This window comes from Nipponia nippon, unplaced genomic scaffold (assembly GCF_047370975.1).
Source record: "Nipponia nippon isolate SJK-2023a ecotype South Korea unplaced genomic scaffold, ASM4737097v1 scaffold_13, whole genome shotgun sequence".
In the NCBI taxonomy this organism is placed as follows: Eukaryota; Metazoa; Chordata; class Aves; order Pelecaniformes; family Threskiornithidae; genus Nipponia; species Nipponia nippon.
The window spans coordinates 15,473,407-15,541,581 of NW_028262324.1; the positions used below are offsets into that span (position 1 = coordinate 15,473,407).

Genomic DNA, 68,175 nt, shown 5'->3' on the forward strand with positions numbered 1-68,175 from the left:
AATGTGCTAACAAGATGGAGAAGGCCACTCGGACCGCGTGATGCCGCTGTGACGTCTGTTCGGCTTTGTCCCCCCCGGTAGGACCCGGCTGCGAGGGGCTGGGGAGGGGGGGGCTGGCCCCCCGCCTGCCGCCTGACAGCTGGCACCGAGGCTCCTGGGGTCAGAGCCGGACCGGGGCTTTATAACGCTCGTGGTGCTCACAACCGGCTCGCTTAGACACCAGGTGGGTGTTTATGTAGGACCTACAGAAGGGCCGGAGCGGGAGGCAGGCGTAGCTCCGCGGGCAGCCCAGCTTGCCGGCAGGATCTAGAGGGAACGGGGATTTTTGGGATGCTCCAGGCTCAGGAGAGCGGCTGGAGGGGGTGGCGGGGAGAAGAGTGATGCCGAGGCTGGGGGCGATGGCAGTCTCTCCCCACCGCGCGGTGCCTCGGCCAGGCGTCCGCTCACAGCCCCGTGGGGATGAAGCTGGAGCTCCTGCTCCCTCCTGCCCGGCAGCGGGTCCCCAGCACCCATCCCCAGGTGCCAGCCCATCGCCACGGGGTGGGGGCACCCAGCCACCCCAGTGCCACCACGGCGTTCCCAAACCTTCTCTGGCCAACCCCAGCCCGGTGCGGCCACAGGACCCAGCCGCCGCCGCCCGGCTGGGCTGAGCATCCCCTCCTCGCCGGGAGCCCTCGTCTGACGCAGGAGGTCAGACAAGATGATCGGAACAATCCTCCCGGTCTCCAGCGCCCGGGATTCAGATCCATGTACTTATATGGCCTGCAAAACGCGGTGGGAGCATGACCAACGTCTGGAAATCCAGATATGACTAGATCCCTTCATTAGTTATTTCTTGTACATGACTTTCTAGACCATAGGGATTTGTTAAATTTGCAGGAGTGTTTTCTCACAGTGCCATGGACTGGCTGTTGCCAGCATATATTGGCTCGGATCTGTCAGATCCTGTTGCCTTATATGACCCTCGGTTAATTCAGCTTTTCTTTGTATCCAGCCCTCAGCGGGGAACTCCTCTAGCAGTCTCAGCGTGGATCATGCTAAAATGGTTCCCCGGTCCTCCTGCCATAAAACAACTGCCCACACAGTGAAAGGGGGACGTGGGGGGTGGAATTCAATGGTCCCCTCCCCACCGCCCCAGCCCTCACCAGATGCTTCCTCCATCCCCGCTCCTTCAGTGCCGAAAGAAAACTCTCCATGCCTGGAAAATGTTACTGGAGGGACCGGACCTTTTCCCCCGTGCCGGGTCCTCCCCGTGAGGACCGTGGCATCCCGACGGTGCACCCTGCACTGCAGGGTTAATCGTTCACTGTCCTCGGGGGTGCTCCGGGGCCAGGGGGGACTTTCACCTTCCCAGCGACCTCTTGAAACTTCGACCTTCTTTTATGGGTGCCATAAAGGTTATTTTTTAATCTGCGCCCCAGCGGGGTTTCTACCCTTTCTGCAGCGGGGTCTTTGGCCCGGGGAGCGCTTGGGCATCGCTGCTCTTTGCACCTCGTCTGGTTTGGGAAGCGGGGAGGCTAAATGGGATGGCCTTTTTCCCAAGGGAAGGGGATGGTGGTACCCAACGGCTCAGCAAAGGAACGTGGTGGTGGTTGGCCCCAGTCTCCACATGTGCCCATGTGCCAGCACGGCTCAGGCCCGCATTGGATGCAGCAGCTCCGGGGATGGTGGTGGGAGGGATGCGAGGGGCTGCGGGTCGCAGGGGAGCCCCTCCGTTGGCTTCTGCCCCTCCAGGAGCCCGGACAAGCATCCCAAATCCCCGAGTGCTGCCAGAGCAAGATTTCCAGGTGGAAAAAGAGCATGTGTCCATGCTGAACCTGCAACTCCTTATCACTCGCCGATGGAGATAAGGAGCCGTGTCACCTCCCGAAACACTCCCGTCCCCGAGCACTGAGCCTGGCAGCCTGACCCCACGCTGCCGCTTCCCCGTGTGCCCCCACACAGCATCTATTGACCCGGCAAGCCACTGAGGGCACCCCAACACCCCAGCATCCCCACACCTCCGCCCCTTACCAGAGGTGATGGCCGGATCCAGGAGGGCCTTTACATCCCAAAACTCCCAACACGGTGCTTGTCCTCTCCAGCAGATCTGGGCAGCACTGGGATGCTCCAGAACGCATCTCCTCCAGCATCCTCCTCCTCCTCCTCGCAGGAGGCACTTTGCCATAACTTTGCAATCTTCAAAGCACTCTGCTGTTTGAAAGACCTGTTCAAAAGCTTTTTCTTTCAGGATTTTATTTAGCCTCACCTTAAAAAAGCCTTGAACTGAAGTGGGAAGGGGAGAAGGGGAGGGCTGAGCCGCTGCGGGGCAGCGGGAGAGGAGCGAGCGCACAGCAGCGAGTCTGCAGCAGCGAGCACCCCGGTGTCCGGCACACCAGGGTGAGCGGCCAGGGCCTAAACGCTTCCCCCAGGTCTTTGAGAGCAGCATGGCTCCTCCGTTTCAGGAGCGCTGCCCGCTCCGAGCATCGCCCTGGGGTTTTATCCCATCAACACAAGAGGTTTTACTGCACCAGGCTGTCCCCTTGAAAAATCACTTTGGCGGGCTGGCGTGGCATGCAAAGGGTTACGGGTGAGGCGTCGGGGTCTGAAATCGCCTTTCTTTGCCTTTTTTATACCAGCAAGGGGTGAGGGAGGCTTCGCCTGCATCCCCTCGTCCCTGCTGCTGGTGGAGCTGGGAGCTGGCAGCAGCCGCGGGCAGTGGGTCGGGCTGTGCCCCAGTGCGGGCACGGGCAGGAGCAATGGGAGCATCTCACCCATCCCATCCCATCCAATCCCATCCCATCCCCAGCCACCCTGGGCACACCGGAGAGAGCCGTACGGCACCATGGGGACCCCAGGCCCACATTTCCTTGGGCGAGGGATGGCCGTGGGAGCATCTGCCGCCATTAGCAGCACTGGCCGTGGGGCAGGGACACGTTACGGGCAGACAAACCATCCCGGGTCCCATCCCGCAAACCCCCACAGCTCTCATCACCCCTCCGCTGCCGTTGGCCATGGCTTGGGCGCAACGCAACCCCTCCTCAACCCCCAAAGGCGCTGCCTTCAAAGCACCTCCTCCTCCTATACATTGCCCCCATTTCCAGCATCTTTGGGTTGAAAAATAGCCGGGGAGGGTTTGGCAGAGCAGCCTCGCGCAGATTATTCAACAATTGTTTCCCATTTTGCGCCCTCGCCTGCCTCATCCTCCAGTAACAATGACGAAGAGCGGCGCAGAGCCAGCGCCCACGGCAGGGGTGTTGAGATCAGGGACAGCACAAAAATATCTTCTCTCTGGAACAAATATTTACCAACCCTTCTGCCTTTTGTTCTTGTGGTTCTCTTTTTTTTTTTTTTTTTTTTCCAGACATTCACTGGCAAAATGTCACACTAAGCAGCAACCCAGAAACTTCGGGGTAGCTGCTTGGCTGCTTTGGGCTTTGTTTTTCTCGCGCACTAATTGTTAATGAATTTCCAGCCATTCAAGCCAATGCAAACCTATGAGAAAATGATCTTTTCGGCCCTGATTTCGGAGCTTTATGGCGCTTTGCAAAATCCAGGCAGTTGCCGAGCAAAACGTGCATCATTCCGCAGCGTGGCGGTGATGGCGGTGCTGGAGCCGTCCCCGGGTGGGATGTAGCAGAGCCAGACCGGGAGCTGGGGGAGCCTGAGCTCCCAGCATTGCTCCGGGAGCTTCAGAGGCGCTCCTGGGATGGGGATGGGTTAAATGGGGGTGCGTGCCATGGTACCCTCGTCCCTGGCCGGCTCCTCGTCAATCGTCCTTCTCCCCCCTCCGCCCCGTGGCAGGTTTTTCTTGTTTCCCTTCAAAATCATAACCCCCCTCACATCTACTTTTTATGGCGGCCAAACAAGAGCACGTGGGTAATTTATGGGCGTTGTATTTAAAGAAGGGAGGAGGGAAATACCTCCTCTTCTGGCACATAAACTTATATCTTTGGTTAAAAATTAACCATGGCCATAAAACCCTGATGTAGGAGTGAGCGGAGCTCACCCTGCCAGTGCTGCCGGGCTGCCACCCCGCGCCCAGCCACCCCACCGGCCACCATCCCCTCCTGTCTGCCCTGGGATGGCCACGCTGCCGCCCACCCGCCCTCGCCGCCTCCTGCCCCTCTCCCTGGGGCTCTTCCAGGGCGCCCTGCTCCTCTTCTTTGCCCTCTTCGTCATCTACGACAAGCCCTCGGCGCAGGCGGAGGATGCCAGCTTGGTGGCCCACCAGCTCTACGGCATCTTCCCCCTCTTCCAGGACATCCAGGTGATGCTGGTGGTGGGGCTGGGGCTCCTGCTGACGTTCCTGCCCCGCTACGGGCTCAGCGCCATCGCCCACAATTTCCTCCTGTTCAACTTCTCCACGCAATGGGCGCTGGTGCTGCAGGGCTTACTCCATCACTTCCACCACGGTCAGGTCCACCTGGACCTCCACAACCTCCTCACCGCCGAGTTCGCCGCCGTGACGGTGCTCATCTCCGTGGGGGCCATCCTGGGGAGGACCAGCCCCTGCCAGCTCCTTGTTGTGGCCACCTGTGAAGTCCCCGTCTACCTCGCCACTGAGTTGGCCATCGTCACCCATCTGGGCGTCCTGGACGTGGGGGGCACCATCACAATCCACATCTTCTCCTGCTATTTCGGCCTCGGCGTGTCCAAGGCTCTGTTCGGTGCAGCACAGCGGCCAGTGCACCCCAAGGAGACCCCAACACACCGCTCCGACCTCCTGTCCCTCGTGGGGACGCTCATCCTCTGGGTTTTCTGGCCCAGCTTCGTGGCCGTCCTCTGCCAACCGGGAGATGCCCAGCATCGTGCCATCCTGAACACCCTCCTGGCCATGAGTGCCAGTGCCGTGACCACCATGGTGGCCTCCAGCCTGCTGGAGAGAGACGGCAAGCTCAGCCCCGGCCACTTGCAGAATGGCAGCCTGGCCGGCGGGGTGGCCATTGGCGTGGTGGCTGACATGGCCATGCCGCCAGTGGCCGCTCTTGCCCTGGGCAGCCTCTCAGCCGTGGCATGCGTCCTTGGCTTCAGGTTCCTCACCCCGCTCCTGGCAAGGAAGCTCGCCATCCAGGACCAGTGCGGCATCCACAACCTCCACGGCTTGCCCGGCATCCTCGGCGCTGTGGCTAGCACCATGGTCATCCTGCTGGCATCCAAGGACACCTCCAGGTCCCACTTCTCCTCGGTGTCCCCTGTTAGGTGCAACGCCAGCGAGACGGCGGAGGGACAGTGTGGGGACCGTGGGGTGGGCAGGCAGGCACTGTGCCAGACGGCGGGGCTGGCAGTGGCCATCGGCAGCTCACTGCTTGCCGGGCTGCTCACCGGCGCTGCGCTCCGGCTGCCCTGCCTGGCCCAGCCACCCGAGCAGCTCTGCTTTGACGACTCGCTGTATTTTAAGATCCAGGATCAGACCGAGAGCCCGGGGCCAGGCAGCACTGCCAAGGAAGAAGCCCTGGCTCTGAAGGAGCAGGTTTAGGCACTGGCATGTGTGCAGCCACAGCGAGGGCCAGGGGACCGGCTCAGGGGTCGTACCTTTCTGGCCCCATCACCCGCAGGCAGCAGCGGGCAGGAGAGGCTGCCTGTGCCTGCTCCCTGCCCCATGCCTGGCTCTTGCCGCCAAGGATGCTGGCAGGGCCAGGGCAACACCGCGGCACCGCTCCCTCCTCTGTCCTCCCACCCTGTGGCTGCAAACCCCCTCCTCTGCCCTGGCCGCTCCCAGGATCCCTCCATCCCGGGCAGCAACTGGAGAAACAACCTGCTCAGCATATCTCCCCTGGGATGGCTAATAACCCCCGGCTAACCTGGACGGCCCCGCCGCAGGGCACCGGCACCAGCACCAGCACCAGCTGCTTCGGTGGACAGCATCACCCATGGTGCCCGCCCCGACCCTTGGCTCCAGCTCCCGCTTGGGACTCCCTGCCCACGATGGGCAGCACCAGGCAAGGGCTGCCAGCTCGCTGCCAGCTCGCTGCCGGCTCCAGCCACGGCTCTGGCCGCAGCACCAGGCCTGGGACCCAGCATCCACTGCCTGGAGGGTGGAAACGCAGCAGCAGGGTGAGGTGAGATGAGCTGAGCTGGCCCCAGGCAAGAGATTTTACAGGGATTTGATAACCTGCACTGGGCAATCTGCTCTCCAGGAGAGTTTGCAAAGGGAGGTGCCAGCTTTTTTTACCACCGGTGCAGCAAGCAGCGATGAGGACGCAGCCCAAGCATGGTGAGGAGCCTTGGAGAGAGCCAGGATGCAGGAGGCACCCGCACCCCACAGCACCCTCATCCCACCCTGAAGCTGGGGCTGGGAAAGCTGCACCGGCATCCCGAGATGCTGGGGGCCCCCAAGAAAGAGCAGCGGCCCCGTCTCATCCCACCCTGGGCAGCGAGCCGCTTCCACCCCGCGGAGGACAAAGCCTGTGGTCCATCGCTGGCATGCGGCAAGCTGCGAGTGCGGGGCCGCATCCTGCCCGGAGAGCAAGGGCTGTGATTCACATCCCCCCCATCCGTGAGTCACCACTGCCCCTGTGCCGCCACGGATCCCGCTGCTGCGGAGACAATGTCGGCGATGCTCACGGGTTCCCGAGGGGGTCGAGGCAACCAAACCCCCCCAGCGCCAGCGGCAGGAGCAGGGGGCTCTCGGCGCAGTTGGGGGTCCCCAATCCCAAGCTGGCGGGAGCAGGGTTGGATCCCCACTGCCCAGCACAGCCCCAGGCAGAGCCGACACCAAGAGGGAGCGAGGCTGGGGAATTTGCCCTCCAATAATCACAAACAGGCTCGGGAGCCCGGGCGTGTTTGGTTAATTGTTAGAATAAAATATTGCCGAGCTCTGACAAAGGAATCCTGCCCCGCAGCCTGGCGCGGCCAAACAATGGGCCCCGGCGCTGGATGCCGCGGGCCGAGCAGTGGGGCCGGGGGCCACGGCGGCAGGAGGCAGCCCGGTCCCCCCTGGCCCACAGCCGAGCCCCGGCAGCCCCCTGGCTTCTCGGCGGCTTGGCATGGACATGCCTCGTGCTGGTGTCGGAGCCATCGCACAGCCGCTGGCCGGCACGGAGGGGGAGCAGGGTCTGGCCAGGCCCCTCACCGCTGCCTGGCTCCTGCTGGGCGTCGAGAGCCGCCGGAGCCAGCACCCACCCGGGGAGCCGCGATACCATCGGGGCCCATATCGGCAGCATCCAGCCTCGGCACGAGCTGGTGCTCCCGCTGAGCCCGGCATCCCAGTCCCGCTGGCTTCCCCACATGCCGAGGCCTGCCGGCTCCAACGGCCAGCTCCGGCTCCAGCTCCGGCAGCGGGGAGGAGGGTGCATGGGGCCGGCGGCACCGGGGGCTGCAGTCACCCCTCGGGAAGCAGCCATGGAAGGGAATCACATGCACGCACCCATGCGCACGCACATACGTGCATGCACATACACACACATGCATGCACACACACATACAAGCATGCACACACACATGCACAATCACACGCACTCACATGCACGCGCGGCCCCGAGGCTGCAAACCTCTTGCTGGCGGAGGAGGCGGTGGAGCAGGGCAGAGCCGCTTTCCAGCGTCACCCAGCCCTTCCCAGCGAGGATGCAGCCTCCCACCGAGCAGCCTGCGGCACCCAGCGGGGGAGCGGGCAATGGAGGCGCAGGGAGGGAGAGCACCCGGAGCTGGGCCTGGGTGCACTCCGCCTCTCGGCTGGCATGTCCTGGCACTGGCATCCCGGCACGCCATGGCACAATCTGGTCGGCAGATGCCTCCGAAACCAGCAAAGGGCCCAGGAAACAGGGGGGGTCAGCACTTTCTCGCTGCCCAGAGGGGCTCAGGGCACCCGGCATCCCGTGGCTGGGGGTGCCAGGACCCACCTGGGCTGTGGCACGGCTCCATGCAGCCCCACTCCCGGCTGTCCCCAACCCCTGGGACCCGCCATCCTCCAGCTGGAGCCGGGCAGCGATGCCGCTGGGTGTGCCGCCCCGCGCCCGGCTCTCCCCGCTCCTCCAAACCAGCCGCTCTCCAAAGGATGAAGCAGTAAAATATTCAGCAGAGCCCCTAGCATTTATCACACCGTAAATCTGGGCTTTCAACAGCTTTACGATGCTGCAGGGAGATGGGAGAGAACAAAATGCTGCTCTGCTTCGTCAGACACAGCCTGCGTGTGCCAGTGCCCCCAGCGCTGGGGCTGCCAGGGGACGGGCCCCCAGCCCCGCTTGCGAGGGGGATGAGGACCGACACAGGGGGCTCGTGTGGGTGAGGACCCCGGGGACACTGGCCAGGGGGGTGCTGCCGTCACCCAGGATGGTGACAGCTCTGCTCCAGTCCAGGGGCAGCTGCGTTTCGGTGGGATGGTGATGGTGCAAAGGGGTGAAACGTGCCTCCGGCATCGGCTCTGCAGAAATATGGCAGCCATCAGAATGGTTCCCGGGCACGGCCCCCAGCCATGGTCCCCCCGCCCCGTGCCCCAGCACGCTGGGGTCTGCTGCTGCCTCCGGGCTCAGCCCGCAGCCGGACTGGGATGCAGCGCGCTGGTCCTGCTAAAGAGCACCAGTCCCCGTCCCCGCAGCCCCAGCCACCAACCCCCACCTCCCGGCAGGCCGCTGCCGTGATTGCAAAACAAGCAGCGAGGGGAGGAAGCCGTGATTGCGCTGTTTGCACAGCGCTCGGATGCATCTGGCAAGGCGATCAGCCGGCGGCACATGGCACGGCGCGGGGGCGAGGGCACGGCGAGCGAGTCCCCCACCCCGCACACCCCCTCGTGCTCCAACACACGCGCGTGCAACCTTTGCACGTGCGCCACGTCCTGCCCCGCAGCGCGCCCAAGCGCACGCTTGGCATCCCCGCGCCGGCCTCGCCCGCCCAGACCGCGGGCTGGCACGGCACAGGGGGGGCCACGGCGGCAGCGGCTGCTGGAGCCACATCAGAGCGGCCCCCCTGGAGCAGCCGGGAGCGTGCGGTGCTGCCCTCGAAGGAAATGCGCTCACTCCCATGTGCTGCACACTTGGGTTCGCCTCGCTGCTATTTTTATTTGACTTTTCAGGGCCTGTTTCCTTTTTCCGGCTGTTTTTGCTGTGATTCCACCGTCGCTTCGACCTCGCTTTTCCCCTCCCTCCCCTTAGCCTTTTCCTTCACTCTTTCCTTCCTTTCCATGCCCTCATTCCTGCCGCCGCACCGGGCTCCCTCTACCCCCACCCGGCAGCCGGTGCTCACGGCAAGCTCGCGGTGCGCTCGCCGTGAGCGTGCCAATGCCTGTAAACCCCCGCGAACACCCAGCGCTCACCTCCCACCACCACCCAGATGCTGAACCGGCAGCACTGGGCACAACCTCCCCTGTTCCCTGCCTGCAGAGGCAGCCAGGACGAGATGCCGGGGGGCTGCGCAGGCAGCACACGGTGATTTCCCGGCTCGGCAGCTGCTGCCTGCGAGGGAAGGGTAACGAATGGGGCCGGTTATTGCTCTGTTTTATCTGGGAAGGTGCTGACGGGTTGGTGGAGAAGCAGGGGGGACTTTGCTCCAGCCTTGACGCAGAAAAAAGCAGTGAGTCACCCCTTCCCAAGCCACCATCCCGCTTGTGCCGGTGCACGAGCCACTGGGTCCCACCGGGGCATTGCGGTTGTCCCGGCCGTGCCGTGCCGCGGGAACCGCAACGCCCCGGCGGTAGCCCCAGCCCCATCCATGGGGAAGGAAGCATCAATAGGGCTATTTTGGGATGCTGGCGGGGTGTTGTTATATTTAGGGGTGGTGGTTGGGACGAGGGGGGGAATAAGAAAGAAAACTCGAAACCAAACCAGTGCAAAAACCCCCCGTGGAGGCAGCAGAAAGGGTAGGAGGAAAAGGCGGCAGAGTTCGAGCCCAGTCCTCCCTCCCCGGGTACCCTGAGGAGGAGGATGGAGCTGGGAGGAAGGAGCCCAGGCATGGTGGGGGCAGCTGGGGAGGAGCGTGGCACCAGCGGCAGCACAGTGCAGCTCCAGGAGGCCTCCAGCATCGGGATGTGCCGAACCACGGCTCCCAGGATGGGCTGCGCCACTGGCGCCAGCCTGCCCCGTGCCGTGCAGACGGCGTCTCCCAGGGCCCACGGGCCTGATCCTGCTCCACACCCATGAGCCCTGACGGGACCCCACAAAAGCAGCATCCCCAGCCTGCTCCCACCCCCAAACCAGGGTCCCTGTCCTGCCCCATCAAACCAAGGGGCCCATCCTGCACCCTGCTAAACCCTGGGGAGCCCGTTGTGCCCGGGGAGGCCTCTCCTATGCACCCCCGAGCATCCCCTGCCCTCCCTCCCTGCATCCCCCCGCCCCAGCCGGCTGCTTGAATCCCCGGGGAAAGGTGCCCCCATCCCCTCCAAGGCACACGGGTGGGGGTCCCACTCACCAGCAGCACCCACTGCCTCCCCCCAGGCCCCAGTGGGAACAGGGCCAGGGGATGCTGGCGTGGCCGCGGTCCAGGTGGGAGCCGTGGCTGTGGTCCAGGCGGCCGCGTGGCCTTGGCCACTGGGCCACACGGCCGTGGGCAGCCGTCCGGCTCCGCTCAGCGCACACAGCCCACTGCTGCCATCTCGTGTCCTCAACAGACGTCCCCACAGCCACACAGCCCGGGCTGGCCCCACTCACGGTCGTGACAGCGTCCTCCCGGGTGGGGAGGGGCTAGGGAAACTGAGGCAGGGGCACAATGCCAGCCCTGCCTGCTCGGCCGCTGCTCCAGCCCTGCCCACAGCTCGGGGAGAGGGAACGGACTCCCAGCAAAGCAGCCCCTGCAGCAGAGCCCTGTCCTCCACCACCCATGCACCAGCATAAGCATGCAGGATAGGGCCCTGTGGGCCAGGGATGCAGGCAGAGGCAGGATGCCATGGTGCCTGCGGCCGCTGCCCGCTCCTTCCCAGGCCTGCACAGCCCCTGCACCGTGCCCGCCCAGCCGCAGCACAACAGCCCCTGGGTCACCAGATAAAGCACCCAAAGGGCTTCCAGGGAAGGAGAGATTTTATTTCTGGCTTCCCAGAGACTGTTTGCCACCCAACGGGGGAGCAGAGACCCTGGCCAGGGTGCTGGCAGAGCACGGTGATGATGAAGGATGCTCCTCATCTCACCGAACCCCACGTCCCTCCAGGCTCGGCTTGCCGGGGGGTGCCAGGGCACCCAGGTCCCTCCACGGTGCTGCCCATCCCAGAGGCCAAGCCTTGGGTTTTGCTGTTTATCGGCTGGCACCAGCACTGCCCAGGATTCCCCCGGCGCCCAGTGATGCACCCAGGTTTCCCTGTCCACCGTGGGTGCCCGGCTGCTCCGCCTGGCCCAGCAGAGCACTAGGTCCCTCTCCGCAGCCCAGCCACCCTCAGAGCCTTGCGGATGCGCAGGGGTCCCACTTCCAGCGGAGCCCTCTGAGCTGTGGCCCCGCATGTCCTCTTTCTGCCCCAAAAAGCAACCGTTGTCCCCAAGAAAGCAGCAGGTGATGCAGGGCCAGGAGCATCGCAGAACTCCAACGCCTCGCCTCCTTTTTTCAGCTCTTCCCCATCTTCTCCCCCACGTTTCTGGTGTTGCAGCTTCCTGCCGCAGCCATCCCACCGCAAACCAACCTGCCAGCCCCAGCTACGTGCGAGGGGCCGGTTCCCGGGTACCGCTTGAAACAGGAGGATGAAGTCAACTCGGGCACCCACTGGTAGCAACTCCGTTGCCTTCAGGGTTGAATTTGCCCCAGGTTTCCAAACAAGATGCCGGCAGCCACGGTGCCGGAGCAGCGCGTCCCTCGGGCACGTGGCGAGGGCATCCCTACGAGTCCCGCGGGGCATGGCGGGGTGCGTGCAGGGCATAGAGCTTCTCCCAGCAGGTCGCCAGCCTCTCCGCCTTCCTCCCGATCTCCCGCAGCTGCTTCCTCCTGCGGCCGGGTCCCCCGCGCCGGGGCTGTGCCAGGATGCGCGGCGGGCTCTGCAGTCAGCGTGCCGAGGGAGCAGAAACACCCCACCACCACCAAGCAGGCGTTAGTCAGGGGGACAAAAGCCACCGCCCCACACCGAGGATGCTCCTGGGACACCACACCCCACGCGCATGGGGTTTGCGTGGGCAAAGCTGCAGGTTGGGGTGGCCAAACTGCCCATGGCCATGTACTCTCAGGTCCCCAGGGGTCCCCAGAGCTGGCCATCCCCCCCCGAGCCGGCAGCACGCACCCCATGGCACATCCAGGGGCAGGTTGGGTCTGCAAGCGGCTTTCCAGACCAGTGGCAGCTCCGTCCCACACCAGCCGACCCCAGGCAGGGTTAGCCCCCGCTGATTTCCCTGCGATGGCGGGGAGGACAACCCCAGCACCGTGGCAGAGCCGGGGAGCCGGCGCTTCGCAGCCCCAGGGTTTCCCCGCTAGTTAATGAGTTGCTGGCGGCTGCCATAGGGCATCCTCCCGGCCGGGGTTTCCCCAGCAGAGCCCTGGGGGTGCTGGGGGAGCCCAGACCAGTCCTTTGGGGGAGAAATCCCAGTTCCTGCCTACGAGCACCCAGGCACAAGAGCTGAACTGGGTATGGCCACCCACCGGCCGAGCATCCCACCGGGAAGAGGCTCTGTGTTCCCATCAGCCATGGCATCGCGGCACGGGTGGACAAACCTGCTTGGGAGCTGGCAGTAAAATCCCACCAGCCTGTCCCACGCTGCCACAGCCAGATTTCCCTCCCCAGCCAGTTTAAAGCTCACCGGGACATGCCATCAGCATCCCCCAGCCACACACCCAGCACAGACCTTCACCCCCGGGATGCTGCAGGCAGAGACTCCTCGTGCACAGCCAGAAGAGCGCACAACAGGGCAGGCTCTGCTCGCAGCCCGCGTGCTGGCGAACTGGGAGCCACTGGAGTGACTGGGAAGGGGCAGCGCTCCCACCTTGGTGATTTTCCTGCAGTTCTCCCTGAGCACGAAGTCTGTATTTCTGGCCACCTTCCACACCGCCAGCTCCTCGGGGCCACGCAGGGTGCCGGCCGCCACCTCCCGCAGGGACATGCTGATGTTGTAGATGGAGAGCAGGATCTTCTGGTCCTGGAGAGGAGAGAAGCACGCGGCCCCGGGCGGGGAGCGGGGCTCGACGGCTCCCCGGGCGCTCAGCCCCCACGACGCCCGGGCCCCGCGTCCCTTGGTGCTCACCTTGTCCGAACGACAAGCCGGCCCGGCCCTTCCACTCCTGTCCTCCAACCCGCTCAGGTTTTTCTGGAGAAATAAAGCAAGGAGATCAGGCACCCCGAAGCATCCGTGCCTCCCACACGGGGCAGGAATCCCCCATTTAAACACAGCGCTCTCCCCAGAAACGCTGGCAAAGCGGCCGACCCCACACTAAGCTTTCCAGGCTCATCCCTCCTCACCCACATCCCGCAGCGGGGCCGCATCCAGCTCGGCAGCATCGCCCGGAGCGGGGAGCCGGGACCCCGGGCAGACCCCCCCCACACTCACCAGGTTCTGGATCTCGTGGAAGATGACGGCGCGGTACTGCCGGAGGATTTTGGCGATGCTGCACCTCTTCCCTCTGCTCAGCACGGCAACAAGCAGGAGGAGCAGAACAGTGCAGGATAGGGCCCGGGGGAGAATCTGCGCAGCGAAGGGCTGGGTGTCAGCCAGGGATGAAGGGATGCTCCAGGCTCTGCCTTCAGCCCTGCACCATGAGCCTCCATCAGACCTGTTTCCCCCCCACAGACGCAGTGTGTGCAGGAGGGAAAGCACCCGCCGCCTCTCCCAGCGGCCATCCCCCAGCCCGACTGTCTCCTCTTGGAGCAAAGCCCTTGAGAAACTGCTCCAGCTCCATCCCAGCCCAGGCAGCGCTGCCCACAGCACCCACTGAGCTCCCTCCGGGGCCAGCAGCCAGGTACTGGGCACAGAGGGGTGGCAGGGACCTTTGTAGGTCTACAGGATCTGTCCCCAAGCTCTCTGCCCCAACAGGGTCCCCAACACCTCCCCAGCTCGCGGCCTTTCAAGCCCAGGCCCTCAACCACCAAAAAGCAAGGGGAGCAGAAAGGGACGTGCCCTGCTTTTTGGAGAGGAGGAGGAGGGAGGGAGCCGCCTGGTTCCCCGCCAGCAAACCTCCACGCCTCGAGGTGAACGGTTTTGGGCACCCTTTAAGGATGCTCTCCGCACCTCCGCAAACCCCGCAGCACAGACGCCGTTATTCGGCATTCTTCCAGCTCCCACGCAGCCCCGGCTCGTCCCAGGCTCGGGTGCCTTCAGGCAGAGCCAGACAGAAGCAGCACAAGCGCCTGCTCTCGCCAGCGCGTCCCGGCTTCCTCCGAGCCTCCCAGCTCCAAGCCTTCCCGGCAAAGAGGGGAAACCCAAGCGCTGACATCTGAGCTGGCGGGGGAGCACGGGGAGGGGGTGGCCGGACCCTCCGAGGGATGAGTCCCAGGGCTTTGAAGAAAAGCCAGCGCAACCTCAGGTGACCGGGACTGGGGATATTTGAGCAGTCCCACAGCAGCGGGGTGAGGATGGGAAGCCTGATACGTGCACAGCCTCTGCCAGGAAAGGAGCCCGACAGCTCTCCACGTCCCCGCAGCGCTGAGAGACGGCACAGCGCCGCAGCCCCATCCTGGCATCGGGGCATTTCTATCATCCCCCGTTCGCAGGAAAAGCCCCCCAGAAAATCCCCCCGTACCCCCCTCTCTGGGCAGGCAGAAGGCAGCTCAGCGCCTTCCAAATATGCAACCCCTGCGCTGCGGCCACAGCGCACAAGGAGGAAGGGGCAGGCAGCTCTGCCCGCATCTGCCTGCCCTGAGCCCCAGCTCGCATCTCGGCAGGTTCACTGCCGTCCCAGCCGCGTCTGCCTCTCGGGCTTGGCTTTTTGCTCAGAGAAGCCAGAAGGAAAAAGTTCTTTCGGTGAAGCCCAAGGCCAGGCAGACGCCACCCATCCTGCCCTTCGGTGGGAACCTGGAGGGTTCCTTTGTGCACCCGCTCCGTGCTCCCCGCTCCATAAAGGCCTGGTCACGGCTCCAAAAGGGCAAGGAAAGCCTTCCACACCCTCCCGCTCCCACCGCTCAGCGGGAGCGATGGCAGCTTAACCCGAGGCGAAGCCCAGCACGCTGCAGGTCTGGGGAGCCACAGACGCAGGCGTCGCCTTGGAACAAGCACGGCGGGAGATGAGCAAATCCATGTGCAACCGGTACAAATCCCACTGGGCTCCTCGGCTTCCTTAATCACCACGCGCCTTCCACGCAAGGAAGAGCCTCCCCGTGCTGCTGGCTTTGCTCTCTGCAGACCCCCAGGGATCTCACCCCAGAGGCGATTCAGCAGAGAGCCGAGGGTATAACGCTCCGGGACACCGAAGGAGAGCGCTGCTTCCATGAGGACACCCTGTCCAAAGTCTAAGGGTTGCTCTCAGGAAGCCTCCGCCGCCAGGAAGACAAGGCCATGCGATTTTACCATTAAACTGGGAATGACTTCCCTGAAGTGGCTTATTAAACAACTGGGACCAAATTCCAGGAGAAAGCACACCATTTACAGCATTTCCAGGCAGCCGAGCCTGGCACTGGCCTCTCAGTCCTTAGCGTGAGAGGAAGCACAGCCTGCGGTCAGCAAAGCTCCGCGAGCAGCCGGGAGGGGAGCTCGGAGGGTGCCGTGGGTGCTCCCCACCGCCCCCACAGAGAGCAGGGAAGCAGCGGTGACGAGAGAGGGATGCAGGGGAGAGACGAAGCCGGCAAACCCCAGTCCTGGCCGTTGATTCCCAGCCTTCAGGATGGAGGAAGATAAGTTCAGCGGCTGATGTGGGGTTATCCCTTCGCCCCGTGCTCCCATCCCCTCTGGGATTAGGCACATCCCTTGCCAAGGCAGGGAAGGAGCAGCCAGGGGAGCGCGGGTGCAGGACGGTCACCGCCTGCTCTGCCTGGCAGGGGAAGCTAATCTCTTCCTCGGCTCTAATCCTCCAGCAAATACGAGGAGATAAGGGAAATCACCATTATTGATAGAGCAGCTCCCGGTGGCACTCGGGCTACCCCAGGCACCCGAGCAGCGAGGGGCAATGCCCGCTGCCTGCCCGAGAGCCCCACTGGGGTCCCCAGGTCCTTCCAGCCAGAGGGACCCCGTCCCCAACATCCTCCTACCCAAGGGGACCCTGCCACCACCCAGAGCCCCCGCACCCCCGCGCAGGGACGGACCCCCACTCTCCCCCTTGGGACTGGCCAGGTCCAAGCCCCATCCCGGCCACAGCAGCCCGGTCCCCCTGGACCAGCCCTCCCAGCCGGACCGCAGCCCCTTCCCCACCAGCTCCCAGCTCCATCCCACCGCGACCCTCCCAGCCCCATCCTGACCCAGCCCAGCCCCGTTCCGACTGGTCCAAGCCCTTTCCCGGCCGGACCCTCCCCATCCCGACCAGTCCGAGTCCCTTTCCCGGCTGAACCAGCCTCTTCCCGACCGGACCGGCCCCGCTCCCGGCCGGTCCAAACCCCATCCCAGGAGAAGCTGCCTGTATCCCGAGGGGTCCCAAGCCCCATCGCGCCTGCTGCCAGCCCCATCCCGGCGGTGCGGGGGGCTCCGGGGAGCCGCTCCGGTGCCTTCCCCGCCCGCAGCTCCGCCACCCCCGGGAGGGGAAGAAGGGGAGGGGAGGGGAGGGGAGGGCAGCGGCCCCGGCGCACTCACCATGGAGCCCCGCGGGCGCTGGGGGGCCGCCGGCCCGGCCCCTGCGGCGGCTCGCGGGGAGCCCGGCCCGGCCCCTGCAGCACCGCGTCCCGCTCCGCCGGGGTTCGCGGTTTGAACTTGGCTCCACGGTGGGAGGGGACGGGACACGGCGGCCACACCGCCGCCGGCCCAGCCCCGGCCCCCGCGGGGGAGTCCTGCCCCACGCCGCCGGCATCGCCTCCCGGCCCCCCCGGGCACCGGCCCCGCAGGAGGGAAGGGAGGGAGAGGCGGCCCGGGGGTCCCGGCTCCCGGGGAAGGGTCCCGGCTCCCGGGGGGCAGCGGTGGCCCAAGGGTGCGGGCAGGAGAGGCTCCCTGCGCCCCGAAGGGCCCAGCACCCCGCGCTCTCGCCCAGCCGAGGATGCGAAGCGACGCGCATCCCCGCGCCGGAGCGGGGCCGGGGCTGTGTTTCTGGTGCCAGGAGGGCAGAGCACCCCGAGTTTCGATTCCTGTTAGCGTTTGCATCCATCGTTATTCTGGATTCACGCTCGGCGCTCACACCCGCCTGCCACGTACAACAGAAGCGAGACCCAGTGCAGCCCAAAACACCTACGTGCATCCTGGTCCCGTGCTCTCAGCCGGAGCCGAGTTTCGAACAGGCCCATCCACAGAAAGCTGCCCCGACCCGGTTTCGATTGCTTTTCAACAAGATGCAATGGCAAAAAAAAAAAAAAAAAAAAAAAAAAAAGAACCGACAGCAAGAAGGCTCCACTGAAGAGTGGGGCACGTGTGTTTTAGTACGAGATAAAAGAAAGGGTCGAACAATCCAGCTCTCCTCTGCCTGGCAAGAACGTTCCTCCAGGCGAAGGGGGAGCCACAGCATACACAACATACCGCGGCAGACAGGACCCATATAACTTGTTTATTGAGTTCTATATATAGTTAGAATTTGTAGGTGCTATAATCCATTTAAAAAACACAAAGACATCTACAAACATTAAAAGGCTCTAAGATTGATGATCCCTTAATCTAAAAAGAACAACCCCGAACCCAAAAATACGGAACGCAGCCCCCCTGGGCCAGGGGAACGGGAAGCTGCAGACGCAAAGAGCAAAAGGAGGTCGGTGCTGTGAGGACGCGGTGCCGCCTCCAGCGCAGGACCCCAGCCCTGGGAAACGACCCCCCCCTCACCACCCCAGCAAGGCCTTCCCGTGTTTTCTCAATCCCAGGCTCCTGGGTAGCCTTTCCCAACAAATCCTTAAGGGATGCGGTGTTGCCAGCCGAGCAAGGGGCAGGGGAAGCGCGCGGATCCCGATCGGGGGCGCACACAGCACCGGGCGCGAGGGAGATGCTCCGATCGCAAGTTACAAGCAAGAAAAGCCAGGCCGCTGCGGTTCCAACCGTCCTTCCCCATCTCAACTCCGCAGCCGCCGAACGAGAGCACCGGAGGGCGGAGGAACGTGTGCGCCACCGGCACCCGGCTTTCCCAAGCGCTCGGCTGCGCTAGGCAGAGCCGCAGCCACCGAAATGCCGTACTGCCTTCCCAGCAAAGCGGGATACCGTCCCCACGGCCGGGCGCTCACACAGATCACGTTACGGAGGACGAGTAAAAGCCGTGCGAGAAGCACAAGGCGCTGAAGGACAGCACGCACTGAGAACTATTTAAACTTTTTTTTTTTCTTCTCCTGCAGTTTCTGGCTCAATCTTGAAATCCTTGCCCAGCCACGTTCCCGTCCCACACGTCTACCCTCTCCTTTTCACAACAGAGCGATGGCTCCGTTCTCCTCCCCAAACTCCCCTCCCTTCCCCTTTGCACAAGCCCCCAGAGAGGAAGGATGCCAGCGATGGCATGAAATCCCTGAGCGAGAGCCTCTCGACTCCCAACGCCTCTCACTCACCTCTGGGAAACTACAATGCCACGGGACATCCGTGATCTACCCCCTCCTTAAGGAAAACGCAGCTTCACATGCTTTCACCAGCTACTCCAGAGAAAGCACAAGAGTTGCCGTTACAAACCCAAAAACAGGAGTTTGCTTCAAGACCAACCGTTTCTACTTCAGCGTTAAACGACGGGCTTCTCATCCTTTTTGGCAAAAGGCTGCAGCGCGACTCGGTGTAGCCACCGCGGGCAGATACGCTCCCAGGGTGGTGGGAGCCTGATAAGTTCAAAGGTTTCTGCTATCAGACCCGCTCTTCCCAGTCGGAGTCAAAGGGCAAGATGACATTCAAAGAGAACGTAAGGAAGCAAAAACAACCCAACCAGCTGTATTTTATACATGTTGTCCAAACAAGTGATAAGGGGTTTTCTCCTCCAACTAAATACATTATACAACGCGCGCACACAGACCTGGATACTTCTGCTATATCCTAACATGTAAGACATCACAGCTTCTCATTCAATGATCACAAGAAAGTCAGGTTTTCAAGGGTGAAAATAACACAGATCACAAGTGTAGAAAATTGAAGACAGCTTACAAAGGGTCCCAAACACAAAGCTTTTCCTCTCATGAACTGGCTTTTTTCCGTCTGCACTTGAAGAGAGTCGTCTCAGACATCCCAACTGCACGCAGTAAAAGTGCACAGTCTCTCAACAGCTCTAAATAAAGGTTGTTCCTTCAAAAGGGCCTTCAGGGATAGCTGGATTTTGCCTTGTTACTTTAAAATACCACTGTGCTTAATGTGCTTAATGAAATCGGACACCTACAAGAGTAAGGTTATACTATATACATTTAAAAAAAGAAACGAGGAAAAGGTCTCTAAAAACACGCTCTTGAATTTCACAAAACGCTCCATCTGCTCAGGTTTGAGGAATACTTCTGAGTTGTGCTGCAGCTTGCCAGCAGAGACGACCAAGCTAAACCAGGCTCGTGGCAAAAAACTAAAGAGAGGCCAGCCCAGCCTGTCCCCTCAGCTGCTGGTCCTCCCCCCGCAGACTCCCCTCCTCTCCTCCGAGGACATTCAGCGTATTCCAACAGCAACAAACCAGATCTGCGGACAGGGACCCAGCACCAGGTGGGCCAAACGCTAAAGAAACTGCACAAAGGGGGACAGGAGGGGACAGGGATGCATGCTAGGGAAGAACCCAGAGGAACCGCGAAACGTCAGAATCCAGACAAGCGCTAATTAAAGCTTGTATTTACAGGGGGAATTCAGGCAGCAAAATGAAAACGCCAAGGGAGCCTCACGAGGCTGCTTGTCAACCCTACGTGACACCAGCACCGACGTTCGGATGTGCTGCAGAAGCTGATGACCGCGTCCTATGAGCCAAGAGCGCTATCACTGGGAAGAGAAGGCAGCAGCTTTGCTTTTTGGAAGGAAGATCTTTCATAGCGCCACCGCTCTCCCGTCCTCCGAAATCTGTGCCACCGTAAGGGCGAATGCAGCGAAAGCAGGTAAGCAGACGAGTCCTACAGAGATGACTAACGCAGCCGAAGCCAGCACGCTCTAGAAGGTATTTTTAAGCTTGGCTGCCACAAGCACGAGAATCTCTCCGATCTTTTTCTGCCAATTCTCTATGTCCTTGGAGACATCGCACCAGAGCTCTCCGTGGCGAGGTTCAGCATTCTCACAGCGCTTCCTCACCTCCTCTTGTTGTTCCTATGAGGAAGAAAAACGACAGTTTGCAAGTCTCTTAATGCCCTGGTTTGTTCCAGCACAGAGCCAAAAATTTAAACAATCCCCTCCCCGATTCAAACGCTCTTCCAAAGCTTATGGTGGGGTTTTTGTTTTATTTTTTTTAAAGGCAGTATTGAAGCCCGAGTCAAAATTCAGAGGCAGCAACCCTCCTGCCTTGCTGAACAAAGTGGCCAAATTACGGTCAAGCAAGTTTTGGCTACACCAGAGAAACTGCAGCAGAAACTTCCTTTGCATTACCAGTTGCATGAGATCTGTCAAGTGAGGGAGGTCTCTCTGAAGTCAGAAGATAAGCACTCCCATCATTTCAGTAGTATCAGGCAGTAAAAACTGCCGTAGGAGATTAGAACAGACTGTTCCTCCGGCTGCGTTCACGTGCAACCTGTAGTTGACACTTGTGAAGGAACGGGACTAGTTACACAAACCCAGCATCGCAATTACAGGAAAACGTCCTACGAGAACGCTCGCATTTTACAGAAGGAAGATTGGTTTCATAGATTTTTGCACGAACTAGCATGACTGTGGACAGCAAAGCAGCCTGAAAGACGGCTCAGCTAACGACAGAGCCTTTTAAAAACCACCACGCAGGCCTGTTCATGCTCATTCATGACCAGGCGTGACAGCCACAGCCTCATCTGTGAGCCACACAGGCAGCGGCAGCGTGCTCAGCCCAGCGCTGCAGCAATCCCTGCGACTGGGTAACCAACATTCCTGCTGCCTTCCCCAGCTCCCTGCTCCCAGGCACACCCTTACCTCTGTGCCGTGCTGGAGCTCGAATTTGTAAAAGAAAGCCCAGGCATCCCCCAGGTCAGAGTCGATCTTCACTGTTCGGTGGAACCACTCTCTGGCCTTGGTTATTTTACGCTCGCTCCAGAACAGCCTGTTGAGAAAAGCCAAAGTGAGTCGACAACTAGCCCTTCAGAGGAACGTGCCGGTCTGCAAGCACTCCCACTTGAAGGCTCTACAGATATTTCAATTCTTTGCTCTCCCAAGAAGGAAACAGCAGATTTTGTAGGCATCTGGTGACTGTCCTTCCCCCGGGAAGGGAAGAGATAGGAGAGGAGCAAAAAGAACACCCACCACCTCCTCTCCGCTCTCCCCGCAGCGGAGCCGGTTAACTCGGCCCCAGGACGAGACAGACACTCCTGAGAAGGGAAGCGTTATTCTGAGCTCCATCTTTGCTAACTCAATTGCTTCATTTTGCTGTTCCTGATTTGGTGTAGAAAGAGACAGGATCATATGCCTACCTCTATTTCCCCTCCTCCAATTTCTTAATATTTCAAGGCGATTTTAGCATCTAACAATTAAATAACTTCTAAAAGCTGAAAACTGCGTGCACGTTCCCGGAGCCATGGCTGTGTGCGGTCACGCATTCCCATCCACGAAGCGTGCTCTAGCAGAGCAGACCTACTTTGTCCTCTCCACTTTACGGGGAGAGGCCAGCGCGTAAGCTTCCACGCTCAAATCCCAGCCCGGCGCCCAGCCCGACCGCTGCCATTTCAAAAAAGTACTCGTGAATTCTGCAATTTCTCCCCAGTAATTAACCAGCTGAGTCAATAGTCTCTTGGTTTCACTCCTTTGCATTAAAGAGTTCATTTGAGCTACTAAGGTCTTTATCAAATCAGACAGCCATCCGTCATAAAGAGCTTAGCCAGTCATAAAATTATACAGCTTATGTGATTGTTTTTAAGCCCTATAATACTCTTGATTGTTCCCTGTTAAATAAACTGTGATTTAGAAGAGCATGAACAGTGATAGCAGAGGCTCAACACCTGCAGGCAGTGGCCATTTTCAGCAACACATTTAACAAAAGGTTTTCACAGATGTGTGATGCTCCGGTATTAGTGTACCTACATGCAAGCCGTGATGGGAGGTGGAAGCTGTTTGTGTCGGGATTAGCTGCTAAACTGCCTGAGGTTGCACCAGAAGGGGCCTGGAAGCAGTTTCCATAAAGCAAAAGTTAACATTTTTCTCACTTGCTGCTAAAGCTGAACAAGTCAGCTGTCATTATCTGGCAGAACCCAGCGTTGCAGTCACTGGAGTGTATCCTACAGTTTTCTTTGGCTTATAAAAAAGAGTTGTGAAAGAATTGGGCAACTGTTTGGGTGAAATGCTTCCTGCATTAACCTCTTCTGGTATTCACAAAGGAAGACAAGGAGGTTTGTTCCAATCGCGACTGCTGTAGAGCCGTTCGCACATCAGAGCGGAAAGGCTATGGCGTGAGTCAATTCTAAGAGCGCTTTTTCACCACTGGAAGCCTCACAACTCGATCTAGACAAGGAGAAAATGGCTCGTAGATGATCTTCCCGTTTCAGCGAAGCAAACTACAGTATGACTGGTAGCCTGCATTCCGGGAAGGACCGCAACTGAAGAAAACTGACATAGCAGAAATTCAGGAGGGGAGAAGACTACAACAGCACAGAATTTAGCTCAGGATTAAAAAAAAAATTCTGACAGAATCTAGGATAGAGAGAAAAGATGAAGAATACGGTCAGCCACATGAAAATTGAAAAATAACCAGCAAAAATTGTCCCTATTTTCACAAATACTTAAAACATATCCTAAAAAAACTTAATTAAGCCTATTTCACCTGAAAGCACACCGAAATCCCTTTCAAGGGACACTAAGATAGCAATTTTCAGAGTGCCAATACCCAGCACTGGCAAAGGACTCCGTGTGAATGTATTGTTGCCTGTGCCGCAGTCCCAGGCCCAGCAGAACAGCTCCAGGGGAGGCTGACATCCCCTGCTTTGAATCAAGGCAGAGATTTGCACAGTTACTAGGAGACAGCTTGAGAGCCGTTACTTGCTTTGAGGCTTATTAAAGCCGCTGCAGCCAGAATCACACGGTCGTGCTTGAGTGCAATGTTTCATCATGGATGCAGCCACACACAGAAACGGGTATTTTTACTACATCAAGCGCAGGAACTCACTTGGCCACAGCCAACAGGACGTGTGGGTCATGTTCACACTTCTTGAGAGCATCCACACTCTTGGTCTTTCGTTGCGGTCGCGCTTCAAGGAAAATTGCCTCTGACCACAGGATTCCTTAATCAAGTCAAGAAGGAAGATTGTTTAGCGTTATTTCTGAGATTAACCCTCCCCACCCTGCCATCAGGCCAGGGCTCTCTAACGCCAGCAGCAGTAGTGCCCCCACCCTGGTGGTTATCTGTGCCCCACCCTCATCCCAGATCACTTTTGCTGCATGGATACGTCCTTCAGTACTCTGAATTTTTAGCTACGGCATGCACCACGCCGGACCTTCCGTTCTGCACGTTTCCGTACCATAACCCTGCCGCAGCTTCAGCGCTCCCTACGCTGTGTGCGCTAGCCCAGAGCTCGTGCCTTTCAGATGAGACATTGCAAGCAACGGAACAGGGTGGGCAACTCAGCATTTCAAAAGCGAAAGATATCCATTTGTCTGAATGGGAATCTGCAGCGGCAGAAGCAGCCCCAGAAGGTGCAAAGTACACTGTTTGGAAGCAGTTTCAAGGCTGCCAGAGAGCACCACAGTCTTATTGATGCTGGCTCTCCACACGTACGATGAAGGACAGAGTAGGTCGAGGAAAGCCGGGCTTAATCCCTAGTTCCTTTCACTGCCAAAAGCAAGAAAGGAAATACGCTCAGAGGAGCATGAAATCTTCAGTTTCTCATGTCAGCCAACCATACCTGCTGCTCACTTCAAAGCAAAGCCTGAAAGCTCGTGTCTGCCAGGACTCTATCAAAGTGCTCTCGCTTCCCATAAACTGCACCACGGGAACATACACAAGCTTTGACGACTGCAGTGACAGAATGAAGCAGATCTCTTCTTGCTCTTTAAATATAGGGTCAAACCACATTTTTCAGGCCTCTCTTTTCAGGCCTGCTGAGGACACAAACACCATTATATTTCCATTTTACTCGTTGTGCAGCCTGCCTACATCAGCCATAAGCAACCAAGAATCAATTCAGCAATCTATGGATGCAAGCCTCTAGCTTAGATGACCGTAGGTGTCCAACGAGCTAATTCCTGCAGGCTTTTATTCTGGTTTGTAGAGTTTTAAGATAGAGTTGGAAGCGATTTTATTTAAACAAAAACTGAGATCTTGCTGCCCATTTCCATAGCAACAGGCAGATTCTGCAAAAAAGCCTGTGGTGGCAAACGCTCATTAAGCATTAGGTCATTCACAAAACAAAGTGGAACTTGGGTGGTACTGCTTTGTTGACCCACTCGCATGGTGAGTGGCTTGCAATGAGTTTATCATGTCATAAAAGTCACTTAATTCCCAATTATTTCACTGGGACTCAGGCAGCCGCCAACTAAACACCTTTCAAAACCTAGCCTGAAGGCAAGCTAAAAAGGCTTGCCCTGCAGCAGACCACGACATTTTGTAGTTATGTGACATCTTCTCTCCAAAGATGTCAACATGTTTAAATAATTAAGTCTTCCCACAGTTCTGCCAAAAAACAGGGAAGCATTATGCACTTTCTCCTCCCATCCCAAGAGGCGAGTGTTTCCACTGCTGGTTAGAACCAATTGACTTACATTATATGACCTGTTAGCCTTTTCTTAAATGAGTTAAAATAATCAAAAACCAGGACTAAACATCTATGGTACATGATCCCCTAACCATGACGAAGACCGAAATTTGCTGCCAGCACAAGTTATTAGGCAGACGGTCAGTAGTGCAACCAGTGCAGGCAAGCCAGCAACGGGAAGTCTGCTACGGCCAGCCGTCCTCCAATGAGACAAGGAAAAACCCATTCCTTTTCCACTGAACTTCCTAACTACAAACACTCAAGAGTCTTTCTTCAACTTTAAATCTTGGCAGACTTCTACCAGCTTCAGAGAAAAGCCACCCATATCCGAGATGCTTTCCCAGGAAACCTGGCAACAAACTGGGGACCACGGACCCAATAATATACTGGATACTGCAGCGAAACAGAACGAACACCAACCCGTGACCTCTCTGGTGCGAGACAGCACAAAGCAACTGGGATTATTCACAAAGACCCCCACCATTTCCTTTGCAGAAGGATGACTGACACCTCTCAAAACACAGTATTTTGAGACCTGGCCAAGAAAGGACATCTTGGAAAAAGATGTGCCTTTATCAACTGGGCAAAACAACCGTGTTTAAGATAGAAATGAGATCCAGCTCACCTGAATTGGGGCATTCTTGCAATGCCTTGGCCATCAGAGTATTTGCAATATTCTTTAACCCGGCTCTGTACTCTAGTCGCACAGACTCTAACCTGGTAAGGAAGGGACTCGGTGACGATATTTATGACAATATATTCACTATGCAGAAACAAACAGCAAGTCCCATGAAGGTCACTGGAAATTGCAAATATCTGCCCATATTCTGAATAGATGACTGACACCCTCCCACTCCTCTCTGTCTAAAAATAAACATGACCTTTATTCTACAACGGCCTAGATCAAAAACAATCTGAAAAAGGGACTATTACAGAAATGAAAGATCCCTGGCTTTTCATGCTCTGTGCACTACAACTATCAGTAAAGGAATAACTAGTCCCCAGCTCCTTAGTGTAGCTGCATATAGCCAGGATCACCAAAGCATTTCTGCTATTCAGAAAAAGTTGGCAGTCCAGAAGAAGCTCTAGGATGGGTACGGTCATAAGTTCCAGGCTCAAATGGCTGAAAAATTGTAAAATAGCTGGCCTGAAGAATGCATTAGCTTTGTAGCCCAAATTCAGTTCATCTCCACACAACTCACCAGAGATCTGGATTCTTTGGGTTCTTTAGGCGAGACTTTTCCAAGATGGCTCTTGCTCTAGTCAACTGCCCAACCTTCTCCTCCAGCCTGGACAGCAAGAGCCACAGGGGTATGGAATGGGGGCACTTCTTCAACTGTTTGGGGGAAAAAAAAGTATGGTAATATGTAGATTTGAAAAAAAAAAAATAAAAAAAAAATCTTTTAACCCCTATAGAAAAGAACTTCCCTCCCTGCATCCTCCTGGAGAGTTTAGAAGAAGAGAGACAAAGTTGATTACGTCGCTCACATTTCTCCTAGTCAGTCTTACCTACAGAATAGTACAGAAGTCAAGCTTCGCCTATATCCAACAGAGTCAGGTACGTCAACTGTGACTGAGCTATCCCACAGCAAGAGAAAGAATGCACCTCCCTGAATAATACATCTACAATTTGTGCTCCGTCTGGAAACAGAGGGCTCTTACACATAACCAAACCACAGCAACAGAGTGTGCAGGAAACAGACTGCCTTCGAAGCCCGGGAAGTCATTAGGATATCGGGAAGTCATTAGGATACCAGGACTGCCAGAAACCTGCCTCCATATTACTTTCATGGCTGACAAGTTTCAGAAGCATTTATACCCAAGGACACCTATTCCCATTTAAAAGAGACACGAGTGCTCTGTAGGCCACCTCCTTTTACCGTGTGCATCTAGGAGCTCCTCAGGAGGCTTTTCTTTTAAGAATTCCACTTTTAGTCTTTACAGGTCTGAGAGAATTATTGTGCAATGACTTTTTCCCCTACTGGTGAGGAGTCAAGCATACAGCAAACTCTTTCGAGCAAGAAAGTGCATTTTCCACATGGATCCTGGGTAAGAGAAATTCTTGCTGCTTATTTCAAGGTCCTAACTTTTTTTGGTTTGTTATTGTTTTAACCAATGACAGAGAGAACAGAAAGCATCTCTTCGGTTAGTCTGAGACAGAGCCCACTCCATTTTGATTCCAAGACGGGTACCTCCCCCCCGTCAGAAGCACAAAGCAGACTTGCAATAACATACAGCTTACCCCTTGATTATAAGCCTCCCGTGCTTTCTCTACCAGCTCCTTTTGTTCCTCAATTTGTCCCTTCATCATCCACAGTTTGGGGAAGTCCTCGTAGTGCTTCAGGGCTTCCTCACAAAGCTCCTGGGCTGCAGCAATGTTCCCAAGCACCCATTCTAACTTCACAGACTTCATGAAGACCTGAGAATGAACCAGAGCTGTTTATCACTAGCAGCCATTGAAAAACCATTACTCTGTCAATGCAGCGGGTTCCCACTTTTACACATGCATTAGAATGTTATTGATTAGCTACAGTTTAAAGTAAAAAAAAAAAAAACACAGGGTTAAATAATAGTGGGAACAGATAACAATGAGAAAGGTAAAGGCAAATATTAAAGGAGTTGGAACAGCATGATCAATGTGTACCTCACTTATTAGCAGAGAGTTGACATTTGTGCAATATTTGTACAAAGAGCAGAGCTTTAAGGGCACAACCAATTAACAAACTTGGGCCCACTTCATCAGCACAATCTGATCTCCTCAGATCCGAGCTACCAAGACCACCTATTCCTCCTTACGGCTTCAAGTTGTCACTGTTATCCTGCTAATTACAAACTGGTACATTGACTTTTCTGCCTCCAAATGCCTTTCTTTTAACTACACGTGGAAGTTACAGCTGTGAGAAATACATCATAGACCAAAGGCTGTTTCACTACTCCTTGATCCCTGCCCTCCACGCTCCCCAACTCCCCTCCCTATGACTTTGCAAGAGAGGTCCGAGACCAGAGCTTCAGCCCCAGCTGCCGGCTGGAGTGGAGAGGAGCTCCCTGACTGACAAAAGAGGAAGAGGACAGCCTAAAAGCTCTAGATGAAGCACAAATTTGGTGGGGAGGGAGGCAGAGGGGGAAGGCAAACTCATTTTTCTTTTACTTGGACAAGTTAAAACGGTTCTGTATGAAGAGCTGAAAATCAACACAGTTTATCGTACCAGAAGTAACTCTAAACACAAGAGTGTAACTTTAAACAACAAACTCGACCAGAGCTGTCTTTAGCACGGCAAGCATAAGTGAGTCTTCTGTGAAAGTATTTTCTCTCTCTTTTTTTCCAAGATACGCTTTTATGCAACATGAACATTATACAAACAGCTGTAAACTGGGAATTTCCTGACTTTTGCCATTTGTGTAAAAAAAACTGAAACCCTTCACTTGATCCTAGCCTTTTTTTCCCATCGTGCCGTGATTTTGTGTCGCAATTCGCTGGAGAAGCGCTGCAGCAAAGCGGCCACATGCCTGCAAAAGGCAATGGCAGGGAGCCATCTGGTCAATCACTAAGGCCGCAGAACCGAAGGAACTCCTCCTTCCGCCTCAACTCCCCCGTGGCCGAGACCCTTCACACATCCTTACCCTTGCAGTGGGGGCACTGCTGCGAGCTTTTGCCAGCAGCCTCCTTGCTCTTTCATATTCATTGTTTTCTGACTCGAGTTTCACGGCAGCCAGCCAGATCTCCTCGCTGTTGGGGTTGGCCTGCAAGAACATAAAATGACAGACAAATGCATACAGTGAATCAACAGCAGATTTAATCCTTCGTTTGATCCAGATTAAAATTGAAATCAGAGCTTTGTCAATCCACACTAGCATTTTTTTCAGTTCAAGCTCCTCCCAATCTTCTTTGACCTTTGAAGTTTATACAAATTCTCCAAAACAGATGCGCCACACAAAGATATATGCCAGTTTAGAAGTTGGATGCTTCTCAATTGTTGAAAAGCATTAATGCTTGATCTTCTGAACTTCCAGTTTAAATACTGAAAAGATCACAGGGTCTGCCACAACGAGACCCTCATTTTATTGTCCCTGAGCAAAAAAAAACGAAGCTTGAATTCCCAACTGAGGTCTGTGAACACCCCTCCAATAAAAGTCATTTCAGTGGCAGCCACGTCAAAAAGTCTTCAGGACGGTAACAAAAAGCACCAAGAACAAATTTAGGAAGTAAATATCTTTTACCTTCCATCTCAGAACCTGTCATTCAGTTTTGCTATCACTTAGCTTTTAAGCCTCATTCCCAGTGTTAGAACTGTATCGCTCTGCCCATCTTTCTTTCAGCACCCAGCAGACAATTCCCTTCATTTTGCTGTGGATTAGTGGGTTTGGTCCAAGGCGTAAGTAACACAGCAACCTCTTTAATTAGGGCAGACCGCTACCCTTCTTACTGAGGGGACAGATGGCCCAACACAAGGGGATTCTGATCCATGACTGGGGTTGGTGGGAGCCATGGCAGTAAAATTAGCGAACTCAGAACCTGGTGTGGCACTACTTAAAGAGTAGTAAATACTCTCTTGCTTCCAGCTTGCTGCTATTTTACAGGAGAACAGTTTGCCACATAAAACAATCAAAGAACAGCGCAAGCCCCCATCATTTTGAAAGGCAGCAGGAAGCAGGTGTTGACAGAAAAAGCCTACTCTGTACCCTTTACCAGCGGTACTTAACACCATCACACAAATCTAACATACCCACCTGAAAAGCCAGGGCCAAAATGCTTCTGGCTGCTGGCACGTCTCCTGCCAGCCACTTGGACTTGGCTCCCATGAGCCAGAGCACCTCTGCTTTGGGACAGTGAGCAACAGCCCTCTGCAAAAGAGCCTCCAAGGATTCTCTGAGACAAGAAAGAGCAAGTTACAACCACTCGAAATACTGCCAAAGGCGAGCTCTCACACACCATTTTCACTATCACTCAATGTTCTCAATATTGTTGCAAAGTCCAACGTTGTAAACCTTGATAAGTTGTTTCATAACAAGGAAAGGGTGGGGTCTTTTTTCACAAGGGTTCTGAAATCAGCGCTCCACAAACGGCTTATTGTTCAGACACCTTTGTTTGATAGCCTCTGCGGAAAGACCCTGCACACAAACAGCTCATTTGTCTTGGAAAGAGCCACTCTTCTTAACAAACCTTAGGAGGAACTGAGAGAGGAAGTTTTTCAGAATTATTAGATGAAGCTGGCTTGATCTTACTGAATTTTTTTTTCCTCCTCTGGAAAATATACTTTTCAGGTAGAACAAGGGGCTTAAAAGACAGCCACCACTGGGAAACATGGGAGAACAACATCAAAAGCAAAGCCATACTTGTTCCAAAAAAAAAAAAAAAAAAAAAAAAAAAAAAGACCCGAATGAGGCAGAACTCAGCACTTGCAGTCGCTTCCACACAACAGCCTTGTTGGCTTTAATAAGGCTGATTCCACGTGCGTAAGTTGTCTGCTGCATAGGTTGTTTGCTTTATTCTAAAATTTGGGCAGAAACTTTCAGATGCGTAGAGCTTTATGGATAAACTTCAAAGTAAGAGGCCTGAGCTGCGACAGTATGTCACCAATCTTAATACAGAATGTGATACGCATTCACAGCATGGCTAATCAGAAAATGCCAGAGACGCTCGGACAACTTCAGTGATGAATTAGTTTATCTATGAAAATTAAATTAAACACATGCTGTCTTTCTAGGTGATACGTATTCCCAATTTTTTCCAGAAATGCCTTCTCAAAGGTGACTGTCCTTACCTTGCCTGTTCATAGCTATTTTAACCAAGTAATCCCTATTGCCAAAAAATTTTATGACTTCATAAAAAACCAAAGATGTTCTGACCACAATAACAAAGCAGGTCAGACCTGCAAACAACGCCAGCGAGTTTCCACCGGCTGAACTCTGCACGTGCAACACACCGCTTCAGGGATCGTCTCGTAGCTTTTCCTCCTCCCCAGTCTGTCGCCCCGTGACAAGGACGAACCCCTCCACCCAAGGATTACGCAGCACACATACCTCGTTCCGTGGTTCTTCTCAAAGTACGCTGCTCGCAGCCACACGCTCTTCTTGCTTGGGAACACTTGCAAGGCGTAGGCGTAAATTGCTCGGGCACACTCCAGAGCGTTATGAGCAACACACTAAGGAAAACCAGATCAGAACTAAGTCGGTTTAGCGTTGCACCGAAATCAAGTGCAAGAAAGAATTACACACGTGTAATTCAATGCAGAACTCAATAACTCAGAGTAATACACGAATTGGGGCATTACACAGAACAGAACAGTTACTATCAGCTTTTTAAAAGGAAGCAGGGAGGAAATTTTCAAGCATCCCTCTATCAGAGCACAAGTATCACTGGCCTTTCACTGGGACTGACACAGGCCAGCTTGAAAAATTAGCAAGGCATTGTAAACGCTCTCCTGTTTGCACTTCATTTGTTTTTCACAGGCAAAACTAAGCGTCACAGCACACACCGCCCTACTGCTGTAAGCCCAGTTCAAGGCCAGCGAAGTGGACATTTCTCATGCCGAAATATAATTTAGCTTTTAGCGCATGTTCAAACTACTCCCCTAAAGCAAAGAAAGCCTGGTAAAACTTTTACCCACTCCCAGCCTTGAAACTGAACTCCCAGTTCCTTTAACCAGACCTCAATCTCCGTTGATATCACACACATTAAAAAAAACAACCAAACAAAAAACCCCAGCAACCCATCTATCACAATGCCAACTTTTTGCTGGTAAAAATTCAAATCTGAAAAAAGCCCTACGATACAATAACCTGCTGAGAGGCAGACTGGCCAAACGCAGATGTTGTGGGAACCACTTCCACTGATAAAAAAAACTTCATTTTCCAGGCTCCAGTTCAATTTCCTCCAATTAAAAAAATAAACAAACCAAAAACCAGCATCACAGCTGGACATACACTGTCTGCGTCTTCCATCCAGGTATGTTTCCGATCTTCTTCCTCAATCCCAATCCCAATCACAGCTCGCATGATCGCCTGGCACGTGGCCACGCTTCCAGCTTTATCACATTCCTCGGCATCCTAGAAACAAGAGTAAAGCCCTGCTCATTTTGAGAAATCAGCACAAGAAGATAGATTCCGCAACAGCAACTCCTCACGCGCAAACACAGAGACATCGTGGGTCACTGCCACATTCAAAATATCTTATTACTCAAACATATCTTGACACTAACTAACGAACCTACACCCACAAGGAAGGTGCTGTAGCTGTACACAGAATCGACCAGAAGTCGGTTAAGAAACAGAGCATGTCAACGGCATCCGCCGAAAAGGAGTAAGTGTGACAACGCGTGACCTTTCCAGCCTGAAAAGTCTCCCCTTGGAGCTCCACTGACCTGCCCTGGGCTGGGCCAAGCCGGGACCTGGCCAATAAAAAACTGCAAGAATTTGAGAAGAAAGAATTGTAACATCAAAACTACTGATCTTCTTTCAGCTTTGGGTTGATTCTTACGCCTCAGTAAGGGCTAAGCAATAACTGAATTTAAATGAATACACCCTCAACCGGTGTTAAGTTAAAGGTGCAAAGGCTCTCTCACCAGAGCATATACAGAGAAGTGGAGTTTTCTGACATACAAAGCTTTCGGAAAGCCAAGCGTGTCTTGCTTAAACTTGTTAAAAAGGCCTCTGATCAGATAACAGAAACGGAACAGTTCTAGTACTGAAAAGGAACGCGAGAAGACAACGATGCAGAGGCTGTGGTGTTGTTTTAAACAGAACTTGAAATTAACCTTTAATTGCTTTACCGCTGTAAAGAAAGTTATAATTCTTTTAGACATTAACAAGGGTATCCATTTAATATTAAACACTTTGTTCATTATCAATACTCTTTTAAGCAGCGTGCAAAGAACATTTTGCTGCTTTGACCCACTGTAAGTAATTTTAGTAGTAAACTAGTTTACAGACTTATGCTTAAAGAAAGCACAGTACATATTCGGGAGGAAAGAGGTTCTTTTAACCTGTACATCAAGCCATTTAGATGGCAATAGTCTTTGAAGTGTCTTACTAACTCAAGAAACTCAAGCTCCACAGCTTCTGAATGTGACGAAAACACTGGAAACCCCTACAACTTTTTGCTGCTTTTCTAGTACAGAACATCAAAAATACGATGACCTGGGATGAACCTGCACAGAGGTTGCGTTTTATAAACGTCACTGTACAACACAGCTGCACGTGCCAGCTGCGACTACTCCGCACAGCCTCAGGACTACAAGCCAATAAAGGACTAACAGAGTATTTCCTGCCTGCGGCATAGGCAATATTTATATTGACTTCTTACAACACTATCTGACAGACTGCTTTGGCAAACAGATACCTTCTAAGCCAAAAGAGACATATGCAAAAAATACATAAATCTTTCACTGAAGGCTTAAAGCCTCTGTCCTACTTAAGGCAGCAGCTGCTTCAACTTGAAGCTGGTTATCTTCCAAGACAGAAGTAAACCAGACATTCCCCAGCTCAGCACACACAACATTACCCCAGAGTATCACCTAACTATGGCCTTGGCTCTCCTCAGCTTTTTAGTCTCGCCTCTTGTATTTTCCTGGGGATCTCCACCAATAAGCCTAGTGCAAAATTACTCTATCCTACAATATCTTGCATCGATAGCCTTCAAAACAGAACTTGAGGAGTTCGTCTGTTTCTCTAACCAAGACCAAGCAAATACCTGTATCCATTGCTCTCTGTTGATTTCCACACCGTTAGCCCTAAGAGATGTGATGGCTCTGTCAATGATTTTCTCCACCATCTGGGTGTTTCCATTGGCTTCCTCCAGTTTGGCAGCAGTAATCCAGATGTGACGATCCGTTGGAATATTCTCACGGGCTTTGTTAAGGACTTTACGAGCGTTCTCATATGTCTCCAGCCTTGCCAGAGCAAGCCACAGCTGCGGAGCAACAAAAGATGTATTTTAGATTAGAACAAGGAGATGACAACGCTGCCATATGGCAGGTTCGGCCCCGAAAGATAAGCAGCTTTATGCTGTTTGCTACTAGTTGGCAATTGTCCTCACGTAGCATAAGCAGGCCGCAGAATACGAACGGAGAAATGTAGGAAGAGTCTACTACTGTCTGTAAAGCTCAAGCCTAATCACCTCAAGATATCATCTCCGTTTGCTGGGCTGCTGCACTCATTTTCTGTCCACATCATCTTTTGAACACTGAATATTACACTCTCGTTCAGCATTCCAGAAACTATATTTTAGATGCTCCAGGCTATACGTATGCTTGTTTTCACAGCTGTCGAGGCATGAACACGAACATGGCTAATTGGCTACAGCAGGCACAGCAGTACACTGCCATAACTAACGTAACAATTACACAGGAAAATGAGGCATATAATGACCACCAGACAATTAACTCTGGCGAAAAAAAGCACAGTCCACTACTCATCACATCCTTCTCACTGTGGCATAAAGTGTGTAATAGAACACTCGTACTGCACTTACTCTGCCTTTCGTTTTCACAACCCTACCGCCAACCTAAAGCAGCGTGTAGGGGGTTGCTTTATTCTGCTTTTTTAAAACTTACTTCAACACTAGTGGGACAGCACTCCACAGCCCGACTCAGCATGATCCTGGCATCCTCAGGTTCTTCTAACTCCACGGCTGCTTTCCACAAGCGCACTGAATTTGGAACATGCTCAAGGGCTAGAGAGGCAAAGCAATTATGTTAATCATGACAAAGTAGTTTACCAAAGAGAACTGTATTTTTTAAAGATGATATATTAAAGGCTTTGTCCTATTACAGATGAAATTTCCTGAAAGAGAGAAGGGAGGGAACTGTACTTATATTAGCTCTTGCTTCAACAATGAGAACTTAAAATCAGAAAATAAAAAAAACTTACTGAATAATTTTAATTGGAAACAGGTTTTGGAGAGCCAAGAGCTTTTTCCCTGTACAAGCTGTAATTGCACCCTCTTCAGTAAAACACCTAGCTGAATGAAGCCTCCAGTCTCAGCAAATGAACATCTGTAGGATCCTCAAAATTGGGTAGCCTAATCACGCTGGCTTTCCCTTTATAAAAAAGAAGCATCTTCAATACTAACTAACAACATAACCCTGCTCCTTAGATGTTGAAACTGTCCCATCACAATTTAGTTTTCCCATAGGCATCTCCTGACAGCTTAAGGAATCCCAGTTTAACTTCCCAAAAGGTTGCGGGCCCGCTATGCAAAAATAAAACAGGAGGATGCATAAAAGCTTAAAGGTAACGCTGACACGAATACCCTAAGCCACTGAATCCAAAGTGTTCTTTCAGCAATGCAATATGGGCTGCATCTAATTAAGAGTCTTTGAGGCTTCCTTAATCTTGTCCAAGAGTTAGCTACTGCTGGTAGAAACCGCATTCTCTGCGGACCGTCCTACACGCGCTGTCTGAAACATTAAAGTCTAAACAGCCGCTTTTTCTCAGTCTGTCTCTTTATAACCTTGTATCTTCAAGATACATTGAGAAACTAAAGGGTTTGGGCTTTTTTAGCTTTGTTAGCTGCATTGCAGTAGTAGTTTCATTGCTTCCATGGCGATTGTACACAAACGTGCTATAGTAACAGAGGACCGAGCACATCCTTCTTCAATAAAGCAAGCAGGGCCACAGAAACGGGTGGGAAGAGGCATCTAAACCTCCTGGGAAACTATAGCTAGACTCTAGGCAAGGCTGTTCCTTTAAGCATTCCGGCAAAGGCAGAGCCACACTGCTGAGCCTCAACTTCAGACACATCCCAGCTCTGCAGAAACACAGAGCATTTACAAGCAGCGTGCACTGAGGATTCGGGCATTAACTGCTTCTCCTCGAGTCTGCGGGAGCAGGAGATTTTCCTGAAGAATTGAAGTGAATAATATCAGCCTGCAAGAGCCGAAAGCATCACTCAGCAGGACAGAACATGTTTTCATAGATACAGCGTTCGATTTTTACACCTCAAGACGCATTTTAAACGCTCAGCTTGCTGGCTCTCCAGTCAGAGAGAGGCTTTAAAAACTCCAGAGGTTCTGCTGGATGGTAGGAAAGCACACAGCCAGCAGACGAGAGAAACATTATGAAAGATCACACTCCAGTGACATTACCTGGCAGTCAGTCTTTTTTTATTTTAGGAGAAATAATGGGTTAAACTGCCACTTATCTTAGGGCTGTATATACAAACAGCTCCAAGCATCATGTTACTGATGTTCCCTAGGTAGCAGAGGAGCACTGTGAAGCTGTTAACAGGCAGAAACTGGAAAGAGAAGGATAAATCACGTTCCATTCCCCTAACAGCTTTGTATCAGAGATTAAGTAGGTGGTTCCAAAAAACTGAAGCAAGATATTGTTCTCTTTGCAAATACAATGTTTAAAGCAAAACTAAGTACTTAATGCGTAAGTCACTGCTTTCACACAAGATGCTGTCCTACCTGAACTGGCCTCAGAAATCTATTTCTGCTCATTTAAAAGTGTTTTTCTGTTCAGCATCTATTATTGTTCCTGAGAAGGACACACAGTGTCACAGGAGCGACACTTCACAGCACACTGCACTGCTTAGCCAATGAAAATTTAAAAAGCTACTGAACATTTAATATCTGAACTCTTACAACTTCAAACGTAGGAACCTTTAAGTGCCTTTCATTCATATGCAGTAAGAGGTGATTTCACCAGAGATGTGCAATTTTACAGGCAATAGTAAGAGGTAGGAGGCAATTTACTTCCTTTGAAGCCAAGCCATTCAATACTGTAGACTGCTTCACAATGATTTAGTAAATGTATTAAATCCAGACCTTTTCCCTGTCTGGATTGCAGTCAGGAGATAGAATTGATACAATTCAGTAGTCATGAAGGATCTAAACTCTACTGATGCAGGCACAGTAACTTAAAGTAATCAAAGAATTAATACTATGAACCTGCGAGGAAGGCCTGGGTTCAGGACAACACAACAAACTGCTGTTAAAGAGATCATTGTTTGGAAAAGACAGTAACTCCACAAAAGAGGAAAACGGTCAAGTGCAATACAACAGAAGATGCAAGGTTTTAGGTAAGCACCACAGAGGAAAGCTGTTCGTCAAGAACGCAGAACTTGCTACAGTAAAGCAAACCCCAGGGCCCACCAGGCTCAACGACACGAGAACCCCAAGGCCTCTAAAGCTCCTCCACCAGGAATCACTCTGGTCTCTAACAGGTTACAGACAAGTTGGAACTCAAACACCAAGTCCAGTATCTTTTCCAAAATGTATCACAAGGTGATGGTTAAAACACCCTTTTCTCCTTAGAGCATCATTTTTTTAATTGCTTTCATCTATGTATCTAACTTTGATCAAGACGGAATTGGTTTTGGTAAGTGAAATGTCATTGTGCAATTGCTCAGGAACAGCAGCTTTCCGCTGAAGGATGTTTTACAAATGCTTCAACAACTCTACCCTTTGACTCAATAGCAGCAAGTTCCACCATTAAGGCACGCATTATTAACAACTGTATTTTCACCAAGGATGAAAAAAAAAAAAAAATGCATGTAAACTTATGGACACATCTTGAACAACTGACAATGCAATACAAACAGGGGGAGACTCAGACTTTGTTCCCTGACCCTGCAGAAGCTCTCACCTTTCCTAAGGACGCGTTTCTTTGCACGGATATCTGTTTCCAGCTCTGCTGCTCTTATATAGATTCGGACAGACTGCGGAAGGTGGCGGACAGCTTGGGCCACAACAGCCTTGGCTGTATCCCCAGGCTGAAGCCGAGCAGCTTCTAACCAAACATCTTCACTCTGTCAGGAAAAAGAAACAATCTTCCTTTACATCAAAACAAGAATTTAAAATTAGAGCTTCTAGCTATACATGTGCTCTTTTAACACTGCAGACAGTGAAGCTATATCAGATATAGCCTGATACAAGCTTAACAGAGAGATGCTGCTGCTCGTAACCACAACCTTTTCCTACTGTCCTACAAGGATCAGCAGGGAAGCAAAGCAACTCTGACCTTGGGGCACATCTCCGTTCCTTTCATGATGAGGTTTCGAGCCACTTGGAGTTTGCCAGTGACCTCCTCCAGTCGGGCTGATGCTATCCAGGCTGGCGGATGATGAGGATTGGTCTCTCGTACAGATTTCAGGAGCAAACGGGCTTTCTTGATATCACTAAAGGAGAAGGAAAGACAGGCAGGAAAATTTTCAGCACGCTAGCAAATAATTCTCCTGAAGCCGTAAGTGCTTTACAGTCAGTTCTTCACAGCCACGCTCAGACGCACAGTAACTGTGACCTCAAATGTTCCTATACTGGTGACACAAATTACACACCACCCAAGCAAGCTTACAAATATACACTAACACAGCAAGATCATAGTGAACACCAGTTAAGTATTTACGCAAGATTTTTAGGAATTACAGCTGGGCACTCACAGTTGGAAGCTGATAAGCACAAGCATTGATTTGCACATATTACTTTGACTTAAATGGCAATTCTTTATGAAACAGGTGTCAAACTTCAGGTTAAAGAGGTTTTCAGAGGTTGTCAATCAAGCCTAAATTAGCAGTACACAGGTACAATTAACCAGGTTATTTCCTGGCTGGCAGGCAGCCAGGCACTGCCATCACTCTGGCACGTTAGTCCAGGGATAGAACAGAATAGAAACAACCCCCACAATTGATGCATCCAGGTCAGATGCTAAATACGTCAGTTGAAAGACTATACCAGATCTCATGTTAAAAGAATTCATCCTCAAAAACTCACCTAGCATCTTTTACAAATTAAATGCTAGCAGAAAGCCACCCGCTCAGACAGGTTTCCATTTATATGCAGGATCGCAGCTGTTATAAGAGGATAAATCAGTTAATCCTTCTTAAACTTACTTGATATCTCCTCCATGTGTGGGAATCATCGAATTCAAGTCTGTCAAATATCCTTTCGGGTCCACTACAGTCTGGCCGCTCACAGAGTCCGACACCTGGGAAAGTCAAGTCAGCGCTACTGAAATGACCACTCACAGCCCCCCAGTCTGCCTGCACACACTAAAGACTGGAAAAGACACTGCAGCTATACAAGAAACCCAGACATTCATCTGTTACCAAAGCCAAGAAAGGAGGAAAACACAAAGCCTTGCTTATTAGCTTTTTTCCACTTCTAAAATGCACGACTTCAACGTTAAAAATTTAGTACCAGTGAAAATCCAGAAAGCGAGCAGCTTGGCTTTCAGTCACCAAAAGGTCTTGCAGCCCTGCCAGCTAAAGCCCATCTTTTTAGTTTAAACCAGATTTAGATGGGAAAATCAACAAAAAAGAACAGAAGTCAACAACAATTTAAGAGCAGTATTTTTCAGCATTTTGTCCTGCGTCCCTACACAGGATAAGGGATACGCTTCCCTTGGTAAAACTACTAGAGCCGTTTGCCTGCAGTCCACCTCTGGTATAACAGGGCAGTCTGTTCTCCCACACTGACCAAGACTTCCAGGGACAAACTGTTATTTCTCAGGAAATTCTATCAGTGTAGAGGGCATGAGATTTGGGGAGGAGTACAAGATTATTTCAGAGCTGAGCTGTTTCTTCTAACACCCAAGAGAATTAAAGCCTTTCCTAAACCCAGGCCTTAAATAGCAGCACAACACCAACCCCGGGTACACCTGTGACAGATCCTGCCTTCCAACATCCTTACCTGGCTTAGCCTCATATCCATCAAGGTGTTCCTGGCTTGGCCAATCTTCCTCATATCCAATTCACCTGTCCCAGGTGTCATTAAGCCTGGTGTCATTCCTCCTGGATATGGAGTATTCAAGCCCCCTGGATACGGAGTATTCAATCCGCCAAATTGCTAAAAACAAGAGCGAGAGAAATACAGTCCTAAAATCTCTTCTGAGATTTCAAAAATAATTCAGGCTGTTGGCTGATCTGCTCTTCTCCAGTGGCTACAGGACAGGGGTGCCAAAACCCCACAGGTACTGCTGAAACAGTGGCTTCCCTGAATCGCAAAGCATTTCTCATACAGGTTTTGCCAATCTGAAGGTAATTACTCAAGTTTAGTCAAGTCAGTGAAATAAGTAACAAGAAAGTGAAAAATTTGAGCACAAGCATCTAAACCTAGCACATTTAAACAAGAATATCTACAAAGAAGTCCCATGGACATCTGGTGCCAGTTCAGGGCCAGTCAGCTTCCCCTGTAACCGTATGACCACAGTAGCCTGCGGCCATGTAGCAACAACCTAAATTACTTCATTTTCAGTTGACTGTAAGGCAAATAATTTTTTTAACACAATTCTTCCAGGGCTGAGCAAACCATTAGGTGAAACTGAACTTTATTTTCTGTTCCGTTTTTGCAAAATGTTGTTATAACAGAAACGGATGTCGGTTATGCTCACAAAACTCATTATCACCATTCTACAGCCAGAGAAAAGGAAAAAACACATTTTCTTCCATTTTCAGCAAAAGAACCAATCCTCCCCTGTCTATCCTTGAGTTTTGTCTGGCAATGGGTATGTACTGAAAGACAAGCAAGCACAGGAATTTAACATCCAGCAATTCCTTTGACAGACTCCCAAACCACACCGAGTTTTTTAGTCAAGCACCTTTTTTGCCAAATCCCACTAATGCACGCACAGTTTAACCCTCGTCTCTAATTACGAAGCACAGATCGCATCTTCATCAGGTTGGCTTTCGCACTCACCGTTTGGCGTGGGTCCACAGAAGTGTGGTTCTCCCCTGACTGTAAATGCTTTGCAAAGAAGCTGTCGGGGACAGGAGTCAGCTTCTCATAACGAGGATTCCTCTGACGCTTGTTCCTGGCATCACCAACTTCTGGAATACTCAGCCACTCTTCTTCTGTGACCTCTGCTAGCTTCCGCTATTCAAACAGGAGTTGTCATCGTTATTTGCTGTAGAAATTTGTTCTTTTTAACCGCTCTAATTCCTTAATAGATTTTTTTCTTGAAAGAATTCAAGATCAATTAAACACTTAAAGGTCAAAGGTCAGGCTTTTTTCTAATCCAATGTACAAAAGAATTAGATGCATTTAATTAGAATTTGGTTTTAGTCCAGACTGAGATTCCAAATCAATTCTGTAATTAAATTCAGTGCTACAAATATTCAGATTAATCTTAGTGCCTGCAGCATTGAGTGGTTTATTACTAATCATTAGACAATAGCTTAAACAATACATTTTATTTGAAAAGAAAATGTAGAGTCAGGAAATCCTGCGTAACTACTACTCCAACGCCAACAAGTTATCAGTCCCTCAGGCAGCAGCGTAGCACCTTCTCAAGAACTGATGTGAAGCCACAATAAAGCACAAAACAAAAGCCTAGTATCAAAATTCGCATGAATCTCACTACCTTGTGTATCCACAAGAAAAGCGCTCAACAGGCAGAATCACTGCGTTCTCCCATATCCCTACGAAGTACCTCAAACACCCACTTCATCAACTGAGTGCAGCTCCGAACGCCGCCGTCAGGAGGGACAACATTGCTTTATCGCTCACTGCAGATTCCACCACCACCACTTCGATTTAAATCGGCACTGCCAATTATACCGTCTGTAACCGCGCAACTGCGACTGACTGAAAATTATACTGCAGCACTTGAGAGAGCGTCACACAAAGAAGAGCTTCCGCACCACTAGCTGCCAGCTTCGTATTCGTTTACTTATTTTTCCAACAGAAAGCAATTTTAATCTGGAGCATAACAAAGCATTTGTTTGCTAACAGACAAAATCTGAATAAAGAAATGCAGAACATACATTCATTGCCCATACGTCAAAGACAAAAGTCACATTTCAGGCAACATTTTTCTTCCTTACTTTCAAGTCTGAGAACTGCTGCTGAATTTTGGGTCGTTCCATACGGTATTTTTCTATTTCCTCTTTTTCTCGTTGTTCCCTTAGGAAAAGGAGTACTGAGGTTATGCTCAAAGTAACACTCGGCAAGTCTTTAAACAAAGTGTTGGTAATACAGAAAAATGTGTTTGATCAGAGCTAAGGTAAAAAAAAAAACCAAACATTTTTCCCAAACTTAGATTATCAACATAATGACAGAGATGTCTTATCAAATAAGACAATATTATAGTCTAAAAACAGACATCTCCAACCAAGTAAACTGCAGTATTTAACATCCTCTTACCTGTAGACCAGGTAGTGAGTTTAACAAGTTAAAGCCACAGGGCCAAAGGTACGGCATTAAAACAAATAAAAACTGTGTACGCTTCCGAAAACATACCCAGTGGACAAGGATAAAATCTGAACGGGAAAGTGGAAGAGGCAGGGGAAATCGCCAAAACACAAAGTAACTGGAAAACGCTCCACGCCAGTGTTGTAATTTATCCTACCTTCTTTCTTTTCTGCGTTCATCCATCCTCTTATCCAAAGCTGCATAAATAGCATCTGCTTCCTCGTCATCTTTTTCATAGGGACCGCTTGAGAACAGGCTCCCAGCGTACCCATTGAACTACGAATTTGGAGAGAGAAAGAGGGAAAAGAGAAGGGAAAAAGAAAAAAAAAAAAGCAGTATCTCAGTTTAAAGCTCCCGTTATGTTCCTGCTACAGCCAACAGTTACCCAGAGCAACGAAAATGCAGGAGCGGGCTATTTCTAACAACAACATTGCATCAGACTAACACATCCCTAAATAAAAGCAGCTTTCTTCTACCACCCCTAGTGTTTATTCTCCCACACCATTTCAAAAGCAAAATTGCTTCTCTTAAGCAATGAGATGCCAGTATAGAAAGGCTATTTTCTTCCATTAACCACTTCTTTTTTTTAACTACTAAAAGCAAACAAAAATAACACAACATTTAACTAAACAAAGTGGGATTTAAACACAAGAGACTACACAGGCCACATAAAGACAAATATATGTCAAAACACAAGAATTTAGATTTCATTTGTGCAGGAGAACACAACATACATCCCCCAAAGCACTTAAACTAATATTTTATTTATGGATCTCTTCCCAAAACTCTCAGGGCTCTGTACAGATATTTAAACCACAATACGTGGACCAACGCCACAACAAAAATCTGCAAGCACTGTGCTATTGTGTATAATGAGGTCCCAATTAAAGAAAAAGAAAAGGAAAAAAAAAGGAAGTGCTGCTAGCAAACTACAGGAAATTCTGGCTTTGAAACCTCAGCTAATACGGCGTTTCATAGCAAGAGAGCAGGGAGCTAAAGGACTCCTCTTCCACTTGGGGAAAAACATCTCCAGGATGATGAAAATCTCATCACCTCATCATAATTGGTGTCATTCAAATCTTCGTCATCATCATCGGCCGTCTGATTCTTTTTCATTTGATCCCCAACAGTCCTCTTCCCCGGCGGAGCATGGCGGTCGTCCACGGGGTCATTGGCATCACGTGCGGGGCCAATATCAGAGCGGGTGGTGAAACCTGTGGCTCTGTGTTGATAAACCAGTAGAGCTATTTAGCACGCTACAACCCCACTGTTTGTTATACAGGCAGTCTGTCAAAATTATTACTTAGACAATAAAAATATCTTTTTTTTTGTACAAGAATGGCATCAGCCAGTCCCCATCCCTACCGTTCACAAAGTCTGGGGGAAAAAAAACTGTCCTCTTATAGGGAAAAACTTTATCTACAAAGACACTGCAATCACCCAGCTCATCGCTCTACCAAACAAACAAAGCTCACACCCAGCACAGGGCAACTCCCGGTGCCCCCCGCCACCAACCCCACCACTCCCAGCACAAACACACCCAGATTTAATGATTCCTAACGGGGCCCCACGACCAAAACCCGGAGAAACACTATCCCCTACCAGCCAGCGGCGTCTAGAGCACCCAGGAACTTATCCCCGGCACCAGGCCCGCATTTAAATAAGAAAACCGCCGATCTGAACGCGAACCGTCTCATAGAAATAACGCTTGAGAGGCCGAGCAGGCCGCCGGCCTGCCCGCAGGGTCCCGCCGCGGCATGGGCACCAGGCCAGGCACCAAAGGGGGCCCGGGGGCGTCCTGGGGCCCGGCGAGGAGGACGGGCGGGCCGTGAGGGGGAGCCGGGGCGGGGAAGGCCTAGGCCGGGCCCGCGGGGGAGCCGGGGGAAGGGCCTCACCCGCGGCCCAGCCCCGGCACGTAGCCCAGGGGCGCGGGCATGCCCAGGAACGGCTTCTTCTTCTTGTTCATGGCGCTGGTGAGGGCGGCGGCGAGGCGGGAGCAGGACCGGGAGCGGGGCCGGAGCGGCGGGACCCGACCGGGGGAGCGGCGGCGGCGGCGGCGGGAAGAGGCGGTGCCAGTGGGCGGGGCTACCCAGGCGGGCCGCGCGGCACTTCCGCTCCCGCCGCGGCGGGGGCAGCAGAGCGCCCCCTGGCGCCGTGGCGGTGCCAAGCGGATCCGCACACGGCTGCGCAGCGGGTCTCTCGGTGGGAAGAGGCAAGGAATAAGCGTTGTCCTGGCAAACACAACTCCCTACCCCACAAATGGGAAGGTTCGGTCTTTTCAGAGCCTTGCGGCCCAAAGGGTTGTGATGGAGTTCAGTCCGGCTGGTGGCCAGCGGGGTTCCCCAGGGCTGGGCGCGGGGGCCATTAATGGCGACCGGGGGCGAGGGGCTCCGGGCCCAGCTGGGCGGGAGCGCTGGGCTGCCGCAGGGCGGGAAGGCTCCGGCAGGGCTCTGGCCAGGCTGGAGCGATGGGCCCGGGTTCGGCGAGGCTCAGGGCCGGGCCCTGCTCCGGGGTCGCACTGAGCCCAGGCAACGCCGCAGGCCTGGGGCAGAGCGGCTGGGAGCTGCCCGGCGGGGAGGCCCTGGGGGTGCTGGTCAATACCGGGCTGAACATGAGCCAGCAGTGTGCCCAGGTGGCCAAGAGGGCCAGTGGCATCCTGGCTTGTATCAGGAACAGTGTGGCCAGCAGGAGCAGGGCAGGGATCGTCCCCCTGTGCTGGGCACTGGTGAGGCCGCCCCTCGAATGCTGTGCTCAGCGCTGGGCCCCTCACCCCAAGGCGGCCATGGAGGGGCTGGAGCGTGGCCAGAGCAGGGCAGCGAGGCTGGGGCAGGGGCTGGAGCACGAGGCTGGGGAGGAGCGGCTGGGGGAGCTGGGGGGGCTCAGCCTGGAGAGGAGGAGGCTGAGGGGAGCCCTCATCGCTCTCTGCAACTGCCTGAAAGGAGGCTGGAGCCGGGGGGGGGTCGGTCTCTTCTCCCCAGGAACAAGCGATGGGACGAGAGGGAACGGCCTCAAGCTGCGCCAGGGCAGGTTTGGGTTGGGTATTGGGAAAAACTTCTCCCCCAAAGGGCTGTCAGGCCCTGGCCCAGGCTGCCCAGGGCAGGGGCTGAGTCCCCATCCCTGGGGGGATTTAAAAGCCGGGGAGATGTGGTGCCTGGGGACGTGGGTTAGTGGTGGCCTTGGCAGCGCCGGGTTAGCAGTTGGACTCGATCTTAAAGGTCTTCTCCAACCTAAACGATTCTGTGATTCTTTTTGATGGTTCAATGCACGCCAGCACGCGCACACACAGTCTCCACACACGAACACCTTTCCCCCCACACCTGCTGTTCACACCCGGTCCCAGCTCCCCCCCACACACGTGTGCAAGGAGCGACCTCCCTCTTTGCACCCCTGTAACCCCATGCCTCCCTTCATGCATTTACACAACCCTCACCCGTACAATCACACACACGTGGCTGCACACACGCCATCACACACACGAACACACTCTGGTGGTGGCTCGGACATTCCTGCCGCACAGGCGGACGTGTGTGCAGGCACCCTGCACCACCCGTTTCCCTCCTAATTTCCCTCTAATAACTGAGAAAGCGCTCACCGATCCACGCCACACCCAGCAAAAAGCCTGCACGGGCATTAAACAACCGGGATCTTTTTGCTGATTAATTATAAACACGATCCCTCTCCTTTTGCATTTGCAATTAACGGAGCAGATGGTGTGCCACTCAGTTAAAGCCAGCAGCGCCTCGGTCTGATGGGGCTCTGCCTGCAGCGGGGTCTGCTGCGGATGAGGATGAAGATGATGGGGAAGATGGGGATGATGGGGATGCCGAAGCTGCGCTATCACGGCATTTAAAATTTACGGCAATTATTATTAGGAAACAAGTAGCTACTGAGGATCGCTTGGAACATCCCCAGGAGGTGAGCGTCTCTGCTGGGGACGAAGCCATATTTAGCAACCCCCAGCCAGACTGGGGGGAAAAAAGGGGCAAAAGGGGCTGGGAACGTCCCAGCAGAGCCTGGAGCTGGACGAAGCCCCCGGCGCTGCTCGCCCTCGTCCTTCCCCAGCCCTCGCTTGCAGGGCTGCGGCACACCAGCCTTGCTTTCCCCCCGCGCCCCTCCGCTTCCCACCCGCTAACGATTTCCAAGACAAATTATCTCTGCGAGCATAAGCTGGTGGTTGTGCTCATCGCTTCGCCAGCCCGGGGGTCTCTCGCCGGGGACGGCCATGCCGAGGGGCTGAGGCATCCCACGGGGACGGGGGGCACAGGTTCAGCCCCTCGGGGTGCAGGGATCCGACCCCTCGGGGCTGGGCAGAGCAGCAGCCCCTCTGCCTGCACCATCCATCCTCCCAGGGGACCCAAGGATGTCCCAGGGGCTCCTGCCTCAGTTTCCCCAGCCATCAGCGTGGGGCAGGTTTTTCTCACCCACCCACAATGGAGGCATCAGGATTAATTAGCTGCCGCTCAGCAAAGTCTCCAGGCGACTCTGAGATCCGTGCCCAGCTGTAACGGAGAACCAAAGGGTCCTTGTGCCTCGGGAGAGGCTCGGGGTCACAGATCACAAGGGCGAACAAGAGGGACGCGGAGGGCCCGGGGCTGGTTTGGGGGCTGTCCCCGTCCCACAGCCCCCTCCCAGTGCCCAGTCCTGCCTCCCGCTGCCAGCCCCTGCCACGTTTCCATGCTCCAAACCTTAGAGCAGAAACCAGCTGCGGGGAAGACAAATAGCCCCATTTTGCATGCTAATGGCAACCCAGCCCCCAGCCGCTTCCCATCAATCTATTTTTGGGTTTCGCTGGAGGAAAAAAAATAAAATAAAATCACTTTTGCCAAATGGTTGGGGTGATGGAGCGGGGAGGGAGGCTGCAGCATCCCAGCTCTCCTGGCCGGGCACCCAAGGGTGAGGGCAGAGCCCAGGGGAGCGTCCCCAGCACCAGGGAGGGGTGCGGGACCTCCCGAGCCCCCAGCCCCACGGGGGCTGTCCCGAGCAGCTGCTCTGCAAACGCTCCCCATTGCAGGAAATCCCGGCATCCCCGGCTTTGCAAAGCCCCTCCGTGCCACCAGGCAGCCGGGGACCATGTCCCTGCCGGGGCAGGATTCGGCCCCAGGAGAAGGGCCTGTCGGTTCTCACCAGCTCTTGTGGCTTTTATGGTGGGGCTAATAAAAGATATTGCTATCCCAGCAAGTCTGGCCTCCTCTAAATATCCTGAGTGATTTTATGCTGCATCCGTGCTGCAGCACATCCCACACCACCGAGAGCCGGGTGAAACCAACGGGTCTTGGCTTGGTGGATGAATCCCTGTCCCTGTCAGGGGATGGGGATGAAGGGGAGCCCGTCCTGCCTGGCAGCAGCCACCGGCAACCTTCCCGAGCCGAGGAGAGAAGCTGTGGCAGGGATGGGGAGAGCAGGGAAATGCCCGGTCTTTGCTGAGGCCGTGGAAGCTGCAGGAATTTCAGTTTTGGGGGTATTTCCTGAAAACCAGAGCTGAGGTGAGGGATGGCAGCAGGGTGACCCCAGCACAGGGCTGGTGTTAGGGCTGTGCGTCTTCTCTCTTTACACAACGCCGGCACAAATCCAGCCTTTCCGTATGCGGGAAGGTTTCCCCTCTGCCACGGCTAGCCGGTGTTGGCAGCACACGCATGCTCCAACCAAGGAGAAAACTCAGAATAATTTATAGGTTGAGTAAAATCAAACATAAGTGATTTTTAATCATCTCTCCGTATGGACCCGGGGTTTGTTATGTACTGGTGAGTGCAGGGGAGAGCCGGCAGCTGGGCACTGGCTGTGCATCCTGCCGACCCTGCACCCCAGGGGCACTGGGAGCTCTGGTTTGATCTTCCAGTGGTGTTGGAGCATGGCAGGGATGAGTGGTTCAGGATCCGGCCCTCGAGCATCCTCGCCAGCCTGGCTCTTGCTCTCTGGGCACCTCCGTGGGTTTCTCCTAGGATTTCCCTTTGCTACCCGAGCCCCGGCACCGGGCTGCTGCAGGGATGTGACCGAAAGCCCCACGGGGTTATTAATCAGTGGTGATTCTGATTAATGCAGCCGGGGGGTGGTGGGGTGGGAAGCCGGGGTGGGGGAGAAAGCCCTGAGCTCCTCCTCAGGTCACAGCAAGGTGGCCGCGGGCATCAGGTGAGAGGTGGCCGGTCCCCGCGGCGCCGTGGTGGGAAGGAGCGGGGTGTCTGCAATGTGTGTGCTGCCGGCATCGCTCTGCCCCGCAAAACCACCTTGAAACCGGGCGAGAAGGGGGGAGGAGATGCTTTCTCCCTGGTGGAACAAAATCTGAAGGGGCAAAGGAGTAACGGCACCTGCTAAACCTGCAAATATGATGCACCACCCGCATGGACCTGCTGGCAGCTCTGCGTGTTGGCACAGTGCATCTTATCTCCCTCGACAGCGTTTTTGTGGACGGGGAATAAAACCCCGGAGCAATGGAGCCACCAACGGCAGCCGCTGTCGGTGGCTCCTCTCTCCTGGATGCCGGAGTCACCCCGCTTCTGGCTTAGGGCTTCTCAAGCTCAGGTTCTGCCCGCCCTGTTAAGAAAAGCAGAGGTGGGCAGGGGATGCGGCGCATGCCGGCACATAGTCGCTCACAAAGGCTTGAAAGCAAAAAATAATCATTTAGATGGGAGTGCGAGGCCGAGCTCATTTACTGCGGATCCAGCTGGGGGCTGGGCTGCTCAGGATCCGGCCCAAAGCCCAGCGAGGAGCTGCCCAGCCGGTGGCTGGGGCCACTGCGGAGGGGTCGCCGCCGGCCCCCTGGCTCACACAAAGCCGCCTCTGTGTCCCCGGGGAGAGCGGAGGCCGCGGCTTCTCCTGGGACAACGGGAAAACAAACCCCAGGGCTCTGCCGAGGCTGGAAATTCATGTTTTTAAATATCACATAGCGCAGCAAGAATGCGGCCGCGGGGCAGGATCAATGGTGGGGCTCGTTCCCAAGCACCATTCCCCAGTGCCTGCCGGCAAAACTCCTGCCTGCACGACTCCTGCCTGCAAGCCCGGAGCAGAAACCCAGCCCCACGCCAGCATCACCTGCCCGTGCGCCAGTGCCGGCAGCGTGCACGGGGATGGGGTATCCCGGGGGTACTGGGGGGTACCGGGGGGCACCCGGAGCAGCGCAGGCTCCTCGGCTGAGCCCTGGGAAGTAAAAGAGACCAAATTTGGCCACCGCAGCCCCGGGCACGTTTGCACCTGCAGCCGGCATGGTGCTTGCTGGGCCGAGGTGCTGCTGCTTTGCGCTCCCGAATGGGATGATTACTTGGATTTCAGATGTGGAAGTGTGAGAAAAGACTAAAACAGGGGCTTGTTTTTAATCCCTGTCGGCTTAGCTACTAAATTAACACTTTTGGAGCCTGTTCTCGCTTGATTATCACCCCGTGCCGTGAAATCCTCTGAAGACAGGATGTCCTACTTAGCGAAATCAACTCTGCGTTAGGTAAATATACTTCCTGAAATTTTAATTAGTCCTATGCAACAACGGCGGAGGGGCCCCAAAGACGCGTCTGCAGCATCTGCTCTCCTCCACGCACCGAGACGAGCACCAACGTGCGGCGGGGAGCTTCGCCAGAGCCGGCGGCAGGCAGGTGCCAGGCTCCCACCGCAGCTGGTGCCTTTGAACGGCTCCCCCAAAGCCGTCTTAGATCTCAGAGACAATTAGCGGAGGCTGCTAAAGGGTCTTCAGCACAGAACTCGCACCCTTGGCAATCAAGAGAGCAGAGCTGGCGTCAGCCGGAGGTTTGCTGGGAATAATCCCCACGTGGGAGAAAGCTCAAGGGCGCGGGTTGCTTGCCAGCAGCATGCTAATGATGCTACCCGAATGGCGTTCGTTAAAATCGCCTTCTAATCCAGGGATGTCTGAAGTCGAGAGCTCTTGGAGATGGACCAACGCTTCCCAAAGTGCCCGGTGATTGGGGCAGGTGGATGAGGCGGGTGCAGAGGGTCCCCGTGCCGAGGGCAGCGTGCCCGTGGTCCTGCTTACCGGCTCACCGTGCTGGAGCCCGGTCCTGGCCCGTCTCCGACGGTTCAGCTGTCGGTAAACCCACCCGAGCCCCTGCTGCCTCTGGTCTCCAGTGCCCTGGGGCAACGGGCTCGCGTTTATGGGGTTTTTGCTCATTCCTGCCACCCAAGGCGTTGCAAGGCCTGACCACGGGCAGGGTGAGGAGTGAAGGGGAAGGTGATGGTGAAGGTGAAGATGACGGTGATGGTGAAGGTGATGGTTAAGGTGATGGTAAAGGTGAAGGTGATGGTGGTGGTGAAGGTGGTGGTGAAGGTGATGGTGAAGGTAAAGGTGATGGTGAAGGTGATGGTGGTGTTGAAGGTGATGGTGGTGGTGAAGGTGATGGTGAAGGTGAAGACGAAGGCCTGCTAAGCATCCCCCGAACACCAGGGCTCCCAGTGGCTTCCCAGTTATTTCCCATCACTTCTGCTCTCCCCATCTGCTCTGCGCTCCCATCCACGGCTCCTTCCTAAAAACCGGTGTCACTTTGCCCGCTCCCGTTCCCCAGACCCAAGCTGCTTAAACGAGGGGTGGCACATCGCACCCGCCCGATCTCCCCCGCAGCAGCGGGGCGACGGCCCTTGGGGGGGCCCAGCCAATCCACCCCGCTGCCCCTGGCAGGGTCAGCTCTCCCTGCATCCCCAGAGATGCAACCAAAGGCAGCAGCAGAACGCGAAGCACCGGGATGCACGCCCAGTTTTAAGCCTGGCGTTCCCTAACTCTTGAATCCCTGATTTTGCAGCCTGACTGCGTGAGCAACCAGTTTCCAGACCCCACACCAGCGTGCAGTGGCAAACAGAGCACAGCAAATCAATTCAAGCCAGGCTGTACCTTGCAACGTAAATAATAAATCGGATTCTGTAAGCAATTGAATACAGCTAGCAAGCCCTGAAATTGGGCTTGAAGAAAACGAAGAACTTCAGGCTGCTGCGATGTAACGGGGCTGTGGTACGGTCATTAACTCGCTCACGCTGGTTAGCAGCTAGATGCTGGAAAACCTTTCCCGGGTGATGGTTTTCATTTGTGCCTGTTCTGGGTGCTGAAATAACACCTGCAGCAGTGGGGTGGTGGCGATGCCCGGCCTGGGGGCGATCCCTGGCGAGGGCGGCAGGATCCGACCTGCTCAGGCTTCAGTTACCTAATGGAGAGCAGACGGAGCTGGATGGCCAAAAAAAATTGCAATACATGGTTAAAAAAACCAAAAAAACTAATAGCAATTTCATCAAGTTTCAGTTGGGAGAGTAAAAGCCTGCGAACAGCGTCTGACCGCCCTCCTCTGCCACGGCCCCGGGTTTGCCGGGAGATTCGGCCGTGCCAAGAGGACGCAGAGGCTGCCCCGCGTCCGGCGGCATCCCCGCGGTGCTCAGCGTCTCTGCGCAGGGTGGGCTGAGCTACGGCCGGACCAGCAAAACCTCCCCAGCTCATAAAATATCCATGAGCGCAGAGCAGCTTCTTAGAGTATATATATATTTTTTTTCTTACTGGAAAGAATTAAAATATTTCTTTGACTTTTTTATTCTTGCTGTGAATTGATTACGAAGCTGGGAAAGGTGAATCACGCTGCCTCGCTGTGCCCTTGCAGATGATGGCATCGCGCATGTCGTCTCATTGGATTAAGTTGCAAATTCACAATTTTGTTTTGGGAAACAATGTTAAAAAAAACCCCTCTGTGCTGAGACAAAGGAGGCAATCTGGGCTACGCTTTCAAATAATTACAGGCTGCCTTGAAAATAACCGTGACGTGCCAAAATCCAATTAGAAATATATCTATATAAACCTCCGAATGAAAGAGCTTCCATAGTCTCAAGGCCCCCCATCGCGTCCCACGGAGCAGAAAACAGGGAGCGATGCCTCGGACGGCCTCTGCCAGTAACTCGCCGTCCTCGGGAAGGGGCAGATCTCGCGCCGCGAGCGCCGAGAGGGTGTCCTGCGCGGCCGGGGGCGAAAGGAGACCGCAGGCACCGCTTCGTAAGCCAGAGTTTCAGTGCCACCCGACGCAACTCCCACCCTGCAGCCATGAGGTTTGCTGCTTTATTATCAGCTTGAAAAGAAATTATTTTCAGAGAGAGATTTTCCTAACACTAAATATTGCCGTGCCCAGTCGAGCTAAGCGCCATCCATCCCCCCGCGCCAGGCAGGAGGCTTCAGGCACGAAGCTGTTTTCTGTTTGGTCTCCTTGCAAATGCCTTAACAAACTCATTTTAAACTCTTTGCACCAAAATTTGGGGGGGATTAGGAAAACCCCTCCGTGGCGTTGGGGTGGCGAGCGCCGGTCCCCAACCCCTGGGGCTGCGGCGAGGGGGGGCTCCCTGACACCCGGCTGCGTCCACAGCCCCCGGCCCAGCGGTCGGATGCTGCGGGGGGCTTTGCGAAGCGAAGGTGGCATCCAAAGGCGATGGGACGTCCCGAGGCCACCGACGGCCACCTGCCCGGCCACCGAGGGACGGTGCGGTTCCTCCCCCCTTGCCGGGTGCTCCCTTTTCCTGCTGATGAGCGGTTTTCATTAACGAGCAGACAAGCAAAGCAACAGAGAAATTAGCCACTTTTCTCCTTAGACAAATAACTTCCGTCTGAAGGCTTTTTATCTTCTCCCTCTCATCCTCGCAGGGCTGCGGCGGGAGGAAAGCTGATGTTTAATTACTTCCTTTATTCTCTGAAAAACGAACGTGCTGAATCATCCCATCCTCGCACCCTCTGCGAGGCTGGCGGAGGGGAGGGACGGGGCCGCGGTGACATTAGCGCTCTCCCTACCCAGCTCCATATGCCTGCGGAGGGGAAGCCTGTAGGTCTGGGGCTCGCTGGAGCCAGTGTCCCCGGCTTGTCCCCTTCCCACCCCCCCGACGTGTGGGGGAAAGGAGCCCCTGACCGGCGCTTTGAGCTTCCCAAGCTATATTCTGGGTTTGGGTTCAATGCACAGGCTTTTCCCCCTGTTATTTATCTCCTGTTTAACTGCAGAAACCCCTCCATCAGACACTAAAAGACCCAAAGACAGACCAAAAACCCACGACAGAGTCGCTGGGGCTGGTTAAGGGATGCTCTGCCGTGGGAGGGATTTTGTTGATAACCCAAGAGCGATGCTGGATGCCGTAAGAGCCGAGGATAGCTGGAGCACGGGGCAGGCGCGGGGACGAACGGGACCACGCCGCCTCCGCAGCCCTCCCCGGGCAGCTCCGAGGCTCAGGGTTTTCCTGAAAATCCGCTGGAATTACAGGCGGGTGAGAGATCTGGGCTTCCCCGCGCGCCCAGGCCCCACCGCAGCGTCAGCGGGCATCGGCAGGATGGTAGGCTGGCGCTGGACCTGTTTGCAGATGGTGAGGAGGAAACAAATTCCTTCCCCCAGACACATGAAACCTTTCCTGGAGAAGTGCAATTACTCCCAGAAAAATCAGGGAAAGCAAAAGCTGGGAACAGCGCAGCACTTATTTTTAATAACAGCTTGGCATAATCTGCACACATTTTTCAAGCGACGTTAGCCTTTTCCTGCCAAGGCCCGTCTTTATCCATATTTCTCTTGGAAGATTTCTGCCATGGCTTGAAAGCTCTGTGTGTAGACAGAGGCTGAGGGAGAAATGGGAATTTTAAAGTAATGGAAGATAGGTTCATTCTTTATTTTATGGAGTCGGGTGCCTGCAATCAGCAATATTGCCCTGACCGCTCTCTTGCAGCAGTAGGAGGAGGAACGCTAACACCAGGGCTGGGGAGCAGTATTTTAGTAGTAGGCTGTTTGCAGGCTCCGCGCACAGCTCGTGGCCCGACGTCCCAGCACGGCGGCGCGGTTGGCTCGCCGAGCGCGGCAGCACCAGCGCGCTCATGGCACGGAGCTGAGCCTGGCCAGGGGCTTGAGCCCCATCCGAAGCAGCTCCTGAGCGAGCGTCCAAAAATTTTGGAAAGCTCATATTGATTTGGGGAGCTGAATTTCATTTTTACAAGCGCTGCACGCACACGCATGGCTAAGTAGCCTGGATCCAAATGGATTTTATGCTGTAGCTATACCAATGCCATGAATGGCCACTCAACCCCCGGCACGAGGCCCCGTAGGGTCAGTACCACCCGCTGCACCGTTACAGCCCCGGCCCACAGTGGCTGATCGCCGCAGGACGTGCCTGACCCTGCCAGAGCCATCTGCTAAGGAAGGAGCGTGGGTCTGGAAGCAGCATCCCGCAAGCCTGAGTTTTCCTCATCTGAAAACAAGGATGAGGGCGCTGCCCGGTGCTGCGGTAGGTTTGCGATGGGGAAGGCCTTGCAAAGGTGAAGCATCATGGCATGGGCATCCATTTGTCCTCGTCCTGAGCACCCAGCGGTGTCCCCGTCCCTGTCCCACCCCAGGGACATGGTGACCCCCCAGGGACATGATGACCGCAGGGTGCACAGCCAGGCCCCCAGCCCCGCTGCAGCTCCACGGGCTGACAGTGACGGTCCCTGGCTGGCAGTCAGGTGCGATAACTGAAGGCAGGCGCCTCCAAAAATACCGTGGGGTTGCCACCCCGGGGGAGTGACGGGTGCCGGCGATGCTGCTCTGCTCCGTGCCGGCGTACCGTGCTCCAGCGAGGTTTGCCGGGTGCCCACTCACGCTGTGGCCACCCACTATGGTGCACACACGGGGACGAGCACCCTCCTTCGCCTGCCCGGCTGGTACCCATCTGGGGAGCTGCAGGTTGAGGGGAGAAGGGAAATCTGGGCGTTTTCTGCTCTGTGCCCACTGCAAACATGAGCAAAAACCTGTGCGTGGTGCCCACTGCACCCTGGTGTCCCCAGGCCCTGTCCCCCAGGCTGGGCAGGGATCCGGGGGGGCAATGATGCCCAGTGGCCTCCAGGCAAGGATCCAGGGGGGCAATGATGCCCGGTGGCCTCCGGGCAGGGACTGGGGAGGGCAATAGTGCCCGCAGCCTCCAGGCGGGGATCAGGGCAGCAATGATGCCTGCAGCCTCCAGGCAGTGATCTGGGGGGGCAATGATGCCCAGTGGCCTCCGGGCATGGGTCGGGGCGGGGGGGGGGCCAATGATGCCCACAGCTTCCGGGCAGGGATGCAAGGGGCAATGATGCCCGGTGGCTTCTGGGCAAGGATCCGGTGGGGTACTGATGCCCGCAGGCTCCGGGCGGGAATCCGGGTGGCGATGGTGGCCGCAGGCTCCGGGCAGGGATCCGGGGGGCGATGGTGGCCGCAGGCTCCGGGCGGGGATCCGGGGGGCGATGGTGGCCGCAGGCTCCGGGCGGGGATCCGGGGGGCGATGATGCCCGCAGGCTCCGGGCGGGGATCCGGGGGGATGCCCGGGGCATCCTCGGGGACGGGAGAGGGCGGCGGGCGGCAGCGCGGGGGGCGGCGCGGCGGGCGGAGCGCCCGGGGGTGGCGGAACCCGGCACCGCCCCCGCCGCGGGCACCGGGGCGGGGCGGGGCGGGCCGGGAGCGCCCGGTGCCGGCGGCGGCGCTGGGGGGGGCGCGGGGCTCCGTCCCCGCCGGAGCGCGGCCCCGCCGGGCGGAGGATGAGCTGCGGCCGGCCCAAGGACATGGAAGGTACCGGGCACCGGCGGGGGTGGGCTCAGGTGCGCGGCGGGACGCGCCCCCCCAGCCCCAAACGCGGCGGGCACGGCGCGGGGACCTGCCCCCCCATCCCGGGGGTCCGCCCTCCATCCCCCCCCGGTGCTGCCCCTCCAACCTGGGCGTCTGCCCTTCATCCCTTCCCCATGCTGCCCCCCCATCCCGGGGGTCCGCCCTCCATCCCCCCCCGGTGCTGCCCCTCCAACCTGGGGGTCTGCCCTTCATCCCTTCCCCGTGCTGCCCCCCGAACTCAGGGGTCCACCCTTCATCCCTGCCCGGTGCTGCTCCCCCATCCCGGGGGTCCACCCTCCATCCCCCCCTGGTGCTGCTCCCCCATCCCGGGGGTCTGCCCTTCATCCCCCCTGGTTCTACCCCCTCCACCCCAGGGGTATATCCTCCATCCCAGGGATCTGCTCCCTCCATTCTGCCGGAATGCCCCCTCCATTCCAGGAGCAGGTCCTCCATCCCGGGCGTCTGCCCCTCCACGTCCCCCTTTCCTGCCCTAAGCATCCCCAGGAGGGGCTGTCCCCGTTCCCTATCCCCAGTATTATGGGGTACCGGTGAAATCGACTGGGAAATTTGGCTGGAGCGAGGGGGTGCAGGTGTGAGGGCTGGGCAGGGGGTGCTGGAGCAGGGCAGGACCCCCGGGAAGAGCGTGTCGAGGTGGAAGGGGGCTCGCTGCAGGCAGGGGTGTCCCCGCCTGTGGGCTCCCACGCCTGCCTCCTGCCAGGAGAGCCTGCTCTGCCCAGGGCCGCCCTGAGGTCCTGCCTGCTGCCCTCACCCTATGCTCTCTTGGGTGCCCAAGCCTGCAGAGATCCCCTGTCCTGGGGTGCTCGGGGACCTCCTGGCAGTACCCACGGGGGGCTCAGGAGTACAGACACCCCCAAAGACACACGCAGTCCCCCCAAAGGCTGTGCCCCAGGGACCCCTGTCGCAGGGCTGCCTGCCCCTCCGTGCAGGCAGGCAGGCAGCGCCCGTGCACGTCCCCTGATGTGCGTGGGGAGGACGGAAAGGGCATCTGCCTTTTGTTCCCTTCCTCCTCCTTCCTCGGGAGACAGCAGCAGCGAGCAGCCGCCGGCCTGAGCTCCGTCCCTGCGCGGGGCTCCCGTCTCACCTCCGCAAGCAGAGAATTCAGAGGCAAACGCTGGGGCGATGCTCATCGCAGCCAGGGCCTGGGCCAAGCACACCCCAGGGGAACCTGGAGAGGCTCGAGGGGTGACAGTCCTCTCTGAGCATGGGCTTGTCCTCCTCGGGGCCAGCGGGTCTCAGGGGATGGCTCAGGGCAGGATCTGGTCCGTCAGGACATCAAAGATTACATGGATTCGGGGGTCCCAGAGAGCATCACCGCCTCCCCAGGGGCTCCACCAGCCCAAGCAGCAGCTCTGCCCTGCGCCAGGGCGAAGCCGCGTGGAAGGGATGGAGGGGACCAGGGCAATGGCAACGCCAGCCGGGCTCGTGGCTCATGCGGATGCCGCTGAAAGCGAGATGAATCCCTCGCAAAGCTGCTCTGTGAGCAGAGTGGATTCCCTGTCCTTGGACTCCCCGGAGAGCCCTGGGCTCATCCACCCTTCACCTGCCCGGAGGAACACAAGAGGGACGGCCAGCTCCCCGCAAATCCCTCTCCGACGGTTGGGAAATCTCTCGCCCCGTTTGGCGCTAAATGTCTCTTTCCCTCCCAGACACCAGGAGCCGGGCAAATCGACAAAGGGATTTCGTTCCTCGCGAAGCTTGTTCCAAGCTTCTCCCAGGGACCGCCGTTAATCCCCGGAAGCCTGGCTGACCCCGGGAAGCCTGGCTGACCCCCGCAGCAGCTGCGTGCAGACACGTCCCCAGCGGGAGGGCAGGTCTGCGGGACGCCTGTGTGTGCGACGGCGTCAAAGGCACGGGGACGTCCCTGAGGCCATGCTGGGAAGCGGTGGCGGAGGAGGGAGCTAGGTGCGGGCAGCACGTTGCCCATCCAGGCATTGGGTTCCCTGCTCCGTGCCCCTGCCTGCTTCTCCTGCAGCTTGGTCCCAGACACCTGTGAGCAGGCAGCGCCCACGGAAAGTCGGCTCGAAGCCGGTTTGCTGGTAGCGATCAGCCCGTGCCCACCGCAGCGCCGACCCAGGGATGCTTTCACCATCTGGTTCGTTGTGTGCTGCCATGTCCTGCCCCAAGGTCTCCGTCCCCGGGAGTTTTCCCGTCCCTCTCCCCAGCAGTGACTGCTGCTGCTCTGAGCCTCTCCAGTGCTCACGTTTCACCAGCCATAAAAGTGTCTGGAGAGGGAAAGGCAGGGAGCAGCAGTGTGCTGAGCGAGGGGAGGGAGCGGCGTCAGGCCCTGCCGCTGCCGCAGACCCTGTCCCACGCCTGGGGCAGGCGGCCGCTGGTCCCCCTGCGGTGACCCGGCCCCTGGCCTCCCCCTCCGCCTGTCCTGCGTGGCTGGAGAGATGCCCAAAATGGATCAAAGAGCCACAGAGGGAAAATGAGCCAGTGGTGATTCCCCAGCCCGCGAGCAGGCGACACGTTGTCCATCGCACGGGGCTGTCCGACAAGCCGCAGGGACCACGGACCGGCTCATGGGGACCCAGAAAGATGGGGCACAGTGGCCGTTTGGGGACCAGAGCCAAGTTCTCCCCTCTCTGCTCCAGCTCGGGCTCAGCCGGCCCAAAGGCTCCTGCAGCCCCATTTCAAGGTGCCGTTCCCCATGCTCAGCACAGTGTTTGCTCACCGACCTGTGCTACTGCCTGCGGGCACCCCGCTTCTGCCCGGCCCGTAAATGTGGCCATAACCACGATGGCTTTGGCCGGCTGCAGGAGCAGACCGTGCTGAGCCCCGCAGCCCCTGCCCAGGAAGGACGCTCATCGCCGCGCTCCCTCTTTTCTTTCCCCAGCGCCTCCTGCATCCCAAACGCCCCAAGTCACCGGTGACCCTGGTGCTGCCACGCACGAGCTTGCCACGGCTCCACTCAGCCCCGGGGTGCTTTGATGCCTGGCGGGTCCAGCATCACCCGCGGCAGCCCCCCAGGCTCCCCATCCATCCCGGTGCCAGCTGGCCCTGCCATGGGATTAGGCGGGAGCACGTGGGGAAAACACTGAGCATCTCTCCGGATCAAACGCCCACGGGGTGGCGGGGAGGGGGTGTAATTCCGCCCCCCCCCCATGCGAGGCTGGCTGGGGGCTGCCCGGTGCCGGAGCTGGGGCGAGTGTGCAGCCACCATTTATTGGCAGCGAGAGGGAGGCGATCGGGGGAGTCAGTCAGGTGTGGACGAGGTATGAGGGGAGGCAGGGATGGAGCCGCGCTCGTGACAGCCGGTGCTGCCGAGCGCTCACGCACATCCCTCCTCCTGCCGAGATGCAGCAGGGCCGGCCATCCCTCTGCTGCGTCTCCACCATCCGCAGCTCGCAGGGACCACCCGAGCCAGGTGAGGGGGGCTGTGGGGCATGGCCGGGGGGCTGCGGGGCAGGGCTGGGGGGCTGTGGGGCCGGTGGGGTGGGGGGAAGATGCTTCATGTGCATCCTTGGCCGGCGGGCACGGCCTCTGGCTCAGCAGAAAAGGAGCAGAGGGGATGGAGGGCGGCTGGGTGCTCGTGGCGTTGCTGTGGCTGCTCCTGTGCAGGGTGCAGGAAGGAAGAGAGCCCACGCTGGAGGCCACCCCTGTGTCCCTGCATGGAGCCAGCCCGGGGGCTCCTCTGCCCCCATCCTTCCCTTGCTCCGAAACGCTCCCGCGTGCCCTGGCTCAGCACCCCGTGCCCTCACCCGTGTCGAGTGCTGCCAGGCGATGGGAAAGTTGGGACCCGAGGGCTGGGCTGGGGGAGCGGGAGGCTGCAGAGGCGCTGCCGGGGGCTCCGGCCTCCAGGGCGGCAGCTGCCTGCCCTCGATGGGGAGCGGTGCCGCCGGCATTCCCGGCCTTGCCATTCTTCTCGGCTTGTTTTTCCCTTCGTCTTTCCCCCCTCTCTCCCATCTGCTCTCGCTCCAGCTCTCTCGCCTCCAGCCACATTTGCTGGGGGAGCAAAGATGCCCACGTCCTGCTGCTGGCAGCAGATGCTCTATAGCCCCCTATGGATATACGTCCCGCTGATGGCCAGAGCCCCGTTCCCTGCTGCTCCCTCACTGAGCCTTTCTACAGCGAGTCCTGGGGAAGCCCCGGCACAGCCAAAGCACATAGCTCTGGCACCAGCCCCTCCAGACCTGCCAGGTCCATATCTGCCTCCAACATCCCGTGGGATGGGCGGTTTTCAACTCGGGGGTAGCCCGGCACGGCCGCGGCAGGGCTGGGTGCTCGGGGTGCCAGGGGCAGGACAGCCGGGGGCATCTCGGGCATCCTTGGCTGGAGGGAGCACAACCCACTGCGGTCCTTGCCCGCTGGGTCCGGGGTGTCTGAGGCTGTAGGAAGCCATCGGAGCCATCCCCATTGCCCGAGACAGGCGCAGAGAGCCCCCTGCCAGCACAGCCTCTGCTCGACACCGAGCCTCTCCATGGACCTCCCTTCAGCTTGCTTTCCGTAAAATCGCTTCCCCCGCCGCCGGTCAGGTCCTCTGCCTCAGTTTCCCCATGGCAATGCTTGTCGCTGGGCGTGTTTAAGGAGCAAGGTGGTGTGATGTGGTCTGGATAACCTGGGACACACGGACACATCAACAACCCTTTCCTGCTCCATTTTGACTTCTTTTGGCCGTTTGGTCTCCTCTTGCATGAAGTTGTGTTCGAGAGGTCTCTTTGAAACCTCTTCCCTCTTAAAACCCACTAATGATGAAGATGAGCTGCAGCAGGTTTTCTCCAGCCCTTCGGCTCTCCCAGGGTGGGATATCCCCGGAGCTGGATCTCCTTCGGGTGCTGCTCTGCTTTCGGTGGTTTCATGACTTGCCTGGTTTGCTGTGGTGGGAGCAGGTGAGCTGGGGGATGCTCTGGTCTTTGCTTCTGCGGATCAGCACTGCTTATGTCAAGCCGTCTGGCTTTTATCCGGAGCAGACGGGCGCGTGAGCCCCTAATACCCGTGCATCCTTCTCCCACTGCAGCGGGGTCCCTTCAGCCCCAAAGGAAAGCTGTGCATCCTCACTGCAACCCAAATACCCCCAGATTATTAAAACACAAGGGGTGAGGGACAAAATCCCCTCATCATGGGTAAGTGGCTCTTCGTGGGCCATCGTAGATGGGCTGGCAGGTGTTCGGCCATCACTTGGGTGTGCAGGTTTGTGCGCCTGCGTGGCAGCAGCCGTCCCCGAGCAGCCGTGGTCTGTGCTGGGGGGGACCAACCCGCGTCCCCTTCTCCATCGGGCTGCCCAGAGTGGGATTTATCTCCTCCCCAGCCCTCGGTGGCAGCGGTTTAATGTCAGCCTGGTCTGTGGAAAGTGGCTCTTCCCCTTTTCCTCCCTCCCAGCGTCTCGCCCGGCAGAGCGGCGGTGACGAGCAGGAGGTTATAACCACGCGGCGAGGATCAGCTGCGGGTCCCCACGTCTGCTTGGCAGGCGGGTGTCAAAACAAGCCTCGCTCGCGAGGGGTTTGTGTGGGCAAACATCTTGTCGGCGCCTGCCGGCTCCCGACGCCAGCCGGCGGGTTCGTGGGCTGGTGGGTTTTCTCCCTGGCAATGGGAAGGGAAGGCGGGAGGGGGGAGATTTTGGCAGTGGGGGGGTACAGCCGAGCTCGGCAGGTCCCGTGGGGTAGAAAAGGCGTTTTTGGGTGCCCAAGCGTGAGGCGGAGGGGCACCGTGGCCATCTCTAACCCCCGTTCCCTCCGCAGCCGCCGCCGCTCACTTCAGCTTCTGCCGCAGCCTCCTGGAGCACACGGTCTCAGCCGAAAACCTCAGCTACCGCCTGCAGAGGAACCCGGGCAGCAGCCTCACCTGGCACGACGGCCGGAGCCAGCGGGCCGACGGCGGCCGGACCGTCAAGCTCCTGCGGCAGCCGGGCACCGAGGGCTCGCAGGTACCGGCCGGGCTCCTCTGCACCCCCCAGCCCATCGATTCCCCGGCCCCGCGCGGCTCCTTGTGTCCCCCCCATCCCATCGATTCCCCACAGGAGCAGCTCCTCTTTCTCTGCAGGATCAGGCCTTCAGATCCCGTTTTGCTACAAGCCTTCATGATTATTGGGCATTTAATTATAGTAATATATGTAAATATAATAATTTAATCATTATCATCAGGCTGGGGGCTGTGCTGGGGTGAGCTCTGTGCGTCACCTCCCCTCCACACCTGGAGCTGGGATTTAATACAATTTTGCAGTAAATGTGCCAGAACCAAGTTCCTTATAATGCCTTAAAATCCCTGAGTGCCTGGGTACGTCTCTTAGCCAGGTTTGGACCATTGACCTCCTAAAATTCTGAACTTTATTGCATTAATGAGGCTGTGAGCTGAAGGTTTCCAGCCGTTTGCCTGCTGCCCTGCCTCTGCACGGCCGTGGGAAGGAGCATCTTCCCAGTGAGCGGCTCCGGGAGCTTCCTAAACCCTCCGAAACGCCCTGGGAGCGGTGTTCGGAGGCAGCACATCCAGCCGGTGACTGCTGGAAAGAAACCAGAGGAAACGGAGCTGCCCGGTTTCCAGCCTCCAACATGGAGATGCTTTCCCATCTTGAGGGCCTGGCTGGTTCAGCGTCGGAGGGGAGCAGGGTCACAGCCCCTCGGGTCCCCCTGCCCTGGCAGCGCCGTGCCTCTCGTCCCCGTCACCCCTCCAGGCACCCCGGCGGCTCCTTTCCTCTTGCACCTCTGCGAAAAGCGTGGGGACAGCTCCGTGCAGGCATGGGGACGCGCCAGCCGCTCTCAGGGTGCCAGCTGTGCTCATCATGGCTCTCCCTCGTCACCTCTACGTGCCTCCCAGAGGGATTTGGTGGGGAGAAAGGCTTTAATTTTGCCATAAGCAAGAACAAATGCCCATGAGATGGGAGGGGATGTGAGTTGCTCCTTGCAGCTCTCAGGGGATGGCTCCCACCGCCCAGCTCCCCCCAGCCACCTCCCACCTCCCCGCGGGAGCAGCCTCCGAGCCCTCCCGCCTGCCCTCCTCAACACCGGCGCTTGATCTTCACGGCTGAGAGTTTATCAGAGAGACAGCGCGGCTCAACCGGCTGGAAAACGAGCCCCTGATTCATTACACCTCCCCTTCCCACCCAGGGAGCGCAGGGGCTCGCTCGGGGACCCACCGGGGGGGTCTTTGCCCACCGCAGGGGACGATGCGCCCCGAGCCAGCAGTGCAGGGTTTAGGGATGCTGAGATGGGTCCCTGGTGCGGGGCTGCGTCTGATGGGTGAAGCGCTTGCGGACACGAATGCACCCAGGGAAATTGCAGGTTGTTTGTCACCTCTTCCCCCGTGCCTGGGAGGGTTAGTTGGGTAATAGCTGCGGGAAGCTCGCGGGAAGCTCGCGGGAAGCTGGCCGTTATTTTCCCCAGCCCCTCCGCTTCTCATCATTGCTCGTTAGTGAATCCAGAGCAAATCGCCGCCTCCTCCCTACGGCACGCTCTCCGGCGCGCTCAGCCGAGTGTGAAGGAGCCGAGCAGCCGGCGCAGGCTGGGGCTGCTCCTGCGGGCAGGCGGCTCCCGGGATGTGGCTGGGGGGGGCGGGCAGCTACCGGGGGTCCCCCCAAAGCTGGGGTTTGCTTTGATTGGGAAACCGAATTGTGTGCGTTGCCTATCGCATTTTCCATCGGCTTTGGAGATGGACTCCTTGGTTATTAATTTACAGCCTCCCAACTTTGCCTTCTTCCTTCTCCCTTAAATGTCCCCAGCTGCCACAGGCGAGCCCTCCTCGAGGCGAGGTCCCTTTCCAAGCCCAAATGCTCCTCCGGGCGCAGGCAGCAGCTCCTGCCAGGCCAGCCAGGCTCCGCGGGGTGGGCAATGCCTGGCACGGGGCCGGGGGAGATGTCCCAGACCCCGCTGCCCTCCGCCACCTCTGCTCTGGCATCTCCCAGGGACGTGTCATTAGTTTCAGTAATCACAGGATGTCTGGAGTCCCTGTCACACTAATTATCTCTGCTCCTCTATTAGGCATGCTTAATTAGCCAATATTCACACACGGAGGTCGACACTGGCATACCCGTGGTCCAAGCGCTGTCGACCTTTCCCATGCCAGTATATTCCCACATCGGCTGCTGCTTTTGTCCTGGGCATGGGTGAGGACCGTGCCGGCAGGGACCCTGGCAATCCGGTCCCCTCCTGTTGCAGGCAGCGGGGACCCCTTTCCCATCCCCACCAGCCCAGGACAGTCCCGGTAGCTCTGGTGCAGGGAGTTGCTTTGGAGGAGCGATGTTTGCTGGTGCTGCTGGAGGATGAATTCTTGGCATTGCCAGAAGCGGAGAGCTCACCAGTCTCCCCTGGGTGCTAAAACCGGGAAACAGTGGATTTCTGCATCCCCTGGCCCCATTTCCCACCGGGAGGAGCAGGCTCATCCGCCTGCGCTGTTATAGCTCAAGGCGTTTGGTTTGCTCCGTACCGAGATAACCCAGGCTGCAAAGACCTGATGAGGTCGGAGTCGCGGTGACGTGGGCAAGGAAATGGAGCTACCAGGCGGCTCGGGGCATGACAGGAGGGAGGCAGGGATGCCGGCAGACGAGCCCCATCTCCCCGTGGGCACCGCTTCTCCCCTTCCATCCCCTCGGCTCTGCAGGTCCCAGTCCCATCCTGCCACCAGGCAGGTGCTGCCGGGCACCGCAGCTGGGCAGGCGGCCGGGGCCGAGGGAGCAGCCTGGGCTGGGGGCCAGGGCAGTCCGGGCGAGGGGCGAGGGTGCATGGCAGAGGTCTTCGGGAGGTGGAGGGTGGCCAGGGCACATTGGGGTGCTGAGGACTGTGACCCCGGTTTATCCCAGGTGTCTCTGGGCATGGCAGCACCCCAAGAAAGAGCTGTGGGGTTCAGAGGTGGCTTTAGATGCCCGTGAGGCTGCAGGACCTGGTCGTGGCCAGTGAGCTCAGGGTGGAAGGAGGCTGAGCAGGAGAGAAAGGGAGAGTCCCTCCTGCTCCAGGGCACCAGCTGGCTGCAGGCTGCTTCCCTGGGGACTTCTGCTGGGGACGGCTTTGCACCGGTACCGACTTTGGTGGGGACGGCTTTGCACCGGCACCCACTGCACCCCAGGACCTCGCTGGCTCCGTCCCCACTGAGAGCTGCCAGCAAGCACCTTTGCCTGGCGAGAGGGGTCCCAGGGGACCCCCAGGATGTCTCCCGAGCCCGTGCGATGCTCTGCTGGGCTGGGAGAGGGACTGGGGCTCCTGCCCACAGCAGGAGGGCCAGGGAGCTCCCGGTCGTGGGGTCCATGTAGGGCAGGACCCCCACCTCGGCCTCCCGTCCCCGCTCCCCCTGCCTCCCTCACCAGTTCCTCTGATGCTGCTATTTCGGGGTGAGCCCAGGGGCTCCGGAGGGTGCAAAGCCAAAGCCTACCGGCCTCGCCGCAGTCCTGTGCTGCCAGCCAGCATCTCCTCCGTCCCCGTGGGCTGACCTCCTGGCCAAGGCATTTTGCTCCTCATGGGGCCGAATCCCGCTAACCCCCTCCCCTCCCACTCCCCACAGGGCCGTGCCTGCGACCACTATGGCATCTACCACACCAGCCCCACGCTGGGCAGCCTGGCCAAGCCGGTGGTGCTCTGGACCCAGCAGGATGTGTGCAAATGGCTGAAGAAGCACTGCCCACATAACTATCTCATCTACGTCGAGGCATTCTCCCACCACGCCATCACAGGTACGGTACTAATGGCCGTTAGCACGTGCTCCTGAGAAATAGCTATTTGGGGGGTTGTGATTCGGAAGGCAGACATACCCCCCGTTTCTGTCCCCTCTCCCCTCGGAGATGCAGCCGGGGTGAGAGTCACCGCACGGCACCGGGCACGGGGACACCCACCCGGGCTGGGCAGGAGGCATCCGCCACCAGGGTGAGCTCCAGGAGGGGCTGGAGGTGGTTTAAAATGAGCATAAATTGCCCAGGGGAGATAGTGGTTTATAAGATGGGGACGAATCTTCTCCTCACCTAGATTAATACTATAGGAATATTTTTGTAGTTTTTTAAATGCTGAAGATTTTTGCAGAAGGGGAAAGATCTCTGCTCAGCTGGAGTCCAAGTTGCAAATGTGTTCCTCCAGGTCTGAATCCAACTCCCAGCCAAGTCCTTGGAGGACACTCACTTACCTCTAGGACCTGCTCCCTCCCCTTTGCCCCCCGGGGACTCTGGCTTTGATTCCTCTGTAGGAGCATCACCCCGGTCCGACCGCGACGTGTGCGTGGCCGGGCAGAGCTCTGCCAGGGCCAGGAGAAAGCAGCAGGGAAGACAGCGCTGGAGCTGCCCGCAAGGGATGCAAAGCCCTAATGCAAGAGCCCAGCCAGCCCTTGCATGGGAAACAAAGGCAGCATTAGCAAATGTACGCTGGGAAACAAGGACAAAAGCTGGTTGTAAATCCCTCGTCTAATAGCCCCCGGACTGGAGGAGAGTGGCTCGCCAAGGACGGTGGCGGCAATGCTAATGCATTTTGATGGGTACCCCGTTCCCCCGGGACAGCCAGCCCGTGTGGGGACCGTGCGCTCAGAAAAACATCTCCTGATGCGGGAGGCGGAGCGGAGAAATGGAAAGCTCCTGCCTGCGGGAATGGGTTACGTGATTGCTGAAGCCAGTACCTGTCCCGAGGCTGGGGACCTCGAGCTGCCACCCGGCGCTCTCCAAAAGTGGGGCCACCCGCGAGGCTTCTCTGTCCCTGTGGGTCCAGGTGGAAAAAGAGCATTTTAGGATTTCTTCCCTTTCCCCCTCCTTGTTCCCACGTGAACACGGGTTCCCATGGAGTTGCACTTTTACGGCATCCCCACCACGCCGCTGAGCGACGCCGTGTTTGCAGGTCGGGCACTGCTGCGGCTGAACGGGGAGAAGCTGCAGCGCATGGGCATCGCTCATGAGGTGCAGCGGCAGGAGGTCCTGCAGCAGGTCCTGCAGCTCCAGGTGCGCGAGGAGGTCCGAAACCTGCAGCTGCTCAGCCAAGGTAGGGCTGGCGGGAGGCCGAGCGGGGAGAGAGGCCACGAAGCCCAACCCTGGGGTGGTTGTGCCCCTCCTGCAGCCGTCTGGGCGAGAGGAGCAGCGGCCCGGTGGCTGCCAAAGCCAGAGGCACCCACCTGCACGTTGCTGATGCAAACGCAGCCCGCGCCGTGGCTGGGACGGGGTGTGGAGCACGGGCTGGGGTGCACGAGGAGGGTTTGTGGTGCGCGGGGATGGGCTGCGGTGCACAGGTTGCAGTGCACGGGGCCGGGCTGCGGAGCACAGCACAAAATGCGTCAGTGGCATTTTGCATGGAAGGGACGGGATCCTCCGGGGCTGGCAGTGGGTGAGCTGGAACGTGCCACCCTGCAGGCTGTTTATTCCTTCCTCTCCCGCCTTGTTCCAGCCTCTTTTGGAAATGTCTCCTAGCTGATCCGTCTGTTTGGCAGATTGCACCAACACTGTGAACCGAGCACCTCTGGGATGGGCTGTGCACCGCCGATACGAGACCTGAACCGCACGCTTGGAATACGAAGAGACGGCTTCCCAGCCACTCCAGGGCTTCTCTCCTTTTTCTTCTTTCTCTTTCTTTTTTATGACTACATTGCTGTGCAGAGATGGGAGGTTTCCTCCAGCAGACATGGCTCTTGGCTGGAGGAAAATTAGCAAAACAGCTGCTGGGACAGACGAACTTTTGCCCGCCTGAGCCTGCTGGTTTACAGGGAAAGAGATGGAAAAAAAGGAAATGGCAACAAGCAGGGCTCGGCGTTGTGGACAGATCGAGCACGGTTATTCCCGGGACGGCTCAGAGCCATGCACAGGACGGTGAAGCATTATGCAGATGGGCGACGTCCCAGCAGCCGGCAGCTCGTGCCCATACCTCGGAGCTTATTTAGGGAGCTTTAGTTTTCTCTTCAGACTGGGCTGTCTTCCAGCATCCTAGGAGGTAACGTTATCAGTAGCAAATAAGATGACCTGGCCAGCCAAAACAAAATTCAAAGCGGGGCCAAGCCACCAGCGCCCGGCTCCATTTGGTGAGTTAAAAAGGGAGCTGAGTCATCGGAGCTGGAAAATCTGGGCGCAAAGGCAGGGCGGATGCGCCGGGAGGGTGCCATGGCCTGGAGGAAGCTGTGCCAGGAGCTCGTCCTTCATCCGTCCTCGTTTGCAGGCAGACGGGGGAGGCGATGCAGGGGCTGGGTGGGAGCCGCCGGCGATGCTGCCAGGCGGTGCCGGGTGCTGCTCAGGGTGAGGCTGGGGATTCCTGGGTGCCACATCCCCCCCGGCCCCTGTGCCCAGCCGTGCTCCCTCCCATGCCCTCTGCGCTCCCACCAGCGCTTTGCAGAGCTCTGCTCCTCCGGGCATTTGCAAATACTCGTCCCGACCTCCTGCCCAGGGGCTGGTGATGGTGCCACCGAGCCCAGGCACCGTCCTGACGACCCAGCTCGTCATTAAGGTGAAGCAACATGTACTGTTACCCCCCACCACCACCCAAACCCCTCCTGTCCGGAGCCGCAGACCGCTCATGTGGGCAGGTAAGGAACAACCGAGGATTCAGGGGCAGGGTGGATGCTGTCACCTCCCCGCGTTCCCCCTCCAGTCACGAGGGCAGGGCTGTGGGCGACCCGAAATGGCAGCACCCCAAAACCCCTGGGGCATCGGAGCTGGCAGGGATGCGGAGGCCACGGTGGCCCACCCGTCCACCACCCACCTGCTCCTCTGCTGGTAATAAAATAAGAGACTGTTATTTTAACTGGCTGCTCTCCTGACTCTTCCCACGCCTGAGCCTGCGCCGCGGGGTTAGTCCCTCCAGCCCTTCCCAGGGATGCTCAGGAGATGCCTACAGCCCTAAACCCCCCGGGACAGCACCTCCACGGGGGATGGGGTCCCGCCGGACGGCCCTGCGGGAACAAGCCTCAGCCTGGGGGTTTGCCAGTATTTAAATCCCCTCCCAGCTCCACAGAAATGCTG

General features: G+C 56.1%; 3 protein-coding genes and 1 pseudogene across 6 annotated transcripts; 2 read left to right on the top strand and 2 right to left on the bottom strand.

Annotated features, from left to right (window-relative positions):
- Positions 1-4,063: 4,063 nt before the first annotated feature.
- LOC104020065 (ammonium transporter Rh type A pseudogene) lies at positions 4,064-5,458 on the top strand (annotated as a pseudogene).
- A 5,449-nt stretch (positions 5,459-10,907) lies between these two features.
- CUNH20orf204 (chromosome unknown C20orf204 homolog) lies at positions 10,908-17,197 on the bottom strand. 2 transcript variants are annotated; one of them, XM_087750377.1, is made up of 6 exons: positions 16,540-17,197; positions 15,925-15,936; positions 13,362-13,496; positions 13,059-13,121; positions 12,801-12,953; positions 10,908-11,864 (listed from the first exon to the last, which is right to left on the bottom strand). In XM_087750377.1, exons 1-6 carry the CDS (start codon positions 17,119-17,121, stop codon positions 11,709-11,711), a joined length of 1,101 nt encoding a protein of 366 aa, XP_087606503.1. In that variant the 5' UTR covers positions 17,122-17,197; the 3' UTR covers positions 10,908-11,708. The 2 variants fall into 2 exon arrangements, with proteins under 2 accessions (XP_087606503.1, XP_087606502.1); XM_087750376.1 differs by lacking the exon at positions 15,925-15,936 and having other exon boundaries at positions 12,801-13,121; positions 16,527-17,197.
- A 206-nt stretch (positions 17,198-17,403) lies between these two features.
- Positions 17,404-43,857, bottom strand: PRPF6 (pre-mRNA processing factor 6). Of its 2 annotated transcripts, XR_015702961.1 has the most exons (22): positions 43,677-43,857; positions 42,835-43,003; positions 41,939-42,057; positions 41,415-41,493; positions 40,288-40,464; positions 39,283-39,438; positions 38,484-38,578; positions 37,616-37,772; positions 37,241-37,403; positions 34,204-34,322; positions 33,342-33,560; positions 31,577-31,699; positions 30,674-30,795; positions 29,381-29,519; positions 28,274-28,393; positions 26,895-27,071; positions 25,855-25,988; positions 25,278-25,369; positions 23,068-23,182; positions 20,889-21,015; positions 20,376-20,529; positions 19,964-20,099 (listed from the first exon to the last, which is right to left on the bottom strand). XR_015702961.1 is itself a non-coding variant. In XM_087749913.1 (21 exons), the coding sequence occupies exons 1-21, from the start codon at positions 43,745-43,747 to the stop codon at positions 19,947-19,949; spliced, it is 2,826 nt and encodes a 941-aa protein (XP_087606039.1). In that variant the 5' UTR covers positions 43,748-43,857; the 3' UTR covers positions 17,404-19,946. The 2 variants fall into 2 exon arrangements, 1 of the variants encoding a protein (XP_087606039.1); XM_087749913.1 differs by lacking the exon at positions 20,376-20,529 and having other exon boundaries at positions 17,404-20,099.
- An 11,308-nt stretch (positions 43,858-55,165) lies between these two features.
- SAMD10 (sterile alpha motif domain containing 10) lies at positions 55,166-67,899 on the top strand. 2 transcript variants are annotated; one of them, XM_087750134.1, is made up of 5 exons: positions 55,166-55,283; positions 61,019-61,203; positions 64,764-64,932; positions 66,074-66,214; positions 66,614-67,899. In XM_087750134.1, exons 1-5 carry the CDS (start codon positions 55,253-55,255, stop codon positions 66,634-66,636), a joined length of 549 nt encoding a protein of 182 aa, XP_087606260.1. In that variant the 5' UTR covers positions 55,166-55,252; the 3' UTR covers positions 66,637-67,899. The 2 variants fall into 2 exon arrangements, with proteins under 2 accessions (XP_087606260.1, XP_087606259.1); XM_087750133.1 differs by having other exon boundaries at positions 66,657-67,899.
- The last annotated feature ends 276 nt before the right edge of the window (positions 67,900-68,175 follow it).

What these genes read in the sequence shown, in the direction of transcription:
- CUNH20orf204 (XM_087750376.1), bottom strand. Translation starts at nt 17,121, where the DNA reads ATGCACGTAGGTGTTTTGGGCTGCACTGGGTCTCGCTTCTGTTGTACG. An exon ending in AGCGCCCGCGGGGCTCCATG is followed by an intron (nt 13,497 to 16,526) that starts GTGAGTGCGCCG and finishes TTCGCTGCGCAG; the next exon opens with ATTCTCCCCCGGGCCCTATC. An exon ending in ACTGCAGGAAAATCACCAAG is followed by an intron (nt 11,865 to 12,800) that starts GTGGGAGCGCTG and finishes CGCTGACTGCAG; the next exon opens with AGCCCGCCGCGCATCCTGGC.
- PRPF6 (XM_087749913.1), bottom strand. Translation starts at nt 43,747, where the DNA reads ATGAACAAGAAGAAGAAGCCGTTCCTGGGCATGCCCGCGCCCCTGGGC. An exon ending in GAAACGCGTCCTTAGGAAAG is followed by an intron (nt 34,323 to 37,240) that starts GTGAGAGCTTCT and finishes TTGCCTCTCTAG; the next exon opens with CCCTTGAGCATGTTCCAAAT. An exon ending in GGATGGAAGACGCAGACAGT is followed by an intron (nt 30,796 to 31,576) that starts GTATGTCCAGCT and finishes GGTTTTCCTTAG; the next exon opens with TGTGTTGCTCATAACGCTCT.
- SAMD10 (XM_087750133.1), top strand. Translation starts at nt 55,253, where the DNA reads ATGAGCTGCGGCCGGCCCAAGGACATGGAAG. An exon ending in CGGGCACCGAGGGCTCGCAG is followed by an intron (nt 61,204 to 64,763) that starts GTACCGGCCGGG and finishes CACTCCCCACAG; the next exon opens with GGCCGTGCCTGCGACCACTA. An exon ending in CTCCCACCACGCCATCACAG is followed by an intron (nt 64,933 to 66,073) that starts GTACGGTACTAA and finishes CCGTGTTTGCAG; the next exon opens with GTCGGGCACTGCTGCGGCTG.